At 39.9% G+C, this 72,089-nt stretch overlaps 1 protein-coding gene across 2 annotated transcripts; it reads left to right on the top strand.

The window, feature by feature from the left end:
* The first annotated feature begins 28,346 nt into the window (after positions 1 to 28,346).
* On the top strand, positions 28,347 to 49,240 carry LOC145099186 (disease resistance protein RUN1-like). Of its 2 annotated transcripts, XM_079036781.1 has the most exons (8): positions 28,347 to 29,847; positions 30,595 to 31,723; positions 31,820 to 32,140; positions 32,221 to 33,129; positions 33,211 to 33,832; positions 34,469 to 34,539; positions 34,739 to 34,834; positions 49,165 to 49,240. In XM_079036781.1, the coding sequence occupies exons 1-7, from the start codon at positions 29,249 to 29,251 to the stop codon at positions 34,784 to 34,786; spliced, it is 3,699 nt and encodes a 1,232-aa protein (XP_078892907.1). In that variant the 5' UTR covers positions 28,347 to 29,248; the 3' UTR covers positions 34,787 to 34,834; positions 49,165 to 49,240. The 2 variants fall into 2 exon arrangements, with proteins under 2 accessions (XP_078892907.1, XP_078892905.1); XM_079036779.1 differs by lacking the exon at positions 49,165 to 49,240 and having other exon boundaries at positions 30,589 to 31,723; positions 34,739 to 34,980.
* The last annotated feature ends 22,849 nt before the right edge of the window (positions 49,241 to 72,089 follow it).

Genomic DNA, 72,089 nt, shown 5'->3' on the forward strand with positions numbered 1-72,089 from the left:
TCATCCTTCAATCCATGAATTTTCTTATAAAATTGCTAGGATCTTCAAAGTGTTCATCATTTCATCAAGATTCTAGGTATTTCTCGACCACAAACGCTTGAATCATCATAAATTCATCAAGATCATAAAATCTTCTTTGGGTCGTGAACACCCTCTTCTGGCCGTAAACTTCAAACAGCCACTTGATTTTGTTTATAACACTTCTCTTGCATGTAAGTCTTACATCCTAGGTTGTTTCCTTAATACCTTAGAGGTTATATTCACTAATTTCATGCCAATATGTTGCATAAATTTCTATTTAGGACTTGGTTTTGTCCCGGGAGCTAACTAGTGGAAACAATCATCCTATATAGAACTATCAATCGAATCACTCACATAAGGTGAGTTCATACCCCTACAATTTACCTTTTAAATGGTTTTAAATGCTTTTAGGGGGGATACAAGTAGAACACATTTTAATGGTGTTAACATTTACTTGTGAAAACAATCAAACAAAAGGATTTCTTACAAGGTTGTCAAGATCGGGATCCTATGTTGGATCGTTTTTGGGTTTGCAAGATTGGGATCGTAAGATCGGGATCGGGATCCTAAGATCCAACAAAATAAAACATAATTTTAATTTATAATTTTTAAACATGAAAAATATTTCAAACATTTAATTTTTCGTTTAAAAGTTATAAAAACTTCAAAATATTAGTCATAAGTCATAACACAAAATGATGAATGGTAAATTAATAAAGAGTAAACGACATAAAGTGGTAATCTAATTTTCATTTGAAAAAAAAAAGAAAGAAAAGAAAAGGGAAGGTAGGATCGGATCGGATCTCGATCCTACGATCTTACCTGTGATCCTACCCCTAACACGATATGTTTACGATCCGGATCGTTTTTTATACATAGGATCGTAGGATCGTACGATCCTATGATCAGAATCGCAATTTTGACAACCATGATTTCTTATACTTAAATACCGTGTTATCAACAAACGGTTTCAAATTATTTTAATGACATCAAGTCATCAAGATTCTTTCAAAATGGTTAAACTCTTTAAATATTTTACAAACTCTTTTAAACTTGTATAGTATCAAAAATCATATATATATATATATATATATATATATATATATATATATATATATATATATTAAGATTTAAAGGGCTTAGGACTAATAACTCGCTGTATTTCCTTTTCCTTGTTTGGATGTGGACTTGGGGTATAGTTATTTGTCCGAATGTCGTTTAAATTTTAGTTATATATATTTATATATGTATATAAATATAAAAGTATTTCCAAACAGTTACAATACCTTTGCAACATGTTGAGCAAAGGTGTACATTCATGATCAGTTATTCAAATACAGAACGTACTAGTAAACTATAATAGGTATAGTTTAGAGGATCAATACATACTATTAATTCGCTAGAATAGAGGAACATACATAAATCAATACATACATACTATAACAAGAACAGGAAGGAGCATACATACTATAACAAGAACAAGAAGGAACTTACACACTAAAACAAGAACAAGATAACTAAAATGTGAGATAATATTTCATGGCATAAGAAATATACTGCTATGTCACGTTTTGTAACCAGAGTCTCCTGGAGAGAGAGCGTGAGTTTGTGTATAGATCTATACGGGATTGACCATCCCACACCTTGTTGCTAGCTACAGTGGGACATGCTGGTCTAAGGGTGACAAATGTCATATCTTTTCGACGCTTGAAGAACGTCGTGTTTTATACTAGTCAATCAAGCATGGTTATAACCTCAATCACATTTTAACCTTAATTAACCAGTTTGGTTTCAAGGTACTTAATGCATTAGTAGTGTATTTTATACAAAACTACTTTACATATTCATTTTCCATTACATTCATACATTGAGTTTCTCACATGAGAACTGCATACTATTTTTCTAGTAAAGAGAGTTTATAAATATGGAAACCATACATTTTATACTATTTCAAGAACAAACATACAATTTACATCACTTTCAAGAGAACAAAGCATACAATCAGGTCGGTCTTGGGTAGAAGCCTACTTTTCATTTAAAGGAGAAAATATAGGGTTTTCTGGGAAGTATACAAACAAATACAAACATTTTTACAAGACAATACAAACACTTTCAAGAAACAAATGCAAACACTTGACACTATATACTTATGAACTCACCAACATTAAATGTTGATACACTCTTTCAAAATAACTTGTATTCTCAGGAAACCAGTACACAGGTACACTGGACCAGGTTTTGGGAAGACGGAGCATGTTCAAACTCGTCTTTATTTTGATGTTACATTTTTTGGTGTCTTACAACTATTCAAATAACACACATGTATTAACTATTCTATTAATGCAATGGATGTTGTTGCTTGTTTTACTATTGTGCATTGTTATGATACTGTACATGACGTCCTCCGCCCCTGAACGTTTCCGCCGTTCCGGTTTGAGGGTGTGACAGTAGGGGGTGAAATAGTCCCCGTAACCGATTGAGATACACCGGAGGGTAGGTCGGTGTCACACCCGAAAACCTAGAACGGCGGAAATGTTCTGGGGCGGAGGACGTCATGTACAGTATCACAACACAGTAAATGTAAATAAGCAAACAACATCATCCATTGCATTAAATATATATTTTTAATACAAGCGTGTTCTGTACAGTTTTAGACACCAAAAATATAATGTAAATCAAAATAATATGATGAGTCTTGAATGCGCTCCATCTTCTCAAAAGCTGGCATCGGTACCTGTCTATTGATGACCTGAGAATACAAGTTATTTTGAAAGAGTTTATCAGCATTAAGCTGGTGAGTTCATAAGTATTTTAGTGTCGATGTTTGTTATCAAAACGTTTGAACATGTCTCAAGTATAAGTTTGTAAAATGTATGTAAGTGTTTGTAAAAGTTTGAATCTCTCAGAAAAACCTATATTTTCTATTAAAGTAGCCTTCTACCAAGGCTTAACTGTTTTGTATGCTCGTTTGTTGTAAAAGTGTGTAATTTCCCAAGTGTAACTATCATTTAACAAATATAGTTTGTACATTAATGTTTAAGTGAGGTATAATATGATAATTGCACCATACTATCGACTGGTAACAACGACATACGAATGGTCGTAATAACGGAATGACGTTTGGCACCCGCAGACCTGCAGGTCCGGCTGTAGCTAGCAGCAAGGTGTAGGATAGTCAATCCAGTATAGATCTATACGCAAACTCACGCTCTCCCTCCAAGAGAATTCTAGCTACAACTCGGGCCATGACATTTAAGGCATGATCCGATCCAGTGGATCACAATTGTTATCGTGTTCTGGTATATGTAATGTTTCTCGTTCTAGTATAGTTGTATATGTTCTCATTCTAGTATAGTTGTATATGTTCTCATAGTAATGTAATGTATAGACTCATGAATGAACTGACTCATTGATCTAGCAGTTGTGGTAGTATGATCCTGTGTTACCCCGATGGTAACTTACTAGTGATGTGTATAGTACGCATGAATATGGAAGTACTTTTATGTCTATATATGTATAATGGATATATAACTAATATTGAAACGACCTTCGGATGGTCACCCGAAATCCCACCAGACCACATCCAAAACGAGAAAAAGGAAATAGGGCGGATGGCCTTCCTAAGCCCTTTAAACATTGCTTATATATCTATACATATATGGGCATGCAATTTATAAGAAGTATAACAAAGTTTAAATAAAAGTATTTGGTAAGTAAAAGAGTTTGTAAAACATTTTGAAGTAAAGCAGTTTGATAAACAGTTTGAACAGTGATAAAATCATTGGTTTTCTAGTTATTAATCACATGTGATTAATGCAATCACATGTGATTGATTTCAATAACTATAAGCGTTGAACTTGTATCCCCCCATAAAGTATTTAAAACATTTAAAAGTATTTCAAAGGTTAATTAAAGGGGTATGAACTCACTTGTGGTGACTGGTTTGAATTGTAGTGTCGGATACCGTGCTAGGTGGCAAACGGAGACTTGTTCACACGCACGAGCCTAGTTATCATATAATAAGCATATATATAACTAATTAGCCAAATAATAACTTAATGAAATAATTTAGGACACTTAGGAACATGTAAACACTTTGTATAAGTGTTATAGGTCCTAATGGTTGCATCTAAGTTGCTACGGGACAAGGCTAAAGGGGTTTAATGTACCAAATGACCTTGTATATGAGTTTACCACCCAACAAACCCCACCCTTGGAGTTTACGGTCGTAAACCCTTGAGTTTACGGCCGTGAACTTTTGACTTGGTGGTTTTGGGTGTTTTAAAGTGTTAAATGAATTCTAGAATAAGCCTAGCATTGGTGGTTTAATCCTTTAGGTAGTTTAGGGCCTTAGAATGCTCCTTTGAGGAGTTTACGGCCTAAAGACCAAATCCCCTAGAGTTTACAGCCGTAAACTCCCATGGGGTGGGTGTTTTAATTCATTTAAGCCTCTTGCACACAAAGGATAAATTCTAGACTTTTGTTTAAGGCTAAAGGGGACTTTAGGCACACTTTGGTTCCTTTACTTGGAGTTTACGGCCCAAGAGCATTTCTTGGCCGTAAACTCCCTTTTAGGGATTATTTTGATGTGATTTACTCCCCATTCAAGCTATAAGTAATAGAGGGTTAAAGTCTAAAGCCTTAAGGGGTTGTTTAGGGCACTTTAAGCCCTTGAAAAAGGTGTTTACGGTCCAAGAAACTCTTGGGCCGTAAACTCCTAAAACTAGGTGTTCTTGGTTGTGTTCTAGCTTTAAAAGATCATACATAATGTCCTTAACTAGCTACCTAACAAGGAAATGGGACTAGATAGCTCTTAGGCTTCGTTTTGGAGTTTACTCCCCAAGAACGTTCTTGGGCGGTAAACTCTCGGATCTTACATATTTGACATGTAAACTATGTTATTAAGCATAAAACAAACATTATAACACAACTAGAGAAGTGTACTCACGATTTGGGATGAAAACCCGAAGATCCGTGAGAGAGAATATGGCTTTTCTCTAGTTGGAAATGTGAAGAATGAATAATTTAGTTCAGAAATCTATTTATAGTCCTGAAATATTTTGGCAGAAAATATTTTATTCTGGAATTGGACTCTAACATGATGAAGTGTTGAAATGCTCAAGTTTCACAAACCCATGAGTATCCACTCTCCTGATATCTACTTAAATGTAAACCCTAATGTACACAAACTTATTCGGAAAAGTCTGAAGTTCATTGAAACTGGACTAGCTTCTATTGAATAGTTAATGTTCGTACAAAATGGAAATTTCGGGTTGTCACATCATCCCCACGTTAGAAGGAATTTCGTCCCAAAATTAGAATTTAAGCAAACAAGAAGTTGCAAATAATTAAGCGAAAAGATGAGGGTACTTCAGTTTCATCTGATCCTCGCGTTCCCAAGTGAATTCCGGTCCTCGCTTGGCGTTCCAGCGAACCTTCACGATAGGGATATGGCTTTGCTTTGTCTGCTTGACCTCACGGTCCATGATCTCTACAGGTTCTTCCACAAAGTTGAGGCTCTCGTTGATCTCGATCTCGTCGAGTGGGATTACAAGAGTCTCGTCGGACTGACACTTTTTCAAGTTAGATACGTGGAATGTAGAATGTACATTATGAAGCGCGTCGGGTAGGTCGAGTTTGTAAGCTACGGGGCCGACTCTTGCAAGAATCTCTAAAGGCCCTATGTACCTCGGATTAAGCTTCCCACGCTTTCCGAAGCGTATCAAGCCCTTCCAGGGTGAGACTTTGAGAAGGACTCGGTCTCCCACCTGAAATTCCAAAGGTTTTCTTCGTTTATCAGCGTAGCTCTTCTGTCGGTCTCTAGAGGCTTTTAATCGTTCCCGAATCTGAATGATTTTCTCTGTCGTTTCCCGGATGATCTCCGGACCGGTGAGAGTACTGTCAGAAGCTTGCCCCTTGGCTAATTGGGTATCACCCACCTCAGCCCAGCACAGAGGAGATCTGCACTTTCGGCCGTAGAGAGCTTCAAATGGAGCAGCCTTGATGCTCGTGTGATAACTGTTATTATAGGAAAACTCGACAAGGGGTAAATGAGTATCCCATGCCTTCCCAAAGTCAATCACACAGGCTTGCAACATATCTTCCAGTGTTTGGATGGTCCTCTCACTCTGTCCGTCGGTCTATGGATGGTAGGCTGTGCTCATGTCTAGCCTTGTTCCTAAGGAATGTTGTAGCGATTTCCAGAACCCTGAGGTGAACCTACTATCTCTATCGGAGATAATGGACATAGGTACACCATGTAGCCGTACGATTTCCCTAATGTATGTTCTCGTAAGTTTCTCCATTTTGTCAGTTTCTTTGATAGGTAGGAAGTGTGCAGACTTGGTCAATCTATCGACGATGACCCATATGGTATCAAGTCCACCCGTTGTCTTGGGCAACTTGGTTATGAAATCCATAGTGATCCGCTCCCACTTCCATTCTGGAATCTCTGGTTGTTGCAATAAACCAAAGGGCTTCTGGTACTCGACCTTCACCTTTGCGCAAGTAAGGCATTTACTTACGAAGGTACCAATCTCTATTTTCATATTAGGCCACCAGTATAGCTTTTTAAGATCCAGATACATCTTATCTGAACATGGGTGGACGGAATACCGAGTGTTGTGCGCCTCTGTCATGACCAAGTCTCGGAAACCACCGTGTTTCGGTGTCCAGATCCGGTTCATGAAATATAAGGCTCCGTCACCCTTGGCTTCTAAATTCTTGTCCATTACTCTAAGGGATTCACTCGTCACATTTTCAGGTTTCATGGCTTCAAGTTGAGCCGCCTGAATTTGCTTAGACAAGTGTGAATGGATGGTTATTGATAATGACTTGACTTTGTGACCAAAGTATTCCTTCCGACTTAGGGCGTCTGCTACTACGTTGGCTTTACCCGGATGATAACGAATATCGCATTCGTAGTCACTGAGTAGCTCGACCCACCGTCGTTGTCTCATGTTGAGATCCTTCTGATCGAAAATGTGTTGTAAACTCTTGTGGTCGGTAAAGATAGTGCTTTTCGTTCCGTACAAGTAATGTCTCCAAATCTTCAGAGCAAACACCACTGCTCCTAGTTCAAGATCGTGGGTCGTGTAGTTAACCTCGTGTGTCTTCAACTGTCTCGAGGCGTAGGCGATGACCTTACCTCGCTGCATCAGAACACACCCGAGCCCTTGATTGGATGCATCGCAATAGACTACGAAGTCTTCTATCCCTTCAGGGAGGGATTGTATTGGCGCGGTGCACAAGGCTCATTTGAGCGTTTGGAATGCTCTCTCTTGTTTCTCTTCCCAGTCAAAGGCCACGCCTTTCTGGGTCAAGGTTGTAAGGGGTTTCGCTATTCGGGAGAAGTTCTAAATGAATCTGCGGTAGTAGCCAGCGAGACCTAGAAATTGACGAATTTCTGTAGGCGTCTTCGGTGCTGACCAGTTGTCAATGGCTTTAATTTTGGATGGGTCCACGGGGATTCCCTCTTCGCTTACCACGTGTCCTAAGAATTCGACTCTTCGGATCCAAAATTCACATTTCGAGAACTTCGCATAAAGTTTCTCCTTTCGTAATGTCCCTAGGACTTGTCGCAGGTGATCGCCATGCTCTTCCTTGCTTCGGGAGTAGATCAGGATGTCGTCAATGAAAACGATGACGAACTGATCCAAGTAAGGTCGGCATACTCTATTCATCAGATCCATGAAGACTACAGGCGCATTGGTCAATCCGAATGGCATCACCACGAACTCGTAATGTCCGTAACGAGTTCGGAAGGCTATCTTCGGCACATCCTCCTCTAGTACTCGTAATTGGTGATATCCGGACCTCAGATCAATTTTGGAAAAATAGTTCGCCCCTTGCAGTTGGTCAAATAGATTGTCTATGCGAGGCAGAGGGTAACGATTCTTGACCGTCAGTTTGTTGAGTTCTCTGTAGTCAATACTGAAACGACCCAAAAATATGACCCAAAAATTTTGTTTTTCAACATAACCAAAAACCGTAATCTGAGTATCGTATCATAAAACCATACATGATGTATCTCAAAATAATAATAAACACGGTGCGGAAAACTGTATCATATCCGTGTCACATAAAAATCAAGAACTAAGTCAACTCCCAGGATAAAGGTTGATGCTGTGGTGTGTGCGATGCCATCAACCCGAGCTCTTCCCTCTGCTAGCAGAAGTACCTGAAACCAAAACTTAAACTGTAAGCACGAAGCTTAGTGAGCTCCCCCAAACTACCACATACCAAACAATAAATATATCAAACACATACTGGGCCTTGCCCACTGCATCAGACCGAGGTCTGGAACTAGCTGCATCGGACCGAAGTCCGGAACTGACTGGGACTTTGTCCCCTGCATCGGATCAGAGTCCGGAACTAACTGCATGGGACCGAAATCCGGAACTGACTGCATCGGACCGAAGTCCGGAACTAGCTGCATCGGACCGAAGTCCGGAACTGACTGCATCGGACCGAAGTCCGGAACTGACTGATCATGGCATAGCATAAAACATAACATCTACTATAAATACATAAGCTGCATACTGCATCGGAACAGAATCCGGAACACATAACACAAACATGCTTGTGTCACAAAGACACCAAGCACTATAACTATTGATAATTAAACAGGCCGGCATTGAGGCCGTAAACCCGCTCCTACTGAAAGGAAACTCACCTTGTGAACTGGCTGTTGAGTGAATAGTTCTGAGGGCTAACTGCTGCTGCTCCGGTATCTCCCCGGCTACAAGTCCATAAACACACTCAATCAAATACTAAACACTACACTGGGTAAAATGACTCTTTTACCCTTGATCAAGGTCAACTCTTGGTCAAAGTCAACCCACAGTTGACCTGACTCGCCGAGTTGGGCTGCCAACTCGCCGAGTCCCTATTCTCACTCCTCGACCCTACTCGCTGTTACTCGTCGAGTATGGCATCGACTCGACGAGTACTCATTCGATCCAAGAACTCAAACAATCTTCATCCGACTCGCCGAGTCATATGAACAACTCGACGAGTTGTTCTTGAGCTTAAGAAGATTACCTTGGACTCGTCGAGTTGTATGAACAACTCGCCGAGTCCCTCCATTACTGAGTCTACCCTCAAACTCGTTGAGTCCACTCCACTACTCACTGGTCCCACTCGACACCGCGAAAAAAAGGAAGAAATCGGGGACTCGCGACTCGACTCGCCGAGTCGTTCTTCCGACTCGCCAACTCACCGCCATGCAACTATTCTACACTCGATTCTGCTCGAATCCAAAACATACAAAAGATAGATCTGAGTCCAATAAGCTGATTTACCACGTAAAGTTTCCAACTTTACGTGTACAAATACATGAACAAGGGAATAAGGCTAAAAGATGCTTAAAAGGGGTAGATCTAGGGTTAATATGCAATATAGCTCCATAAAGGCAATAGATCTAGGCTCTACAACTCCTAAATGAACAGATCTAAGGTTATCACGGCATAAGAGAGCTTCCATATCAACATAAGGCTATAAGAAAGGCATTAACAAGATCTAGAAAGGGTTTTAAGGCATAAAAGAGAAGGAAAACTGAAGAATACCTCAAAGAGCTCTTGCTTTCCCTTGAATCTCTGCTCTACAATCCTTCTCCTTGCTGCTTTCTTCTTCTCCTTCTTTAAGCCTTCACAATAACACACAAAAATCACTTAGAATCACTCAAGAACGAATTAGGGTTTTCTCACAGCTTTTGAGGGTAAAGGAGGCGAGATTGGGGGCTATAATGGGGCTTAAATAGGGGGCAACCCGGGGATTTAGGGTTTCTCCCAGACGGACAGACTCGCCGAGTCCAGAATATGGACTCGCCAAGTCGCCAACTAACACGTGCTTGAAATCCCGTCCCTACTCGGCGAGTCAGGCTATGAACTCGCCGAGTCCCTTTACAAAACTTCAAAATAAATACCAAGGAATCAACATACCGGGAACGGGTCGTTACAATTCTCCCCCACTTATCTCAGACTTCGTCCTCGAAGTCTGCTACGGCTGAATCTGCAAATATCTCTGGGTAGTGCTCCCTCATCTCCTCCTCAGCCTCCCACGTTCACTCAGACCCCTTCCGGTGCTGCCACTGCACCTTCACTAACTGAATTACCTTGTTCCTCAAGGTCTTGGTCTTCCGGTCCAGAATCGCGACCGGCCTCTCAATATAATTCAGGCTGCTATCAACCTGAATATTCTCTAGGGGAACGACTGCTGACTCATCCACCAAACACTTCCTCAACTGAGACACATGGAAGGTGTTGTGGATCTGACTAAGCTCCTCAGGAAGATCTAACCGATAAGCAACCCGACCCACCCGGGCCAAAACCCTGAAAGGACCAATAAATCTGGGGCCCGACTTGCCCCTCTTCCAGAACCTGATGACACCCTTCCAAGGTGAGACCTTCAGAAGGACCATATCTCCCACCTGGAACTCCAAGTCCGAACGCCTCCTGTCGGCGTAACTCTTCTGCCGACTCTGCGCAGTCTGCAGTCTACTACGGACCTGCTGGATCAACTTAGTCGTCTTGAGCACCACTTCTGTGCTCCCGATGACTCGCTGACCGACCTCGCCCCAACAAATCGGGGTCCTACACTTCCTCCCATACAGCATCTCAAAAGGAGGTCGATCAATGCTCGCATGATAACTGTTGTTATACGAAAATTCCGCCAACGGAAGATACGTATCCTAACTGCCACCGAAATCAAGAACACATGCCCTAAGCATGTCCTCGAGAGTCTGAATCGTCCTCTCGCTCTGCCCGTCCGTCTGAGGGTGGAAAGTCGTGCTGAAAAGGAGACGAGTACCCATCTCGTCGTGGAACCGCTTCCAGAATCTGGATGTGAAACGGACATCTCGGTCTGACACCACCGATACCGGCACTCCATGACGTGCCACAATCTCTCGCACATAGATATCGGCTAACTTTTCCGCCGATATACTCTCCTGGATCGGAATAAAATGAGCACTCTTCGTCAACCGATCCACTACTACCCATATCGAATCTACTCCTCGTGCGGTCCTGGGGAGCTTGGTGACAAAATCCATGGTGATGTCCTCCCATTTCCACACGGGAATGTCTAACGGCTGCAACCTACCGTGAGGTCTCTGGTGCTCCGCCTTGACCTTCCGGCAGGTCAGGCACCTCTCGACGTACCAGGCGACATCCCGCTTCATGCAGGGCCACCAATAATCAGGTCGAAGATCTCGATACATCTTCGTCGCCCCTGGGTGAATAGAAAACCGAGACTTATGAGCCTCATCCATCAACACTTGCCGTACTCCACCCCAGTACGGTACCCACACTCTCCCGTGAAGCGTCAGCAAACCACGACTATCATAATCAAACGAGGCTACTCGGCCCACGATCCTCTCACACTTCTGTCTCTCCTCCTTGAGGCCCTCCACCTGCGCCTCCTTGATCCGCTCCAACAACGGAGTGATCACTGTCATCCTCAAACACATATCTCTGATAGGGGCCGCCGACACTTTGCGGCTTAGGGCGTCGGCCACCACGTTGGCCTTCCTTGGGTGGTAAAGGATCTCACAATCATAATCCTTTAGCACGTCCAACCACCTCGTCTGCCTCATGTTCAGACTCTTGTGATCCGTGTAAATAGTACAACGGACCCCATAAAGGTAATGCCTCCAAATCTTGAGGGCAAACACAACCGCCCCCAACTCCAAATCATGGGTAGGATAATTAGCCTCGTGAGGCTTCAACTGTCTCGAGGCATAAGCTATCACATGGCCTCGCTGCATCAAAACTGCTCCCATACCTATGATCGAGGCATCACAATAGACTACAAAGTCCTCTACTCCCTCTGGCAAGGTAAGGATCGGAGCCTCACACAATCTCTATCTGAGGGTCTCGAACGCTGCCTGCTGCTCAGGCCCCCAACGAAATACCACCGACTTCTTGGTCAGTCGGGTGAGTAGCACTGCTATCTTGGAGAAGTCCTGAATAAATCTCCGATAATACCCTGCCAACCCTAGGAAGCTCCGAATCTCAGATGGAGACCTCGGAACCTCCCACTGCATCACGGCCTCTATCTTGGCCGGGTCTACCAAAATACCCTTCTGGTTGACGAGGTGACCCAGGAACTGCACCTCGCGCAACCAGAACTCACACTTGGAGAACTTTGCGAAAAGTCTCTCCCTCCTCAAAGCCTCCAGCACCTCCCGCAGGTGCTCCTCGTGTTGCTCCTGCGTCTTGGAATATACCAAGATATCATCTATGAATACTATCACTGACCGATCCAACATCGGCCTGCACACGCGGTTCATAAGATCCATGAACGCGGCTGGAGCATTGGTGAGCCCAAATGGCATCACCACAAACTCATAATGACCATACTTGGTCCTGAAAGCAGTCTTCTGAACATCCTCATCTCTAACCCGCATCTGATGATAACCGGAGCGTAGATTGATCTTGGAGAACCAAGACACTCCCTGAAGCTGATCAAACAAATCATCTATCCTCGGAAGTGGGTAACGGTTCTTCACCGTTACCTTATTCAACTCCCAATAATCAATACACATACGATGCGACCCATCCTTCTTCCTCACAAACAGGATCGGCGCTCCACAAGGCGAACTGCTCGGCCGAATGAAACCCTTGTCTAACAGCTCCTGCAGCTGCGTAGACAACTCCTGCATCTCAGGGGGAGCTAGTCGATACGGTGCTTTGGCTATCGGAGCCGCACCAGGAATGAGGTCGATCCTGAACTCAACCTGTCTCTCAGGAGGTATCCCCGGCAAATCCTCGGGAAACACACCCGGGTAGTCTCGAACAATAGGAACGTCATCAACTGTCGTCTTGCCCTTCTCTCGGGCATCCAAGACGTGAGCTACAAAACCGGCGCAACCCTGCTCAACATAGCGCCTCACTCTGGCGGTGGAACAAAAGGTCAGTCCGCGCTGTGGCCTCTCGCCCTGAATCACTAACTCTCCCCCACTGGGAGTGCAAACCCTCACTAACTGAAGCTCACAATCAATCACCGCCCCATTGGGGCTTAGCCAATCCATGCCCACAATAACCTTATTCCCTCGCAGGGGAATAGGTACCAGATCCACTAAAAACTGCTCATCAAATAACTGAAGAGAACACCCTCTATGCACTCTGCCGACCCTCACGGTCCTATCATCTGCTATCTCAACCTCTAATGGACAATCCAGCTCCTCATGAGCCCTACTAAATCTCTTGCTAAGCGCAAGCGATACGAATGATCGGGTAACCCCCGAATCGAATAATACCATAACAGAAATGCCGTTCACAGAGAACGACCCTGAATAAAACATACAATCATAAGCAATATTCAAACAATAATAATAAAGGGATAAAGGGAAGATACATACCCGCCACCACATCAGGAGTCGCTCGCGCCTCCTCTGCTGTCATCTGAAACGCCCTACTCTTCGCCACTGGCGCATCAGCTCGGCCCTGCCGGCCATCTGTAATCCTCAAGGTAGCAGGGGCAGGTGCAGCCACCTTCCCTGCTGCAGCTAAACCCGGACACTGGGACTTTTTATGTCCCCTCTGATTGCACTGAAAGCAAATCAGATCTGATGCTGCAACGGCAGTAGCAGGGGCCGTACAATCCCTACTCAAATGTCCAATCCGACCGCACTTGTAGCAGCCGGAACTCCTTGCCTTGCACGCTCCCTCGTGCAACCTCCCACACTTGCCACATCGACCGTGGCTCTGCTGACTCCTAGATCTGTGATCTGAAACCTTGGGCTTTTTGCCCGGACCGCCTGAACCCGAAACCGCCTCCGGTTTCCTCTTCTTCTCCATCTCGAGATCAATCTCCCTCTCCCGAGCCCTAGCAATCATATCTTCCAGCGTTTTACAGCTGGACCGGCTCACAAACTGGCGAATATCGCTCCGCAACATCTCATGATATCGGGCCTTCTTCATTTCCTCATCAGCTACGTACTGAGGAACGAGAAGAGCCCTCTCCCTGAACTTGGCGGTGATCTCCGCCACTGTCTCCGTAGTCTGAGTGAGGTCCTGAAACTCCCTAGCTAGCTGTTGCACCTCAATGACCGGTGCAAACTCCGCCCTGAACCTGGTAGAGAAATCAGCCCAGGTCATGGCGTCCAATGTTGCATCATCCCCAATGGCATGTCCGACCTCCTCCCACCAATCCCGTGCCCTGTCCTTCAGAAGACAGGACGCCAACCTGACCTTGTCTCCCTCGGGACACCTGCTAGTGCGGAAAGCATTGGCCACATCCGCCAACCATCTAGTACTCGCTATGGGGTCCCGCGCCCCATGATAGTCCGAAGCTCCACATGCCCTGAACTCCCTGAAAGTAAGGGTGCGCGACCCCATCATGGCCGCCACCTCGGCACGGAAGGTGCCCAATCTCTCATCCATCAGCTCTAGAATCCCCTCCTTGATCGAACCGAAGATCACAGGAGTCTGCTCTATAATGATGCGCGTAATCTCCGAAGAAAGAAACTCTCGGGTCTGCTCATCCATGCGCTCATCCCCCGAACCTGAACCTGATCCCTCCCCGGCACCCCCGCTGCCAACTGCTGGTCTCGAACGCAAAACCACCATTCTGAAACACATCACAACTATATCAGAAAACGGAAATATCTCAAGGGATCATTGATACTACAACTAGCTTCCTGGTCTTGTCTCAGCCTTTCTTGATTCGAGTACGGATCCTCTGCTTTCAGTAGTACGGGCCCATACTACCTTCCACATCTATCCGTACTTTCCTCAAGAACTGCCTTGACTCCACCAAGTCACTTCTACTACTACTGATCTCTGCTACTCTCATCCTAGGCTTACCCTAGGGAAACCTCAGACTCAACTCAACTAGTCCTCAACTGTTGAAGGTCTCCTTATAATGCTAATTAGCCACCACCTGAACACCATCACATGTGACGTAGATCAGATAATCCTTCAAGTAAAAGACCCGTCCCTATAACAGTTGGACTCAAACAAGAGCTGCGCAATAGGGCCAGTTCCAGCACTCTGGGATTATTCAACCCTGATCACATGTGGTGTGACGTGTTCACCTAATGGCTAACTTCCATCATTCAGAACTCCCACAAAGCACGAAGCAAGCAGCATTTGGATAAAGGAAACATACTCAGGCAAAACTATTCTCAAAACGATTAACTGTACTAGCATACAATGCTAAGCTCACACTATCAGGCATAACCTAAACAGGCTATCCTACTGCTGTCTACTCAATACTAGCATGCAATACTCATAAAGCTATAACACATAAAACAGGTACATAAGGCATCCTCCTAGATCCTTAGTCCTATACTAGCATGCTATTCTACTGAAATTGAAACTGAACAATTAACTTGTATAGGTAATTTGGGAGTACTTACTTGAGCTCGGCTGATCGCATGCACCACACCTTTTAAAGAAATTTCATTCCTTCTAAGTGCTTTCAAAACTCTTTTAGAAAACATTCCTTCTAAGTGCTTTCAAAACTCTTTCAGATACACCCGGAAGTGCACCCGAATCCCTCAAACCAGGGCTCTGATACCAACTTGAAACGACCCAAAAATATGACCCAAAAATTTCGTTTTTCAACATAACCAAAAACCGTAATCTGAGTATCGTATCATAAAACCATACATGATGTATCTCAAAATAATAATAAACACGGTGCGGAAAACTGTATCATATCCATGTCACATAAAAATCAAGAACTAAGTCAACTCCCAGGATAAAGGCTGACGCTGTGGTGTGTGCGATGCCATCAACCCGAGCTCTTCCCTCTGCTAGCAGAAGTACCTGAAACCAAAACTGAAACTGTAAGCACGAAGCTTAGTGAGCTCCCCCAAACTACCACATACCAAACAATACATATATGAAACACATACTGGGCCTTGCCCACTGCATCAGACCGAGGTCTGGAACTAGCTGCATCGGACCGAAGTCCGGAACTGACTGGGACTTTGTCCCCTGCATCGGATCAGAGTCCGAACTAACTGCATCGGACCGAAATCCGGAACTGACTGCATCGGACCGAAGTCCGGAACTAGCTGCATCGGACCGAAGTCCGGAACTGACTGCATCAGACCGAAGTCCGAAACTGACTGATCATGGCATAGCATAAAACATAACATCTACTATAAATACATAAGCTGCATACTGCATCGGAACAGAATCCGGAACACATAACACAAACATGCTTGTGTCACAAAGACACCAAGCACTATAACTATTGATAATTACACGGGCCGGCATTGAGGCCATAGACCCGCTCCTACTGAAAGGAAACTCACCTCGTGAACTGGCTGTTGAGTGAATAGTTCTGAGGGCTAACTGCTGCTGCTCCGGTATCTCCCCGGCTACAAGTCCATAAACACACTCAATCAAATACTAAACACTGCACTGGGTAAAATGACTCTTTTACCCTTGATCAAGGTCAACTCTCGGTCAAAGTCAACCCACAGTTGACCTGACTCGCCGAGTTGGGCCGCCAACTCGCCGAGTCCCTATTCTCACTCCTCGACCCTACTCGCTGCTACTCGTCGAGTATGGCATCGACTCGACGAGTACTCATTCGATCCAAGAACTCAGACAATCTTCATCCGACTCGCCGAGTCATCTGAACAACTCGACGAGTTGTTCTTGAGCTTAAGAAGATTGCCTTGGACTCGTCAAGTTGTATGAACAACTCGCCGAGTCCCTCCATTACTGAGTCTACCCTCAAACTCGCTGAGTCCACTCCACTACTCACTGGTCCCACTCGACACCGCGAAAAAAAGGAAGAAATCGGGGACTCGCGACTCGACTCGCCGAGTCGTTCTTCCGACTCGCCGAGTCACCGCCATGCAACTATTCTACACTCGATTCTGCTCGAATCCAAAACATACAAAAGATAGATATGAGTCCAATAAGCTGATTTACCACGTAAAGTTTCCAACTTTACGTGTACAAATACATGAACAAGGGAATAAAGCTAAAAGATGCTTAAAAGGGGTAGATCTAGGGTTAATATGCAAAATAGCTCCATAAAGGCAATAGATCTAGGCTCTACAACTCCTAAATGAACAGATCTAAGGTTATCACGGCATAAGAGAGCTTCCATATCAACATAAGGCTATAAGAAAGGCATTAACAAGATCTAGAAAGGGTTTTAAGCCATAAAAGAGAAGGAAAACTGAAGAATACCTCAAAGAGCTCTTGCTTTCCCTTTAATCTCTGCTCTACAATCCTTCTCCTTGCTCCTTTCTTCTTCTCCTTCTTCAAGCCTTCACAATAACACACAAAAATCACTTAGAATCACTCAAGAACGAATTAGGGTTTTCTCACAGCTTTTGAGGGTGAAGGAGGCGAGATTGGGGGCTATAATGGGGCTTAAATAGTGGGCAACCCGGGGATTTAGGGTTTCTCCCAGACGGACAGACTCGCCGAGTCCAGAATATGGACTCGCCGAGTCGCCAACTAACACATGCTCGAAATCCCGTCCCTACTCGGCGAGTCAGGCTATGAACTCGCCGAGTCCCTTTACAAAACTTCAAAATAAATACCAAGGAATCAACATACCGGGAACGGGTCGTTACAAATACACATACGGAATGATCCCTCTTTCTTCTTAACGAACTAAACTGGTGCTCCCCAAGGTGAGAAGCTCGGCCTTATAAAGCCCTTGCTGAGCAGTTCGTTAAGTTGACCAGAGAGTTCCTGCATCTGAGCTGGTGCTAAGTGGTAGGGCGACTTGGCTACTGGGGTAGCTCCTAGGACTAAGTCGATTCTGAACTCGACCTGCCATTGCGTAGGTAATCCAGGTAGCTCTTCTGGGAAAATGTCGGGGAAGTCGCTCACTACCGGGATGTTCTTTAGTTCTTTCGTGTCGAGGCTCGTGTCGACGACGTGAGCAAGGAATGCATGGTATTCTTTACGTAGATACTTCTGTGCTTGAATACTTGATATAATACGAAGACTTGCACCAAGTTTGTCGCCGTAGACTATAAGAGTTTCGTTAGATGGGAGGTTTAGATAGACTACTTTCTCGAAGCACATGATGTCGGCGCGATGAAGACTTAACCATTCCATGCCGATGATAACGTCGAAGCTTTTAATTGAGACCGACATGAGGTCGATGGGTAATGAATGGTTATCTAGAGTTAGGGTACAACCTAAGTATATGCTATTCGTACTTTCAATTTTTCCATTAGCCATTTCTACTGTGAATAGTTCTTTGAGTGCATGTGGTGGTTGTTTAAGCATGCGAGAAAATTTATGGTTTACGAAGCTTCGCTCCGCTCCACTATCGAACAGAATGCATGCATAGGAGTTATCGAGGAGGAACGTACCAGTCACCACTGTCGGGTCAGCAACTGCTTCCCCGTGGCCTATAGCTAGTACCCTCCCTGCTCCACCAGCATTCTTTGCTTTGGGGCAGTCCCTCTTATAGTGGCCTGCTTCGCCATATCCATAGCAGGTCGGGCTCGCGCCAGAGCCAGGGACCTGGGTGATCGGTTGTGCCGGGAACTTACAGAAACAGACTGTGTGTCCTTTCCTGTTGCAGTTAGAGCACTGCATCTCACGACAGGGGCCGTTGTGGTGGTAGTTGCATTTGTTGCACTTGGGCAAACTTCCAGCATACTGACCCACCGGAGCAGTAGTAGCAGCAGCAGCAGCAGGGGTTATTGCGGCATGCATTGCCACAATTTGCTGCTTTTTTGGCAGCCCGTTGCTTCTTTTCATCCTAGAATTTCCGCTTAGTGTCAGCGGGTTTGGAGGGTTCCGGGATGGCTAGGGTGGTTGTGATTACAGGGGTTTTGACTCCATGGTCAATGAGTCGCTGTGCCAGTCGCTTGGCACTATCGAAGGTAGCGGGGTTTGATGCTAGAACATTCCCCTGATACGGAGGCACTAGCCCCCATATGTACCTTTTGATCTTTTTGCCTTCAGTGGGAACCATATTGGGGCAGAGGGCCACCAGCTCGCTGAATCGGGCAGTATAAGCGACCACGTTGGTGCCCTTCATAGTCAGGTTCCAAAGTTCCTGTTCCAATTTCTGGACTTTGCCCCTCGGGCAGTATTCCTCAATCATGAGGTCTTTCATTGTTTCCCAGCCTATGTCGTTGGCTACGACGAGGGTTAGAGCTTTAACGTGGCCGTTCCACCACGTCAGGGCCTTTCCCTCAAAGGTGCATGCGGCATATTTGACTTTGCTCGCAGCAGGGCATGAACAGATTTCAAAGACTGATTCAGTCTTCTCGAACCATTGCGAGAGGGCAATGACTCCGCTGGTGCCATAGAAAGGCTTCGGCTTGCAATTGGTGAAATCCTTGTAGGAGCACTCTCTCGAGCGCACAGGGGTTTGAACCGGAATTGATTCCACAGGGGTTCCACCTCTGCTGGCATCAGTTGAGTGATACTGAGCCATGGCAGTTGCCACTGCTACAACTACGACAACATTCAGGGCTGCAGTATCGATGACCGGAGGCAGAGGAGGTGGTGCAGGTGCAGGGTTATTCCTGGGAGATTTGCGAGGAGGCATCTTTCAGCTATAAGTTTATAAAGATAAGAAAAATGGTAAGAATCAATTTGTAAGCAACGTGAGAGTGACACATGGACTAATTAACCATAGCCCAACAGTTGAATGAGTGTTTGGAATCACAACAAGGAATATTAGTAGGAAAACACAAGTGTACAGATTTTTCCCACATATTAGATAGATTTCAATAATACTGGTATTACTGATGTAATAAGTTCAAGGAAAATCGACCTAACAGTAGGTCTTACATCATATCATACAGATAAGTTTGACAGTTCTTAGATTCCTAATTAGGGTACTGAAAGTTAGGAATATTTTACAGACAAGTGCTACTTAGAGCACAGATGTTAAAGGCTATCCCTTAACCAAAAGACAGAGATGTACTAGACATCATCTACCGGCGATGGGAATTCCTCGGCTGAGCCCTGAGGTCAGACACTTGACGAAACACCTCTTGAAGGTGTCGCTCCTAAGCCCTCTGACGGGCTCGAAGTTCCAAGACTTCTGCTCGTGAGGCAGCCAGCTGTTGCTGCAGGGTTTCATTGGTTCTCCGGGTCTGTTCCATGTCTTCTTCAAGACGGCGGATGCGGACTGTGTTGACACCAGAGTTGGCATCAATCTCCATGACCCGGTCGATGGCTGCTCGACCTTGCTCAACATTATGAGCTATTCTGCGGATAATGACGGGCAGAGCTCGGTCATCAGAACCACCTTCACTGACTTTGTAAAAGCTTCGGTCCCCAAAGTATGGTAAGGGTTGACCCTGTTCATCACTCCAGCGATTCAAGTTGGTTGCCCACAAGGGAGTAGGACCTGGAAAAGCTGGTCGGGGGTTGTTGTTCGGGGCTTGACCTACTAGCGGTAGGTTGTTGACTTCAGGCTCGGAGTCGGATCCATCAGAAAAGCCTTCTGTGAGGTGATCATCCAAAGGGATTGGATGCTCATCTTCGGGCTCTTCTTCGATCCACCCGGCATTGCCTTCATTTGGAAAGTACGGGTCGCCGTGATGGAATCCATCCATTTAAATCTACGCGAGAAGAGAGGTATAAGAATATAGTATACATGTAACTAGTAGTACAAAATACACCTATAGTATTTTAAGTTTAAGTTCTACTGATCTTCTTGTGGTATTGTTGGTAAGTTTTTAGACTTGTTAGCACATCACAACCATTCTAGGGCATATGCTAATCACTCCTCGGACCAGCATAGTTGATCAGGCTATGCCATTCGCAGGACTAACCATACATCCCCGAGCTCACTTGTGATATTTAACAATCGTAATACTTTTGTTCTCGTCATTGTGACACTGATTTTAGTATGAATGCAGACTAGTATACTTAATTAAATATTTAAATATTTAAATTATAGACCCTGGGTCAGAGTGCTTTAATCCCTAATGGGTTTATAGTTTAGTATATCTTTTATGGGTTGATATACTTGATTCACTATAAACAATGCTTTGATACCAATCTGTCACACCCCAAAACAAAGAATGGCGGAAACGTTCTGGGGCGGAGGACGTCATGTACAGTATCACAACACAGTAAATGTAAATAAGCAAACAACATCATCCATTGCATTAAATATATAATTTTAATACAAGCGTGTTCTGTACAGTTTTAGACACCAAAAATATAATGTAAATCAAAATAATATGATGAGTCTTGAATGCGCTCCATCTTCTCAAAAGCTGGCATCGGTAACGATCAACTGATGACTTGAGAATACAAGTTATTTTGAAAGAGTTTATCAGCATTAAGCTGGTGAGTTCATAAGTATTTTAGTGTCGATGTTTGTTATCAAAACGTTTGAACATGTCTCAAGTATAAGTTTGTAAAATGTATGTAAGTGTTTGTAAAAGTTTGAATCTCTCAGAAAAACCTATATTTTCTATTAAAGTAGCCTTCTACCAAGGCTTAACTGTTTTGTATGCTCGTTTGTTGGAAAAGTGTGTAATTTCCCAAGTGTAACTATCATTTACAAAATATAGTTTGTACATTAATGTTTAAGTGAGGTTATCACTAAAAATATGTAATGGGTAAATCATTGTAGTACTGTAGTTTTGTATTATAGGAACTACTGTTGTACTAACTACCTTAAACCGGATTTATTTTAAGGTATAATGTGATAATTGCACCATACTATCGACTGGTAACAACGACATACGAATGGTCGTAATAACGAAATGCCGTTTGGCACCTGCAGACCTGCAGGTCCGGCTGTAGCTAGCAGCAAGGTGTAGGATAGTCAATCCAGTATAGATCTATACGCAAACTCATGCTCTCCCTCCAAGAGAATTTTGGCTACAACTCGGGCCATGACAGTTAAGGCATGCTCCGATCCAGTGGATCACAATTGTTATCGTGTTCTGGTATATGTAATGTTTCTCGTTCTAGTATAGTTGTATATGTTCTCTTTCTAGTATAGTTGTATATGTTCTCATAGTAATGTAATGTATAGACTCATGAATGAACTGACTCATTGATCTAGCAGTTGTGGTAGTATGATCCTGTGTTACCCCGATGGTAACTTACTAGTGATGTGTATAGTACGCATGAATATGGAAGTACTTTTATGTCTATATATGTATAATTGATATATAACTAATATTGAAACGACCTTAGGATGGTCACCCGAAATCCCACCAGACCACATCCAAATCGAGAAAAAGGAAATAGGGCGGATGGCCTTCCTAAGCCTTTTAAACATTGCTTATATATCTATACATATATGGGCATGCAATTTATAAGAAGTATAACAAAGTTTAAATAAAAGTATTTGGTAAGTAAAAGAGTTGGTAAAACATTTTGAAGTAAAGCAGTTTGATAAACATTTTGAACAGTGATAAAATCATTGGTTTTCTAGTTATTAATCACATGTGATTAATGCAATCACATGTGATTGATTTCAATAACTATAAGCGTTGAACTTGTATCCCCCCATAAAGTATTTAAAACATTTAAAAGTATTTCAAAGGTTAATTAAAGGGGTATGAACTCACTTGTGGTGACTGGTTTGAATTGTAGTGTCGGATACCGTGCTAGGTGGCAAACGGAGACTTGTTCACACGCACGAGCCTAGTTATCATATAATAAGCATATATATAACTAATTAGCCAAATAATAACTTAATGAAATAATTTAGGACACTTAGGAACATGTAAACACTTTGTATAAGTGTTATAGGTCCTAATGGTTGCATCTAAGTTGCTACGGGACAAGGCTAAAGGGGTTTAATGTACCAAATGACCTTGTATATGAGTTTACCACCCAACAAACCCCACCCTTGGAGTTTACGGTCGTAAACCCTTGAGTTTACGGCCGTGAACTCTTGACTTGGTGGTTTTGGGTGTTTTAAAGTGTTAAATGAATTCTAGAATAAGCCTAGCATTGGTGGTTTAATCCTTTAGGTAGTTTAGGGCCTTAGAATGCTCCTTTGAGGAGTTTAAGGCCTAAATACCAAATCCCCTAGAGTTTACGGCCGTAAACTCCCATGGGGTGGGTGTTTTAATTCATTTAAGCCTCTTGCACACAAAGGATAAATTCTAGACTTTTGTTTAAGGCTAAAGGGGACTTTAGTCACACTTTGGTGCCTTTACTTGGAGTTTACGGCCCAAGAGCATTTCTTGGCCGTAAACTCCCTTTTAGGGATGATTTTGATGTGATTTACTTCCCATTCAAGCTATAAGTAACAGAGGGTTAAAGTCTAAAGCCTTAATGGGTTGTTTAGGGCACTTTAAGCCCTTGAAAAAGGTGTTTACTGTCCAAGAAACTCTTGGGCCGTAAACTCCTAAAACTAGGTGTTCTTGGTTGTGTTCTAGCTTTAAAAGATCATACATAATGTCCTTAACTAGCTACCTAACAAGGAAATGGGACTACATAGCTCTTAGGCTTCGTTTTGGAGTTCACTCCCCAAGAACGTTCTTGGGCGTTAAACTCCCGGATCTTACATATTTGACATGTAAACTATGTTATTAAGCATAAAACAAACATTATAACACAACTAGATAAGTGTACTCACGATTTGGGATGAAAACCCGAAGATCCGTGAGAGAGAATATGACTTTTCTCTAGTTGGAAATGTGAATAATGAACAATTTAGTTCAAAAATCTATTTATACTCCTGAAATATTTTGGCAGAAAATATTTTATTCTGGAATTGGACTCTAACATGATGAAGTGTTGAAATGCTCAAGTTTCACAAACCCATGAGCATCCACTCTCCTGATATCTCCTTAAATGTAAACCCTAATGTACACAAACTTATTCGGAAAAGTCTGAAGTTCATTGAAACTGGACTAGCTTCTATTGAATAGTTAATGTTCGTAGAAAATGGAAATTTCTGGTTGTCACAGTCGGGCACCCATATATGCCTGACATGGGGTAGGTTAGGAACCCCGGTATGCCAAGCAGGGGTAGGTTGAGCACCCTGGTATGCTCAGCAGGGTAGGTCGGGCACCCAGATATGCTTGAAAGTATGCTTATAGTATGGTATGTGGTATGATGAGGGAACTTACTAAGCTTTTTGCTTACGGTTTACAGTTTTGGTTTCAGATACCTCTTCTTCGAAGGGGAAGGAGCGACATGACTACAACGCATCACACCCATGATTTTCCGCACTTGAGATTTTTGGGATTTGTACTCTGACATTGTTACTATTTGATGATATGGTTTTGAGATACTTGACCTATGGTTTTATGAAATAAATTACTTGATGATGTTTTCTTATAAATTGTTTTATGAATCGCTATATTAAAAACAAAATTTTTGATCATGAATTTTGGGATGTTACAAGCATTAAAAAAAATTTTCATTGAGTAATAGACATCAAAGAACATCTACACCCCTCTTTTCTGTTATTATAAACATACGAAAACAAGGTCTTAGATTGGTGTTTTAACATCTAATTAGCTATGTAGATATGGGCTACAAAGATTTGCTATTAGTTAATGATTTTGTCTAACATACCAATCCCAACCACGTTCGTTTTGATGACTTCCAAAACCACAACCCTTGAAGATGGATCTAAGAAAAATTATAGCCATGGATGTACGTTCTAAAATATGGATTTGGATTTTTTGCAAGTATGGGTTGTGGGGTTTAACTTCGATTTCATATTTGTTTTTTTCCTGAACTTCTTATGAGATTTAATGAACCAAAATGAATATGAAGATGATTTTCATACCTTATGGGTTTTAATTTTCTTTTGAGTTTTCATATATGTTATGATTTAGTAAATGTTGAATGGACATTAAAAACGAGCTTATGTTTTCAAAATTTACATCTAGTTTCGATTTTGTGATTTTGCATAAGTGAAAAAGATCGTTTTGGATCATCGTTTTGTATTTCTAACAACATTATTCTCTAAAAAATGGAAAAATATAAAGGAGTGTGGTAGTGGGTGCCGGTGGCGGTAGTAGGCCGAGGCGGACCCAAAACGTTTTAATAGGTTAGCACCAAAAAAATTCCTAATAAAATATAATATGATATTTAGATAAAAAAAAACATTGAAAATATGATTTCATTAGATATAAGAAACTTGTGTGTGTGCATATATATATATATATATATATATATATATATATATATATATATATATATATATATATATATATATATATATATATATATAGAGGAAAAGTGAATATGTGGTTGTTTGGTATGTAATCTTAGATGTAGAACCACATGAAACCACCTAATTTTAATTAAAAAACTATGATTTTGAACTTGTTATATGTTGCTTTCTTAATGAATTACATAAACTAAATCCAAATGTACATTAAAATACAAATCGAATTTTGTTTTGTAGAAAATAAAAACGGCCCTACAAAGTTTTTAAGATAAGTTAAATCTCATATTTTTTTTTTCTTGAAAAATGTCATAACTTGAATTGAATTCAAAAATAATGAAGCTACAAAACCATTTTATTATATTATTGGTGGAACAAAGCATTATTATTGGTGGAACAATATTATTGGTGGAACAAAGCATCAGGTACAACATGAATTATTATTATTATTTTTTTACTTCAATTCAATCAGCCTTACATACTAAAAACAATAGCCAGCAAGTTTTTATAATTATTTTTGTTATATTTTATCTTGGCGTTCACATATTTTTATTTTTTCACAACTTAAGGATGAAGATTAACAAACTTGTGACGATAGATTATGTTTTTAAAGCTTAAAACTATATAATTGTAAGAGTTCTATACCTACGCTTAGGTACATGACAGCCACGTATTCCCTATCCCCTATATATATATATATATATATATATATATATATATATATATATATATATATATATATATAGGAATGAGTTCTATGGAAAACAAATAACTAGAGCAACATCTACCGGAACCAATAATCAAATGACACGTGTCAATTTCTTTCTTCACAAGTAATGTATTGTAGAAGTTATTGTGGAAGTAATGTGTTGTCATGTTTTTATTGGTTCAAATATGTGTTGCCATAATCATTCATTTTCCATATAACTCTTCCCTACATTTATATATATATATATATATATATATATATATATATATATATATAGGTTCAGGTTCATTTGAGACTATTCTAATTTTGTGAGACCGTGAGACCAAATCTAAAAATAATTTTAAAATACAAAATAAATGGAAAAATCCAAAAATTCTTTTTTTAAATATTATTTTTGGAACTTGAATTAACTAAAAAAATAAAAAATAAATAAAAAAAAAATAAAAAAAATTTCCGTTTTTTTTTGAAAAATACGTGAAATATTCTAAATAGAATATTACACTGACATATTCTAAAAAATAATTTTAAAATGCAAAATAAATGGAAAAATCTAAAAATTATTTTTTTAAATATTATTTTCGGAACTTGAATTAACTAAAAAAAAAATAAAAAATCCTATTTTTTCTGAAAAATACGTGAAATATTCTAAATAGAATATTACACTATACATATTCTAAAAATAATTTTAAAATGCAAAACAAATGGAAAAAATCAAAAAAAAAAATTAAATATTATTTTCGGAACTTGAATTAACTAAAAAAATAAAAAAAATAAAAAAATGCATCTCACGGTCTCACAAAATTAGGCCGTCTCACATGAACGTAACCCTATATATATATATATATATATATATATATATATATATATATATATATATATATATATATATATATATATATATATATATATATATATCATTTTAAAGTTAACCTCTTTATTTAATTATTTTTTAAAACAATTCATCATTTTTCAATCTTAACAAACATAAGCGCCGTTCATTAAAGCATTGCCCACTTTCATCACTACTACCAAGTAGACCTGACAATCGTGTCGTGTTCGAGTTGGCGTGTCATGGGTTGGCGGGTAAAAATATGCCAACTCAAACACGACCCATTTAAATATACAGGTCACGGGTTGGCGGGTTTGGAACAGAAACTCATATATGACCCGTCAACCCATTTATTTATATGTGTTCACAGGTTGGCAGGTTCGTGGGTTAGATTTGGATTCGTGAGTCCGAATTTTAGACATTTAAGTCTGAAACATCCAAATGAAAATTAAAAACATTCATAGAAACATGTTACAGACTTAGCCTTATAGGTTACGACTTACGACCTTAGACCATCCACCACGAGTCAAAATGTCAAAACAGTCAAATGGTCTATGAATCAATGGTATATATTATATAATACTTATTAAATATTAATACTTGATACATAAATACATTTAAAAATAAAATAAATTTTTTTATTAAGAATATAAACTGGTTGGCGGGTCAACCCGTTTATTTTTTGAGAAACTCATATATGACCCGTTTAATAAACGGGTTGGCCGGTTGAAAAACTCAACCCAAACCCATTTATTTCGTGTCGTGTCGCGGGTCGTGTCGCAGGTCGTGTCGCGTGTTGTGTCGAGAATTGTCAGCCCTGCTACCAAGAACCAACATCCATATTTCTTATAAAAGAATTTCCAAAAAAAAAACCCTACTAAAACAGTTAAAGATTTAAAATCCACAATTGAATATTTAAACCTAATTTCACTAATAACATAAATAAATAACAAATGCAGAATTAATTGATTAATTTTAGGGTTTCAGTTTGAACAAGTAAATTAAACTAAAGTATTAAAGATAAAGGTAGTACTTTATTTTGCTAGTGGGAAAAAGCCTAGCTTTGGAAAGGAGTAAGCAAGTAGGAGAAGATGCCAATCTTTTGGTATTTATGGTCTCGACTTGTAGTGAAGCAGGGGCAGGAAAACCCTTTTTTCCCTTTTGCTATTGAAGTATGTCACATGCCTTTTTAGTAAGCGATTCACATAATGTCCTAATTGGCTAATTGATTCACATAATGGGTTATTTATTTGGATTTTTTATTTAGCCAATAGTGAGATGTTTAGATGGATTTGTATTAGGTACACATTAGATCAAAGATATAAAATCATTTTTTTTATAACTTTTGGGGAGATATTGAGGGGTAGCACATGTTATCCCTACACTGGTAGGATGTGGTGGTGGATGGTAGGTGGGATGGGGTTGTGGGTTTACATAATCACATATGATAGAGGGAAAAAAATGAGATATGACAAAATGACAACCTATGAAAGAAAATGAGACCATAAGGATGGATAGGTGTGTGTCGTTTTTTATATTTGTCCTCAAAGTGAAAATTTCAGTAAACGTCAATGGCCATATTTGTAATTTAGTCTTCCGTTCCAGACAAGAATAAAAAAAGAAATTCAAAAGAAGCAAAACCGTGTTTCTTTTTTTTTGGAAAAAACCATGAAAGCCTCCAATAAATCCCCAACATTTTCGTTGTTTGTGTATATATACTCTCTCGCGGTCTCCCTTCGTTCATCGTCGACTCACCCTTTCCCAGGTTGACTTACTGCTCATCTTTCATGGCCTTCGTCTCTGTTCATTTTTCCTCTGTTATCGCCGCTTCAGGTTTATGTAATCTACTTACAAAGCTACTTTTGCTTGTCTAAGAATTTCAGTTATCAATCACAGATCACATGATAATCATTTCAATTTTCATAAACACGTGATTAAAAATTTGTTTATTTCAGATACTTTTGTTTAGTTTACATATCAGTTACAGTCCAGCTAGCACGTTCTTGCTTGAAGTCCAGAATGATGAACAAAACTTTGCGCACGCAGACTGGGAAATTCTCGGATTCTCGAAAATTGCTTCCTCAATCACTTTATATTTTGAACTCATAAACACCATTTTTACATTTGATTCTTTTTTGAATGATGGTATCTGTTCCTTAATTGTAAGCTAAACACTCAAAATCAAGAAGCTTACATATTTGATTGTCATAATTCTTAGACAATCAAATGAAAACCTTATAGTTGATGCCAAACTTCACTGGAAAAGAAACATTACGAGGGAATTTTCACACTAACACGAGTATCTCCATTGTCAAAGGAGTCTTTGTTTGCCACCTGGTTCTATCATGTCCTGTCTTGCATAACAAGCGGGGCCTTAAAGCATTAGTAGACAAAAAGATTCAAAGCACTAGAATCCCCATTCAATAGTTTTGTTAGGGAGTTCGTAATCTTTCTTTAAAGTTACTTTCTAGTAACTCACATGGCAATATAATTTTATTTTACATCAATACTTTGGTATTAACAGATGAGATTTAAGTTGCATATTGTAATCAATAATTTGCTATTATGCACAGGCATTTTGTACGGGTGCTGACATTAAAGAACAAGTTGTCAACTCATAATTTATTATGGTGGTTCTATCTGAACTCCTCTCAAAAGGATCTTCATCTTCTTCATCAACTCATGGTCTTAGTTCATCTGCTCGTGTTCCTACTTCATCAACTCATGATCATAATTCATCAACTCATAATCATAGATATGATGTATTTTTAAGTTTTAGAGGTGTTGATACTCGTCATAGTTTCACTGATCACCTTCATAAGGCCCTCATTGATGCCAATATCAATACCTTCTTGGATGATGAAGAGATTGAAACTGGGGAAGATCTGAAACCAGAACTGGAGAGTGCAATTAAGGCATCCCAGGCTTCTATTATAGTGTTGTCTAAAAATTATGCTTTTTCAACATGGTGCCTCGATGAATTGGTGTTGATCCTGGACCAGCGTATGACATCCAACCATATTGTTATCCCAATATTTTATCATGTGGAGCCCACACATGTCAGGAAGCAACAAAGTAGCTTTGGAGATGCAATGGCTAAGCATAAACAGACAATGGAGGCAGAGAAAAATGCAAATAAAAGAAGTCAATGGGCTCAAAAGATGGACCGATGGAATAAAGCACTTTTAGAAGTAGCGAATTTAAAAGGAAAGGACGTAAATGGAAGGTAACCACTTTCTTACCAATATTCATCTCCCTATGTTTTTCAATAAGTTTTTCTAAATCATCAAATAGACATATATTTGATGTACTAGGATATATAGAAGATGCACGTAACTGAAAACAAGTTTTCAAATATGTGATCTCATAAACTAGTTCATATAGATCGATTAGCCATTCTGATAATTTTTACATGTTATGCATTTTGTATTTTATCATAAGTTAGTACATTTAGATAAACCATGTCCACGATTTTACATGCTTTTTAATTTAAAAACCAAAGTTTGATGGGTTTGCTATGCGTCTACTATCGATTATACCATACTATCTTCAAATCATAGCGCCTTTTATGATAAATAAATGCTTTAAGTTGTATGTAGTAATAGATAACCTATAATTGTTTCATGGCATTTTGTTCAAATCCATGCAAAACCACATTGATGGTTAAGTTTGATCGTCTTGTAGAAACATAGTGAAGCTAGTTGGCTTATTAGTGAAATCTTGTATTTCGTTGGTTGCTTTGGTCTTATCATAAACAAATATGTATGACCTTATCTATTAGCGAAAATCGTGTATTTCATGGCATTTTGTTCAAATTGATGCAAACCACGATATGGTTTTGATTTGAGAACTCAATTAATAATAACCACTACGATATAATCTTAGTTTGGATCTTTGAATAATTTAAATCTTCCAATTTGGTTCATAAGTTTTGCCGATTGTGTTTTGACATTATTATATAATCAAGTTTCAGGTTAGAGACGGAGTTTATCGAAGAAATTGTGAAGGGCATCCACCGTAGATTAAATGTACACTTAAGGAGCATTCGACCGCAACTTATTGGGATGAAGTATCATATTAACTTTGTAACTTCATGGTTGAAAGATGGATCCTCACATACGGCAGACATACTTACTATTTATGGTATAGGTGGGATCGGGAAGACATCATTAGCCAAACATGTCTATGGGCTATATTCCCGTGAATTCCACACAGGCAGCTATATTGAAGATATCACAAGGAAATGTAATGGAAAGTTTAATGGGTTGCTTGATTTACAAGAACAACTCTGCAATGACATTTCAAAAACAAGTTCAATTAAAGTGCATGATGTTTCAGCATATACCTCAAAGATAGAGAATGCACTAGCCCGTAAAAGGGTGTTTCTAGTTCTTGATGATATCAGTACTCTTGTTCAGTTGGATGCATTACTTGGAAGCAAAGGCTTTCATCCCGGAAGCAAAATTATAATTACAACAAAAGACAGTTGGTTGACGGAGAGTTGTGCTTCATTCAAAACAAACATGAAACCCAAGCATGAAAAGCATTTGCTTCAAGGCTTAGATGATTTTGCATCACAAAAACTTTTTTGTTCCCATGCATTCATGTGCAATGAACCCAAGGCAGGATATGAAGAGGTGTCCGCTAAGCTTGTCAAATATTGTGAAGGACATCCATTCGCTCTTGAAGTTTTGGGAAAGTCTCTACATAATCGAGATGTAGCTTATTGGGAAGGGTACATTGAAGGGCTAAGGAAAGAAATTAGTTCCCCAATAAATAATGTCTTGAAAATGAGCTTTGACTCCTTGCCATCAAAAAACGATAAGGAGTTGTTTAAGCATATTGCTTGTTTTTTTGTTGGAATGGATAGAGATGTTACTGAAACAATATTAAAGGCATGTGGTATAAACACTAGATCTGGAATCACAAATCTCACTGACAGGTGCCTCCTTAGTATAGGATGGAATAATGAATTGAAGATGCATCAGTTGGTTCGAGAAATGGGAAGATTCGAAGTACGTCAAGAATCACTTGACAAGCCATGGAAGCAAAGTCGATTATGGTGTCATAAGGAGTCATTTAGAGTATTGAAACAAAAAAAGGTAAAGTGGCCATGTATGCTATCAGTAATGAGTATACCCAAAATATATTTTGTTGCCTAATTTATTTATATGCATTCTGTTTGTATTACTTCTTAGGGCAAGGGAAATCTCTTAGGCATTGCCCTTGACATGCGCATGCTTGAGGAAGAGAAGTTGGGTGAATCATATGAGCTAAAAACGGACGCATTAAGTAACATGGATGGCCTGATGCTACTACAACTCAATTATGTGCACATGCATGGGTCTTATGAGAACTTCCCACGAGAAATAAAAGCTTTGTGTATGCATGGGTTTTGTTTAAAGTCTATACCTACCGACTTTTGTATGGAGAATCTTGTTGCTCTTGACATGTCATATAGCAATATTGAATCATTTGTTGGTTGTATTAATTCACAACGAGTTGAGAAGAGGCAAAAGGTAGCTTATCTTCATATATTATTCATCAATGTTGAGTTCATGAAATTCGATACTATCATAACGTTTTTTGACTTCTGCAGTTGGATGGATCATGCTTAAAAGAGAAAAAGTTGCTTGGATCATTGAAGATTCTTAATTTAAGTTACTGTAAACAACTCCGTAGTCTTGGTGACTTTGTCCAACTCCCTGTACTTGAAAGGTTAATAGTTAGAAATTGTATTGGTTTGCTTGAGGTTTGTGAATCAATTAAGCAATGTGTTGAACTTGTGTTCATCGATCTAAGCTATTGCAAGAAGCTTGAAAAAATTCCAAGAAACATAGGCATGTTGAAGAATGTTAAAACAATGTTGGTAGATGGTTGTAGTCTTGGTGAATCTCGAATCCAGATTAGGGATATGGATTCACTAGAACTGTGCAAGGCTAACAACATTCACATAAATACAAGAACCTCTTCAGCCGCCTATGTGGGTGCTATACGAAGGGATTTGAAGTTTTTAGCAGTTTCTTTACCAAGGTCTTTGGTAAGGTTGTCACTTGCAAATAACAATTTGTCCACTGAATCCTTTCCCATGGACTTGAGTTGCCTATCCATTTTAAAGGAATTATATTTAGATGACAATCCTATAGACTCCATGCCCAGTTGTGTGAGAACCCTTCCTAGGCTTGACATACTTAGTATGAGGTACTGTGAAAAATTGAAGACAGTTGAGCATCCTCCATGTACACTAAGCAGGTTGTTGCTGAATTCTCATTATCATGGGTGTTTTGTTGAGAAACTTGTATTTGATCCGAAAATGTCCCCATTAGAGATATCATCAAACTGCTGGATAGATTACATATATTTGTCATATGAAATTGAAGGTATGATAAAAATTCAACCAATGGTATGTGTTGCGGAAAAGGTATTACAGAGCTTGGGATGGAGTAATTTAGACTTCCTTAATGGCAAGTGTATGGGAACTAATTCTTCATCAGAATCCGGAATCCAGGTTCTGTTCAGTTACTGTTTGTGAATATGTATAATATAATTATTATGCATGGTGATTAATTAAGGTGGTTGTGTTTGGCAGACGATGTATTATGAATTTGGAATATTCAGCACAATGTATGAAGCGGGGGAGATACCGAGTTGGTTTAGGCATAGAAGTGAGGGGCCATCAATATCATTTACCATCCCATCATCATCATCATCCCCAAACAGCCTCCTTACAGGAATCAACTTCTCAACTTCATGCTCTATAAAAATAGACAATTCAATTCAGTTTCTATGTGAACAGTTGATTTATTTCCCTAATTGGCCAATGATGACAATTAGTAATATGACAAAGAAGCGCACCTGGATATACGAACGTCACAGGGACAGAGTTTCTGAGGGTCAATGGGTGTTGTTAAGTCATTGGATGTTTGGGAGGAATGAGATGGAGGCTGGTGACCTCATTACTATTACAGTTACAGAGAGGCTTTATGAATCTATAAAGGAGTGTGGGGTAAGTCTTGTGTATGAGGATGATGGAGAAGAAGAAGATGTGTTGGGTTATTACAAGTCATGGAATCATATAATTGGTGGAGATCTCTCTCCTTTTCAAACTACAACAGGACAATACATCTTAGAACACCAGCGATTCTTTTCAGACGGGATTCTCTTGACTTTATATCACCGTAAATTTGTTGCAGACGGCGCCAGATATCAAGGTATTGGTGTGATTTTTGTTAAATATTTTATGAACAGTTTAAATAGACGGATATTGTCCCATTTATTTTAATAAATCGATCATAACTTAAAATCTTTTAAACATATGGAACACACATATGACTCAAATCCACCCACGTATTATTTGTTTTATTGATAACCTATAATAAGATAAGATTTAGTTTTTATATAATATAAAAAAATAAAATTTGTACTTTTTATTTTTAAATGTATGGAACAAAGTAATGACACGTTTAAATCGGTAGATTTGTTATGTCAATGATAAGCCCCTACCCTGATGAGTAGTACTTGAACTTTTCACTTTCTAGAAGATTGTTATATAACAAAATTGTAGTAACAAAAGCTATTGCAGAGTCCCTTCCTCTTGAAAGAATGGGAAAACCCTAATATATCATTCATTATCAGTACTACTCATCAGGGTAGAAGATTGTTACGTGTTTTTGGTTGCGAATGTTTCTGCTTATTCTCTTTACTCTGTGTGGGAGCTTATCAGTACAATTGGTTAAGTCTTTTGATATGTTGGATCACATAATTATATCTATACCAATACGACTACTTTGTCCAAGTGGGTTGTTTGTGAACAATGATTAACATATCACTTTTTTATCTGTTTTCAGCACAAAAGGAAAAGTGTTGGTTCAGAGCTTTATCACCAAGGAATCCTGGCATAATTGGTCGTGCAAATGAGGTATACCCTTTGACACCCAAACCTTTCTCTCTTCAAGTGAACAAAGGGCTTACACAACCAAATATTACGAATCAATGTTCTCGATTGAAAACAATATATATACTTCTGAGTAACTATCCGTTTTCATTGCATTTTGTATTATATATCTCTATGTACTTGTGTAGCATTTAAGGTTTCTTACATTCCATTTTATTCATAGGGAAAGGGGGAATCTTCAAGGTCTTATCCTTCAGAGGAAAAGTATTGACAAAGAGCAACATGGCATCAGTAGAAAGTAGATGCATTCCTACCATTAGTAAGATTTGATTGTTCAAGTTTAAATGAATTTCATTAAATATCCAAGTTTAGTTATAGCATTAGTTTAAAATATATCTATCAATTTACTAGGAGATAGCGATTTTATACATAATTAAATAATATTTTATTTTATTTTTTTGATCATTGGAGGCAAGAAATCAATATGAAAAAAATATAGCGAATTAAAAAAAAAAATTAAATCGAATCAAAATTATTTTCATTATGGCTTTTCAATTGAACCGGAACAAGTTAGGTTTTTGGCTCGGCCACGACATAGAATAACCGGAACGATGAATGAAAAAACATGGGAGTCATGTTTGAAGCTTGAGGCAATTACAAATTTAGTCGGTTTCCCTAACTACTTTTCATTTAACAGCCCAAAAAATCAACTTTGTTTTTTATAATAAACATAGAAACCGCAGATGAGGCTACCTCATGCGGTTTTGTCACCTCCTCTTCGGTTTCGTCATAGGTGGCAAAACACGTCTTTGGTTTTGTCTTCTCATATGCGGTTTCTTCATCTCATCTTCGGTTTTATTTTCCACTATAAAAAACATTCTTTGAGTTGAAATCGTAGATGAGGCTACCTCATCAACAACTTCCTCTTTACCCGTCTTTAGTTGTGTTCATGTTTTGTCGTTCATGGTTTCATGTTTTGTTGTTCATGGTTTCTGGGTTTCGACGACTAAATCACAAATTGGTATATGCCTCATATTCGGTTTCATAGACTCGTCTTCGGTTTCGCTCATCTTATTGATTTTTTTAAAGACAAATTAAAATTATATTTACTTATATACCAGTTTTTTCTCTGAACAGTGAGATCGGCGCCGTCAGCCAACTCAAACACCACAATTTCGTACAACCTTATAAATAGATGGACCTCTATATAAAAAAAATATTAAGTCATTCATCGAATATACCATTTTATTTTATTTTATTTTACAATATATAATAAATTTAGTTAATATCCTTATCTACTATATAAAAAAAATAAAGATCAATATTGTCATATGTCAATTTCTCATGAGTTTAAAACTTGTCATTTCGTGGTATTTTGAAATAAATAATATCCGCATGTAAATTTTTGATTTTTTCAATTTTAAAATTAAAAAGTCACATAATACTTATACTTATATAGATATGTAAAGTTTTAGATGTAATAAATGTGACAGTAAATTGAAATGGATATGTATTTCCCTCATTGTTTCAAAATTTTACTTTAAAAAATAATTAAGGTTTGCACTTTGATATTTAATCTTTTTTTAAATCAACCGATGTAATATATGAGTCCCAGACTTGGTTTAGTAATATATTTTTGAGTAAATTACACGAATCGTCCCTCGGTTAGGTATCAAAAAGCACGTTTAGTCCCTATTTTTAAAAATTACTCGAACCGTTCCTATGTTTTCATTTCCTTTCACAGTTAGTCCCTATCATCATTAGTCGTTAATGGGTTCTATCTAAGTTCCCCAAAAGCAAGTTTAGTCCCTCGTTCTTTTAAATTTATCATTTTAGTCCCTCATTTATTTTTAAAAGACTACATTGCCATTTTTTTTCATTTATTTATAATTTATCAATTAATTAGATTAATTATAAATTTTAGAAGGTTATATCATTTTCATCTCTCTCTCTCTCTCTCTCTCTCTCTCTCTCTCTCTCATTTCCTCTCTATTCCATGTCCTCTTTCTCAATTCGATCAAGTATCTCATATCATCACCAGCAACCATCTTCGTTCACCGTCGACACCTTCACTAACCACCACCCGTCACCACCAAATTTGATACTATAACCAAAATCTAAAGCTCAAACCCAAATCTAATACTAGAACCAGAATCTGGAACTTATAATCAACACCAAATCCTAATCTAAAATTTGTAATCAACACTGATTTTCGAGATGAAGTCCCCAATCTGAAAATCAGTCATGAAATTCGTACATCAATGTAAAATACAGAGGGACTAAGATGTAGAATCGACACCCTAGATTTGTGTCCTATCTTCTTTCTCAACTCTTGTAATCACCACTTATAACCATCGGAGAAGACAGGAGAGTTTTCGAAATATAGATATGCGAATGGAGTATAGATTTGAAATCTAGATGTAAAAGGGTTGTTGATGGCATGCCCTAATACAATTGTCGAGGACAATCTAAGGTTTACCAAAGATTGGTTGCTCAAGGACAGTTGGAAGTATAGTGATAATTCTGAAAGGACCATATTGACATAATCTGTAAGGAGGCAACTCTTGTTCATAAGTGATAGTCAAAAATGGAATCTGGAAATGTTTCAAAGTTAGAATTTTCAATCTGTGTAAGATTAAGGAAACTTAATGCAAGAAGGATGATTCCAAGGAGCTGATCTCCTTTGGAATACTCTGTAATGATTGTTGTCAAGTCTTTCTGACTTTGTGCATAATCATTACAAGAGGATCAATGCATATAAGTTTAGAATCTAACAGATTTCAGTAAATGACATGAATTTGGAATTCTTGTACTTGCAGTAAGGATTTGGGAGTGTGAAAAGAGAATCATTGAAGTTATGTTCAATGGATCTAGTTCACAAAGTAAAGATCATAGACAAACATAGTATGCATACTTGGTGTATGACATGACTAGTGTTTAGAAAACATAGTGTACATGCTTGGAGCACAGGACAACTATTGTTTTAAATTCAAGAATAAAGTTGATAGCTGAAACAGTATACAATGAATAATGTGTAATCATATGGTGATAAATAAAAGGTGTTTTTATTTATGTTCATAGGTTTTGATACCATATTGGATTCAATTATTATTGTGTTTCATTTTGCATGTTTTCACTTCCAGAATAAACTAGGTTATTCTTCCGGAATGACTAAGTTATTTAAACCATCCACAGTCGGTCATATGTTGGAAGTAGATATGAATCAAGACTATCATGGGTTGGCTTGTAGAGGTGAAAGATATTGGACAAAGGGCTACAACACACATGAGTGCTCATAAGTTCTAAGTATTGGATTCAACCCGCGCTCATTGGAATCACTTCATGGATTTTATCACGAGTGATCATGAGACGATAATATTTTATATTCTTCAAACCTAGAGATATGAGTTGTTACCATGATTTGGTTGTACATTGATTGCACGAAAACGCATTCGGTAACTCGGTGTTATAAAACGTGCCTTTGTGTATGATTCAACAAGTAGTAGAACAAGCCATATGAGTCGAATTTTATCCATTCCTTTTACCTTCGGGATAAAAGCGATATCTGTGGGCCCCTCGATGATTTAATGATGACAAATGGAAGTGCTCGGCCGGGCCAGGACTGATTTGATTTGTTCAATTAGTCAGTCATCATAAATCGGAAATCAGGAAACAACAAATGGACAGAGAGAATGATTATAATCCATGTCTCAGTTCATATGATATCTAGAATGGAAGAATATATGATCCCTTATCTAATGGAGAAATCATTGACAAAGGTCAGAGTTCGACAGAAGCTTTTGAGAGCTATGATTTCCAGTTGGTTCCTGAAGTCATACACAGTAATAGCTTTAGACTTATCCAAGTGGGAGACTGTTGGATTAATGTCTAAGTCCATAACTATAATTGGTAAGACTTGACCCGACCCGGCATGGTCCATTTGGGTTGCATGGCATCATGCATTTGGATAGACTATAATGAGAGAAATAAGACACTTATGGTTATTAATATATTATAAGTTCTAGTATATTAATAATAAGAATAATAAGATTATTTAATTAGTATTGATCAAGAATTAATCTAGGATTAATTAAGTGATCAAAAGAAGACTAATTAAATATATGGATTGATTGTGTAAATCATCCATACTTATATAGTGGGCTAATGCTCCATGGATTATCTAGTTGGGCTAAAACCCATATGATGCTCCATGGATGCTCCATGGTGTATTTGTACCCATGGATCATGGAAATGAAAGGCCATGTCAATTAGGGCTTACATGGTGTAACCCTAACTATATATGCATCTTATTCTTGATCAAAATCGGCCACTAGAGTGTGTAAAAATAAGGGCTAGCCGATTTCATGAGTTGTGGATTTCTCTCAAGTTATTCCAAGTGTATTTGGTGTTGTGTGAACCATTTGAGGTGTCACACTTGGGGCACTAGGCACTCAAGCTTCATGAAGACATTCTACATCAATGAGGTATGTATTCTATCTTGTTATATTGATAGTTTTGTATGCTAGATTAGGATAATACCTTGGATGTTCATATTTGCATGTATAATAGAGAAAACATAGATCCAAGGTATTTAGGGTTGCATGTACACTTAGGAGTGTTAGAATGCTCAAAACCCAAAAAATGTGTACCGTCAAGATAGCTAACCAGTGAGATAGAGAACGCTAACTTCGTACCTATAGATTGTATCCTCAGTCCGGACGATTATTCTATTTCATTCGATTTGATGGCAAACTTTTCATGAAATGCTTTGATGCTAGGTTTGACATGTAATGACCGAGTCTCATTAATGTTGTTATTATTGACTTCAAAAGGGTCGCCCGTCTAAATCTTTCCCCCGACCCAACTCTCGTGATCTACGGCATCAAACCTAAACCCAACCTTCGCATCATTTCGTGCATCGAAGCTTAAAAAGTTTTCCCAATAGGAGTGCCATGCATTCTTTGTCTGTGTAATCATCGGAAAACGAGAAGTCTGCATCTCTTTCCCTAATGTCTTTCCCGATGGATTCCCGAGAATTCCTTCCGAATGTCTAGTCTAGTCTCGCACCGGCCTAATCCCTGGAACTACATCGTAACCAAACCTCAGTAAGAATGACGTGTCCAAGATGATGACCAAGGATTAATATGATCACTACGAGTTAGTAGTGGTGCCCTTTGGTCAAATCATTTTCCCTTGATCATGTAGCTAAGCAAAGGAGTCATACCCGTGAACCTTTCCAAAAACTAAGGCGATAGGGAATTAGTCGGCACCAGAAATACCCATAGAAACCTATCGATTCTTGGGTCCCATCGACTATTATCGCAGACCTACCCATAAAATTCTTCTAGAGCCATCAGAACCTTAGCTACTCTGCTCTATGAAGATGTACCTTCCTATTGGAGTGTGTGTCCTGTTGAAGGCTTTGTCCCAGAAAAGCATGACATGCTTTGAGAAGTACGAAATACTTCCCTCTTGATACATTAGACCCTTCGCGATCCTCGTAGGATCGATTCTGTAACCTTCAAACTTTGGATGCCCTCAGAACTTAGTAACATTCATCTGGTACTTCACGTCTCGGTCCTTAAGAAGTATCTACCCAACGAAACCCTAGTAATTCCATTGATGAGATCGAAGTCAACGAAAGTTTGAGCCTCCACGGGAGAACCAATTGAGATCATGGATGGAAAGATCAAATGTACGAAACGAAGACACGTCCCGATAGTGAGGGTTCGCTGGAACGTTTGTAACAACCCGAAATTCATATCCCTAAATGTAACCCTTCTCGCAACTCGTTCCGATCATCCAATCGCCGTTTCCGATTTCGTTTCCGTTTCCGAACTTTTATTAAGTCGTTAATGTGGATTTTTATTTTATGACTTAATAAGTGTCTTAATAACCTTAGAACTCATTCTAACGTCTCATAATAATGATCGGAACATTTCTAGAATCAACCATATCGGGTTACGGCAAATTGGTCGGGTGCGACCAAAAGCCCCGTCTAACGCCGGTATCGGGTAGAATTCTAACGTGTCCCGAACTTGGACACTATTTAAAGTGATCCAAGTCTCCATTTTGAAGCTTTTGCTGCATTTTACAACTTTCACTCCAACCTCTCTCCTCAAACTAGATTTAAGGATAAAAATCTCAAGTTTAAGGCTTCAAATCATCAAGGTACCTTCCCTAATTTGTTTTGCAACCTATCTAGCCTTCAAATTCGAGTTTAAACCATGGATTAGGGCCATTACCATGAGTTTACGGCCCTAGAACTATCCTAGTCCGTAAACTCATATAAATGGGGTTTTTGGAGCAATAAAACCCTTCCAAACTACAAATGGACCTTAGTTATGGCTAGATGACTTTATGGAATGAGCTTAGAATGCCTTGGACCATAATTTAAAGCCTTGTATATGAGTTTACGGCCCTGGAAGGTGCCTAGGCCGTAAACACATATTTAAAGGGGTTTTAAGCCATTTAACCCTTCCAAGACACAAACAAGACTTAGATATGATTTTTAGAATATTGGATATGGACCTAGAACATCTTAAACATAAATTTTGATGGGTTTGTGTGAGCTTACGGCTAAGGCTTGTGCTTGGGCCGTAAACTCCTTAAACTTGGGTGTAAACACATTTTCAAGGTGTTAGAAAGCCATCCAACACCACGAAAAAGCCTTGGAATAAATCATAGGACCAACCAAAAATAATTTAAGGGCTTTAAACATAACAAAACCTCACATATGAGAGTTTATGGCCATAGAACATGCTCCATTGCCGTAAACTCCTAAAAGGATGTCAAATGGTGCCCAAAATTTATTTCTAGGCTTGTAGGAATTTTTAGAATCACATGTGATTAATTTTGAGACCTTAAAAACACTTATTCATGGGGATATGAGAGTTTACAGCCATAGACCCCATGCCAAGGCCGTAAACTCCCTTAAGTGTTGTATTTGGTGATTTTAATCCATTCCAAGCCTTAGATAAAATTATTCCAAGCATTTCCAAGTGTTAATATCCATTTGTGACCCCTTAAACACCATAAACCACCCCACCATGAGTTTACGGCCGTAAACTCATGGGGAATCGGTGTTTAGGCCGTAAACTTCATTAGGGAGTTTACTCTTGGGGAGTAAACGCAAATTCCAAGCCCCTCGCTTCAATTCCCATCCGTAGATGTCACCTCGGTCGCTCCAAACGCTCGTTTTGAGGTGTTTAACCTCGTTCGAGTATAATGTTTCATATAATTAGTGATTGTAAATCTAATTAGATATATATGGACATTATTTCATTTTACATAGGGACATCGCGAGTAATCAGGCCCCAAAATGACGTTTAGTTTCCGAAATCGTCGCATTTCCGAGTCCGGTGAGTTCATACCCCTACTCTTTTTCTGTGTTTTCAATGTTTTCAGGGGGGAATACAAGCAAAAGTACAAGTGTATTTTGTATTTAAACTGATTTTCAACTCAATGGTTTGACTTACTAAATGTTTTAATTTCCAAAGATTTGTGATAACTGACGTTTCGAATTGCAGGTTAAACATAGATTTCTTTTAAGAGTTTTATAACTACATTCTTTTTGAATAAGAAATCATACTAATCATATTTAAGATCAACGAATATGAATACGAATACGAATACGAATACGAATACGAATACGAATACGAATACGAATATGAATACGAATACGAATACGAATACGAATACGAATACGAATACGAATACGAATACGAATACGAATACGAATATGAATACGAGTACGAATACGAATACGACTACGAATATGACTACGAATGTGATTACGACTACGAATGCGATTACGACTACGAATGCGAAATGACGCCTTTGGTTGACACTAAGACTTCGAATATACAATTAGTGTACTCCTTGAGTGTCACCAGAGTTTCGAATCTAATATGAAAATACGCGTCTGGACCTCTACTGAGTTTCAAATATATCTGCCTCAGAATGTCGACAGAGCTTCGAATACACAACTAATATACTCTTTTGGAACTCTGCAGAACTTCGAAAATACTGTAATGTACGCTTCTGTGTGATTTCAAAACTTCAAAAATACAACTAAGTTAGTAGATTATAGTCATCCGAATGTAGAATAACTAAGGGTTTAGAACACATAAATAATACTACTCACATGGTAATTACTAGTACTTCGAAATCAGACTTAAGAACCAACCACAACACATAGGAAAATATGGGATTTTCCTGGGATAACATAACAACCAGTAACGAACCAAGATACAAATAGACAACTCAACACATAGGAAAATATGGGATTTTCCTAGGTAGTACAACAACACATAAACAGATAAAGTAACCAATGAATAACTAAAACTATAAGGAAAATATGGGATTTTCCAGGAATGACATAACCAACCGTTTTCGAAATTGTAACAAAGGATTACCAAACCGTTTTCATAAGAAAATATGGGATTTTCTTGATCAACAACTTTTCCAGAAAGTAAAAGAAAATCGTTCTTTTCAAAACTAAACCGCTTATGAACTCACCAGCTTTATGCTAATTTTCAAATCGCTTGTATTCTCAGGTTAGCGTTAGACAGGTACACCGCAACCATCTGGAGAAGACGGAGTGTCCCGAAGACTCGTCTTTACTTTTGTTTATATTACATATGTAAAACACTTGTATAACTTTTCCTTCAAACAGATGTAAACAATATTATGTAATGTAATGTTTTGTGTTTACTGTTTTACTATGTGCATTGGATTTGATACTCAACATGGATTCAACCCCGGAAATGTTTCCGCCTTCGGTTTTCGGGGTGTGACAGATTGGTATCAGAGCCCTTGTTTATAGTGAACTGGTATACCAAAGCTTACATGGTTTAAGACTATAAACATTAAAGGGCCTAAGTGCTCTGAACTAAAAGTATACTCTACGAATATAAGTATTTTCTAAAAGTATACAAGTATACTGACCGTCGAGATTCGTAACTACAAGTAGAACAAAACATAAGTAAATGGGTGTTGTATGCTGCAGTTAAACCTGGGCAGTTATGTAGTCGTGTCTAGGATCAATATAGCCTGGCCAACTATATTCATTCGAGACACGGCCAACATGTGTTTGGGATTGACTGTGGTATGCGGCATGCCTAAAACTTACCCTAATACCACAAACATCGAACCAGCATCGTATCGAACCATGAAATACTATGGGAGTATTTCTCGAGCCGATCCTTTGTAGAAATCCTCGTATACGCGTTGTTCCTTGATCATTCCCTTAGCGATAAATCATTTGCCTTGATAACTCTTTCCTGCTTTATCACTTAATATAATGTTATATCTGTCTTGATGAGATATCCCTTGATCCATATCTCTTGATTCAATTCAGAGGACTTATGATCCTCTCTTTCCTGATCTTCTTAGATCAAGATGCCTCCGATGAAAAGACCCAGCTCAAAGAACACCAACAACCCTCCGCCGCCACCACCTCCTCTTCAAATCGATCTAGAAACACTTCAGGCAACCATTTCTGCCACCATATCAGCTCTTCTACCTCAACTAAACCACAATGGTTAAGGAGGTGGTTCCCAAAACCAAAACCAAGAAGGTAATCAAGGACACCGGAAGGAGTGTTCCTATAAAGACTTTATGAATGCAAAACCCACATTCTTCGATGGCGCAGGGGTGTCATTGCTTTAAATCGGTGGTTACAGAAAATCGAATCTATCTTTGAGATTTGCGCCTGTTCGGAATCTGATAAGGTGAAATTTTCCGCCTGTACGCTCACCGATAAGGCTTTGACTTGGTGGAACGCCCGAGTCAAATCCCTGACTCTACCTGTAGCTAATGCTATGGGATGGGAAGTTATGAAGGAACTACTATGTGCGGAGTATTGCCCTCGGGGTGAAATCCAGAAGCTGGAAAATGAGCTATGGAACCTAAAGATGAAAGGTTCTGATATCGCCGCTTACACTTTAAGATTTGATGACTTGGCACTTCTTTGTCCGGGTATGGTTACCCCGGAAAGCAAAAAGGTAGAAAGGCTCATCTGGGGATTAACTCAGCCGACCAAAGGGAACGTTATAGCAGCAAAGCCGGATACCTATGACAGCGCCAAGTGTTTGGCACAAACCTTGATCGATCACAATGATGATCAAGAGGAAGCAGGCACCACTCCCGAGCCAACAGAAAAGAGTGGCGAGAAAAGAAAGTTTTGGAGAAAGAAGAAGAAGAAGAGTCAGTCTTCCCCAGAACCCTCAAAGAAACAACAAATAGTGGCAGTCCATGCTGCCACTACCCCTGCTGTTGTTTATGTTGTCAATTCCACATCTCAAGTACCTGTTACCGGATATGTCGGTACCCTCCCATGGTGTGATCGATGTAACTATCACCATCGCATCCCTGGCCCTTGTCGTGCAAAGTTCTGTAGAAGCTGTGGCCAGGAAGGTCACCTCACACGAACCTGCAAAACCCCAACCCCGTCAAGTAGTCAAGCTTCCGGAGCAGGTATCGGTCAAACCTGCTACAACTGTGGAGAGGTCGGGCACTATAAGCGAAACTGTCCAAAGACAGTAACGTCTGGCAACACCGGGAGAGTCCTAACTATGGGGCAAGAAAGGACAGCCGCCGATCCCACCGTTGCCACAGGTATATTTTCCCTTGTTAAATTTATATGCCTGTGATTCTTTTTGATTCTAGCACTGAAAGAAATTCATTAACCATCCATTTGAACATCTTCTAACCCCGTCGTTTGCGAGTAACCGAATATGTATATCTTCGAGATGGTTATCACGTGAGAGCGAGAATGCTTGTGTCGTATCCGTAGATTGTATTCTCAATCCGAGCGATATTCTTTTCCCATTCGACCTAGTGGCAAACTTTTTATGAGATGCTTTGATGTCACCTTTAGCATGTAATGACTGAGTCTCATTCATGCTGTCTTTCCTAGTTTCGATAAATCCATTTGTTCCAACCTTCCTCCGACTCGACTTTCATGATCTTCGTACATCAAAGCTTAAAAAGTCTTTCCATGTATTTCTCGTCCGAGTGATCATCGAGAAACGAGAAGTCTACGATTCTTTCCTCGATACTGTTTCCAAAGAATTCTTGAGAATTCTTTCCGAACGCGTAGTTCAGTCTCGCATCGACCTAATCCCAGGAAATTTCCTCGTAGCCAAATCTCAGTGAGCGATGTGTGCAAGTCAGCAATCAGGGCTTGATACGATCACTACAAGGTAATAGTGGCGCCCTTCGGTCGAACCATTTCCTTGGTCATGTAGATAAGCAAAGCAGTCATATTCGTAAACCCTTCCAAAGGCAAAGGCAATAAAGAATTAGTCGACACCGGGAACACCCATGGAAACCTGTCGGTTCTTGGGTTCCGTCGACTATAATCGTAGACTCACGTAGAAGTTTCCATTAGAACCATCAGAACCTTAGCTACTCTGCAATGTGAAAGCATACCCACTTGTTGGAGGTTCTACCCTGGAAAGACATAGTACGCCTTGGGAAGTACAGAAAACTTAACCTGTGGAACCTTAGACCCTTTGAGATCTTCGTGAGGAATCAATTCCATAGCCCTCTCCGAGCTATCTTCAGGACTCAGTAGCAACCATCTGGTGTTCCGCACCTTTATTCGTAAGGCTTGCCGACCTGACGAAACCCTAGTAAATTCCTTTGAGGAGATGAAAACCAATGAAAATCCGAACCTTCGTGTCTGAATCAATTGAGATTGTGGATTGAGAGGTTAACCATGCATAACAAAGCCACAACCTGACAGTGAGGATTCGCTAGAATGTTAAGCGGAGACCAGAAGCAGTAAATTCATCCTTATATCTCTTTTCACTTCGTGATCTGTATGCAAATCTTTGAATTTCGGGACGAAATTCCCTCTAACGGTGGGATAATGTAACAACCCGAAATTCATATTCGTAAATGTAACCCTTCTCGCAACTCGTTCCGATCATCCAATCGCCGTTTCCGATTTCGTTTCCGTTTCCGGCCTTTTATTAAGTCGTTAATGAGGATTTTTATTTTATGACTTAATAAGTGTCTTAATAACCTTAGAACTCATTCTAACGTCTCATATTAATGATCGGAACATTTGTAGAATCAACCATATCGGGTTACGGCAAATTGGCCGAGTGCGACCAAAAGCCCCGTCTAACGCCGGTATCGGGTAGAATTATAACGTGTCCCGAACTTGGACACTATTTAAAGTGATCCAAGCCTCCATTTTGAAGCTTTTGCTCCATTTTACAACTTTCACTCCAACCTCTCTCCTCAAACTAGATTTAAGGATAAAAATCTCAAGTTTAAGGCTTCAAATCATCAACGTACCTTCCCTAATTTGTTTTGCAACCTCTCTAGCCTTCAAATTCAAGTTTAAACCATGGATTAGGGCCATTACCATGAGTTTATGTCCCTAGAACTATCCTAGGCCGTAAACTCATATAAGTGGGGTTTTTGGAGCAATAAAACCCTTCCAAACTACAAATGGACCTTAGTTATGGCTAGATGACTTTATGGAATGAGCTTAGAATGCCTTGGACCATAATTTAAAGCCTTGTATATGATTTTACGGCCCTGGAAGGTTCCTAGGCCGTAAACACATATTTAAAGGGGGTTTTAAGCCATTTAACCCTACCAAGACACAAACAAGACTTAGATATGATTTTTAGAATATTGGATATGGACCTAGAACATCTTAAACATAAATTTTGATGGGTTTGTGTGAGTTTACGGCCAAGGCTTGTGCTTGAGCCGTAAACTCCTTAAACTTGGGTGTAAACACATTTTCAAGGTGTTAGAAGCCATCCAACACCACGAAAAAGCCTTGGAATAAATCATAGGACCAACCAGAAATAATTTAAGGGCTTTAAACATAAAAAAAAAACCTCACATATGAGAGTTTATGGCCATAGAACATGCTCCATTGCCGTAAACTCCTAAAAGGATGTCAAATGGTGCCCAAAATTTATTTCTAGGCTTGTAGGAATTTTTAGAATCACATGTGATTAATTTTGAGACCTTAAAAACACTTATTCATGGGGATATGAGAGTTTACGGCCATAGACCCCATGCCAAGGCCGTAAACTCCCTTAAGTGTTGTATTTGGTGATTTTAATCCATTCCAAGCCTTAGATAAAATTATTCCAAGCATTTCCAAGTGTTAATATCCATTTGTGACCCCTTAAACACCATAAACCACCCCACCATGAGTTTACGGCCGTAAACTCATGGAGAATGGGTGTTTAGGCCGTAAACTTCATTAGGGAGTTTACTCTTGGGGAGTAAACTCAAATTCCAAGCCCCTCGCTTCAATTCCCATCCGTAGATGTCACCCGGGTCACTCCAAACGCTCGTTTTGAGGTGTTTAACCTCGTTGGAGTATAATGTTTCATATAATTAGTGATTGTAAATCTAATTAGATATATATGGACATTATTTCATTTTACATAGGGACATCGCGAGTAATCAGGCCCCGAACCGACGTTTAGTGTCCGAAATCGTCGCATTTCCGAGTCCGGTGAGTTCATACCCCTACTCTTTTTCTGTGTTTTCAATGTTTTCAGGGGGGAATACAAGCCAAAGTACAAGTGTATTTTGTATTTAAACTGATTTTCAACTCAATGGTTTTACTTACTAAATGTTTTGATTTCCAAAGATTTGTGATAACTGACGTTTCGAATTGCAGGTTAAACATAGATTTCTTTTAAGAGTGTTATAACTACATTCTTTTTGAATAAGAAATCATACTAATCATATTTAAGATCAACGAATACGAATACAAATACGAATACGAATACGAATACGAATACGAATACAAATACGAATACGAATACGAATACGAATACGAATATGAATACGAGTACGAATACAAATACGACTACGAATATAACTACGAATGTGATTACGACTACGAATGCGATTACGACTACGAATGTGAAATGACGGCTTTGGTTGACACTAAGACTTCGAATATACAATTAGTGTACTCCTTGAGTGTCACCAGAGTTTCGAATCTAATATGAAAATACGCTTTTGACCTCTACTGAGTTTCAAATATATCCGCCTCAGAATGTCGACAGAGCTTCGAATACACAACTAATATACTCTTTTGGAACTCAGCAGAACTTCGAAAATACTGTAATGTATGCTTCTGTGTGATTTCAAAACTTCGAAAATACAGCTAAGTTAGTAGATTATAGTCATCCGAATGTAGAATAACTAAGGGTTTAGAACACATAACTAATACTACTCACATGGTAATTACTAGTACTTCGAAATCAGACTTAAGAACCAACCTCAACACATAGGAAAATATGGGAGTTTCCTGGGATAACATAACAACCAGTAACGAACCAAGATACAAATAGACAACTCAACACATAGGAAAATATGGGATTTTCCTAGGTAGTACAACAACACATAAACAGATAAAGTAACAAACGAATAACTAAAACTATAAGGAAAATATGGGATTTTCCAGGAATGACATAACCAACCGTTTTCGAAATTGTAACAAAGGATTACCAAACCGTTTTTATAAGAAAATATGGGATTTTCTTGATCAACAACTTTTCCAGAAAGTAAAAGAAAATCGTTCTTTTCAAAACTAAACCGCTTATGAACTCACCAGCTTTATGCTGATTTTCAAATCGCTTGTATTCTCAGGTTAGCATTAGACTGGTACACCGCAACCATCTGGAGAAGACGGAGCGTCCCAAAGACTCGTCTTTACTTTTGTTTATATTACATATGTAAAACACTTGTATAACTTTTCTTTCAAATAGATGTAAACAATATTATGTAATGTAATGTTTTGTGTTTACTGTTTTACTATGTGCGTTGGATTTGATACTCAACATGGAGTCAACCCCGGAAATGTTTTCGGCTTCGGTTTTCGGGGTGTGACAACGTCAAGCGGAGACCCGATTAAACTTGGGAGCGTGAAGATCCGAAGTAGCAAATCCATCCGTATCTCATTCCAATTCATGATCTGTATCTTAATCCTTGAATTTCGGGACGAAATTCCCTCTAACGGGGGGATAATGTAACAACCCGAAGTTGTCCATCGTCGAAAACCCGTTCTACCCGTAAAAATCCGCCATTATCAATTCATTCCGATTTCGTTTTTGGGCTAAATTATTTAAAGTTATATGTTTATTGTAATCTCATGAGTGTCCAAACCCCTTAGGAACTCATGAAATTAGCCCAAAATGTTTAATTGAGAAATTTTAGAAACATCCTCGTCGGGTTACGATGACTTAATCGGGTGTGACCCAAAGCCCCGTGTAATTTCGGTATTAGGTAGAATTCCACCGTGTCCAAATCATAGAACCTATATAAAGGGATTTCAGCTTCCATTTGAATCTTTTGCTCCCTCTCTCTACTCTCTCTCTCTCTCTCTAACCTCTCTCCTCAAATCATGTTTAAGGGTCCAAAATCATCAATTTAAGGCTTCTAATCACCAAGGTATCTTCCCTAACTCCTAGTACATCAACTTTGGCTTTCAAATTCGAGATTGAATCATGATTTAGGGCCTTATTCATGTGTTTACGGCCCTGGAGCATGCTTGGGCCGTAAACACATATTAAAGGGGGTTTTAAGCCCTTAAACCCTTCCAAAACACCATTGAGGCTTAGATATGACTTGTAGAATATTGGAATTGGCCTTGGAACACCTTGAACATTAATTTAGAGGAGTAAACATGAGTTTACTGCCCAAGAACATGCTTGGGCCGTAAACTCATTTACTTGGGGAGTAAACTCCTTCTAATGTGTTAAGATGCCACTTAAACACACCATAAGCCTTGGGATAAATTCTAGAAGCAACCACAAACAATTTTGAAGCCTAAAACATAAAGAAATCAACTCCCTAAGGAGTTCACGACCATGAGGGGAGTCATGGACCGTAAACTCCTAAAACCATGTCCAAAGACACCCTAAATTCCATACAAGGCTTGGAAAAATCAATTGGAATCACATGTGATTGATTAAGGACCCAAAACATCAAGGATTTTGTGTGAGGGGGAGTTTATGGCCGTAAACTCCATGTTTACTGCCGTAAACTCTAATAAATGGTCCTTAAGTGAGTCTAAATTCATCCCAATGCCCTAGATGTAATCCTAGCTAAATTATCCTTATGTTATGAAGCCATTTAGCATCCAAAAGCATCATCCATGAGTTCACGGCCGTGAACTCATGTGGATGAGGTGATAAGGGCCGAAAGCTCTAGTATGAGTTTACTCTTGAAGAGTAAACTCAATATCCAAGCCTTATGTGTCCTCAAATGCCACCCGGGTCCTTCCAAACACTTGTAAGGGAGTGTTTCCGCAACTAGAAGTGTTTGTCCCTAATAAATAAATAATTCAAGTCCTAATTAGATACAAATATGTATCTTTTCATAATTCATAGGAACCTCGTGCATTTGCAAACCCAGAACTGACGTTTAGGATCCAAGCAGACACATTCCTCGTCCGGTAAGTTCATACCCCTACCCTTTTTCAATGGTTTTTCAATGTTTTCAGGGGGGAATACAAGCAAACTACAAATGTTTTCAAAACATAACATTGATGTATTTCAATAAATATTTGGCAAACTTATAAATATCTTTACCCCTTATGTATTATGCTGAGCATAAGGGATGATTTATCAACTACAACTATATGAAATTCAATAAAGGAAATAATCAATCTAATCAAATTATTATGGGAATAATCTGGGGACCTTTAGTTCTTGTTTAACGAATATTGATATATATAAAGTTATTAGATAAACTATGTCTGATTCAGTTTATCTCTGTTTCATTTAGACTGTATTGCCAAATAATTTCATTATATATAATTGTATTCACTGTATTATGTTTCATAATGTTTAATATGTTTGATATCGTATGAGAACTCCATGAATAATGTAGTACTAGCTTGTGAGTTTCGTCATTACCCTTTGGGTTCTCAGTAATCCTCCCCGGAAGTGTAACCAGAGTCTCCTGGAGGGAGAGCGTGGAATTTGTGAATAGATCTATTCAGGACTGACAATCCCACACTTTAACTGCTAGCTACAGTTAGGCGGGCACGCCTGGGGTGACAAATTCTGGATATCGTCCGACGTCTGACGAACGTCAAGGAGGTCTCGTTGTCATATCAGCATGGTTACTCGACTCACAATACGTATTAATATAAGTTTATTCACGGTTTGGGTTTGGTTTTGTATTTGATTCGATTTCATATCTACTTACTATCTATAGTTTCTATATCCAGTACGGGATGATAGTCCCATGGTTTTTAGTCTATTGATTTTGTATCTAGTGCGGGATGTTATTCCTATGGTTTTCAGTATATATATATATATATATATATATATATATATATATATATATATATATATATATATCTTATATCTAGTACGGGATGATTGTCCCATGATTTCAATATATATCTTGTACGGGATGGTAATGCAATGGTTTTCAACTTATATCTAGTACGGGATGATAGTCCCATGATTTCAATCTATATCTTGTATGGGATGGTAATCCCATGGTTTTGAAACTATATCTAGTACGGGATGATAATCCCATGGTTTTGAATCTATATCTAGTACGGGATGATAGTCCCATGGTTTTCAATATATATCTAGTTCGGGATGGTAGTCCCATGGTTTACAATCTATATTTATCTATATTTTCGTGTATATCAAACTATCTTGTATCTAGTACGGGATGGTAGTCCCATGGTTTTCAAACTATTCCTATCTATAGATTCGTGTATATCAAACTATTTTATATCTAGTTCGGGTTAGTAATCCCATGATTTTTAGTATATAGTTTTATGTATTAAACTATACTCTGTGATATTCAACCAAACTTGCATTTAGGAAAATATGGGATTTTCCTGGGGTAAAATACAATACATAATCGAATTGGTAACAAGTGATAACTAAACTGTCTTACATAAGAAAATATGGGATTTTCTTGGGTAACAAACCTTTTTCAGAAAACTAAAGGAAACTGGTACATTTTTCAGAAAATAAACATCTTATGAACTCACCAGCTTTATGCTGATTTTCAAACTGCTTGGATTCTCAGGTCTGCATTAGACAGGTACCCGGTGATCTCTTTTGGAAGACGGAGTGCGTAGAAGACACGTGTTTCTTTTGTTCATATATATACTATGTATCACACTTGTACAATTTACTTTTGAAACAAATGTAAACTTTCATATATATGTAATGTAATGGTTGTTTACTTTGCTTACTATGTGCATTAGATTTGATACTCAACGTGGAGTCAACCCCAGAAATGTTTCCGCCTTGATTTTTGGGGTGTGATAGTTAATCAAATCGAAATCAAGGGTTAAAACACACATTACGTACTATATAGCTCCAAAATCAACTTGAAACATGAAGTTTGGGAATAAAAAGTGGGATATTTTTTTGTGAAACAAACTAAAAGACGCGTAAGGAAACCGACATATAATATTGTGAATTATATCTCGATTAGTTGCAAATAATAGATCCAATTATTATTAATATATTTACCAAGTTTCGTCCAGAAACCAGATCTATCCTTCTCGATTAGATCTGATTACAAGAAAGGTAGAAGAAGATTGTCCTGTTATTGGACGAATTAAACACAAGACAGAAAAATAAAACCGACCTGTTGATTGCTGATCTTGATCTTGAAGCAAGTGCACGGATCAGACTCCTGTCCTTAAAGGTTTTTACTTCGCTTATATTGGTTGTATGCAACAGAGTAAAACCCCAGGATTTAATGCAGCTTGATCGATATTCCAACGGCACTGCAAATCGACAAACACAAAGCGACTACTTGGAAACCAGAAGAAAAAACGCAGAGAGAGAGAGAGAGAGCTTTCAGATTTCGTGAGGTGTTAATGCGGCTCCTAGAGAGCTGTATTTATAGGTATTGTAACCCTAGAAGGTATCAAACGGGCCCCCATAGGCCGGCCCCAGAAACCCTAGGCTAGGCTAGGCGCGCGCGTGGGCTTCGCCCATTCCTTTGATCCACTAAAGCCTTTGAAGGCTTACCAAGGGAATAGGCTTATAAACCCACAAAAGTTTCTTCCCCCCACTAATGTGGGATACAAAGGAAATTGCCAACTTGCAATTCCTTTATAAATAAAGTTCCAACAATCCCCCACCAAGTTGGTAAGTTTCCTTTCACTCAGACAGATGATGTCACTCCGATATCACGAAGATTAAACCCTAGTTTAATGAGAACAAACAAGAAGAGACCAATTCAATGGTATCCTTATAGGTTTAAACCATGAACTTAAATGACCTCCCCGGTTTACCCCCACACACCACAAGTCATAATTGTGTTCTCCCTGAGCGCTATTATGGCCATGCGCTATAAATCCTTTTAATGACTCTTTAGAAGATAAACCACTAATCTTCACTTGAGGCGGCACCACCTCTAGATCATATAGGAAAAGTTTCACAACATCTTCATTGTTTAGATGTCTCCAAAACTATGTTAAGAGGCGTAACTCAACCTCATTCTCGGCAACGACGTACTATCCTACCTCACATGGATCTATCATGAATGATAATACCTTCTATCGTTAGTGATTTCGTTGTTACCCTTTAAACTTGAAAATTAGGAGCACTAATGTCAAGTTGGGTTTTCATCACTAAAAGATTCTATTGTGGTTTTATACCCATGACTCTCATGGTAGATGTAACCAAATCTCTCGTCAGAGGTTTGGTAAACGGATCTACCAAGTTCCTACTTGTCTTGACATAGACAACCTTGATGGTACCACTTTCAATTAGTTGTCTCACAAAATTGTGTCGCAGACCTACATGTCTTGACTTCCCATTATATACCGCATTATATACTTTAGACTGTAACAGCCCGAAATTTCAGGTATTGTTAAATTTATGATTTTGGGTGTTTTAAGAGGGGACTCGGCGAGTTGGAGCCTAGACTCGCCGAGTAGGATCGCGGATCTGGTCGCGGGTTTGCGACTAGACTCGACGAGTCCGGATATAGACTCGACGAGTCTGCGCTGTTTAGCGAAAACCCTAACCGTTCAGGTTTGGAACGTATATGAGGGACCTTATGGCCGTCATTGTTTACCCTAGTCCTCTGAGAGAAACCCTAATTCGATTGTGAGCATCTGGAGCAAGGTAGAAGACCATTGTTGATTTTGGAAGTATTATCTAGCAAGGAAGAGGAGGCTTGGTTAAGGGAACAACAAGAGAAGCCACGTTCTGAGGATTGGGGACACAGAGAGCACGTTATTCAGGTAATATTTCGAGTTGCATTCTTCTATGTTGATGTGTATATGGATTTAGGGTTTATTGAACCCTTTTGTGGCTAGATTGAATGTTACCTTAGTCCCCCAAACGATTGGAACCCTGTATTGGGATCTTTGGAAGTCCAGAATGTTCCATGCCTGAGCATTTCGGGAATCAATGGAGGTTTTGGATTGGAATCCTTATGCCTTAGGTCAAAATGTAAATTATGAGTCATGGGGTGTATTATGAGCACCGAAATGAGGACCTTACGTGATGAATCAGTCTAGGAAGGCCAGACCTATGAATGGTTGGAGCAGTTCTGACCTTAGAAAGCAGTTTGAGCGGTTGCATGGCATGGACTCGCCGAGTCCGATGAACAGACTCAGCGAGTAGCTTGAAGATTAACTGGGACTCGTCGAGTTGTTCTTCAGACTCGGCGAGTTGAGTCGGGGTGGCCCCGCGATTCTTCCAGGAGAAACTCGTCGAGTCAAGGAGGATACTCGACGAGTAGAAAGGGAATCTTAGAGAATTGGTGAGGACGTCTAGACTCGCCGAGTCAGGTCAAGTTGACCGTTGACCGTTGACCGTTGACCAGAGTTGACCTATGTTTGATCTCTTAGGGATAGCCAAACTTAGAAGATAAAAGTGTTAATAAGAGATGTATGATGTTATAGGGAGATTGTAGCTCGGCGGATCGGGTACGAGTGACTTTGGGATTCGCTAGCTTTCGACATTCACGAGGTGAGTCTTCTCACTATACTGTACCCGGAAGGGTTTGACTGTGTGACCGGAAGGTCGGATATGATATGAGATATATGTGCTATATGTGATAAGTTAATTGTTATACGTGCTATGTATGTTATGTGGGCCGGAAGGCATTATGTTATGGCATTATGTTATGGGCCGGAAGGCGAATTTGTTATGGGCCGGAAGGCGTTGTGTTGAGGACCGTAAGGTTGGCGTGGGTAGGACCGGAAGGTTTACCCAGCAGGGACGGAAGTCCCCTGAGACACATGGACCGGAAGGTCAGGGCCTGGAAAGGCGTATGTGCGTAAGTTGTATTTTGGGGAACTCAGTAAGCATTTATGCTTACAGTTGTTATGTATGCGTTTCAGGTACTAGCGAGGACCGTGGGAAGGCGCCGGCGTGATCTGTACACACTAAAAGATGTTTTGTGATCTTGGGATTTAGATGATTTGTATTTTGACATGACACTTGAAATGTTTATGCCTTGTTTTGAATGAAAATACTATATTTTGAATTGAAAATTTTGTTTGAAAATTTACGGTGTTACAAATTGGTATCAGAGCCTTGGTTTGAGGGATTCGGGTGCACCTTCGGGCGTAACTGAACTCAAACCGAGGATGTGAGGAAAACTTTTAAAAATAAAGGCATAAACTTTTATAAATGATTTTGTGGTAAACAAGAAAGAAGCAGTGTGTACGATCAGTCAGCGCCCGAACGGTAAAGATCCCCAAAATACCTTACAATGTTATGTTATGAGATAAGTTATGATATGAATTGTTATGCATGCTAGAAGCCTAGGTATTCATGATAGGACTAGAGTGGCCTGATTTGTGATGCCTTAGTCTAGGGAGGTTTGCCGATATGAGATGCTTTGATAGCGTGCAGATAGATAGTGCATATCAGAGGTAGAGTACTCACTATCCGGGGTTTGGGGAGGAAGACTTGGGATGAATGCTGATGCGGTGTGGTCGGTAGTATTGGGTCCGTACTACCGAAGACACCGGGTCAGTGGGAGACCCAAGTGAGAATCCCTGGATATCGGAGACTGAGTAGGGTTGCGTTATCGAGTGCAATTATACTCGATGGAGTCTCTGATAGTTTTATGTTGTATTTCAGAGACAGCATGGTTAGACCACACCACGGAGCGAGTACGAGCGGTGTGAGTGACGAGGAGATTTGTCAGATGATTCACGAGGAGGTGGCTACAGCGATCCGGACTGAGATTCCGGAGATGTTTGGGTCTATTAAGACCACCTTGATGGAGACTTTTGAGGAGCGGTACGCCGCATTGGCTGAGGCTGCAGCCGCTGCCAGGCCACAAGGGGGTGAGTCGTTGCTGTTTCGGGAGTTCAGCAACATGAAGCCACCTGAGTTTGATGGGACGCAAGATCCGATTGCTGCGATGAGGTGGATCGCTGATACACTTGTTCATGTCCGGAGCATCTGAGGGTACGGTTCGCTTTGAACTAGCTCTGTCTGGGAGCGAAGGATTGGTGGAAGTTCGTGACGGCGAACTTCACTTTGGCAGAGATTTCTGCAGTGACATGGGAGGGGTTTACCTCTATGTTCAGAGATGAGTACGTTCCCCCGGTGGAGAGGGAACGATTGGTTCAGGAGTTCTTGACCCTCAAGCAGGGTACTGATTCGGTTGCGGTGATCACGCGGAAGTTTCATGAGAGGGCGATGTTCTGCCCTGAGCTGGTGTCCACAGAGCAGGCTCGGATGAGCCGGTACTTGGGTGTTTTGAGGAGGGATATCTGGGAGTTTGTGTCAAACTCCACCTATCATACCTTTGCTGAGCTTCAGGCAAATGCCAGGAAGCGCGAGATTGAGTTGGAGACCCAGGCCAGGGAGGAGGCCGAGTCTCAGCGGGTGGACCGGCGGCCGGCTCAGTCTCAGCCGGCAGCCAAGCGGACTAAGTCCGCCGATTCGAAGACGGGAGGTCCGAAGGGCCGCACTTGCGAAAAGTGCGGCAAGGGTCATGATGGGGCATGTCGATCTGGTGCTTGCTACAAGTGTGGCAAGGAGGGGCACATTGCTAGGGAGTGCCCCAAGGGGTTTACGGTTTGCTTTCATTGCAACCAGACAGGCCATCGGAAGGCCGAGTGCCCTCAGCTTCTTCAGGGATCTGCACCTACTGCCAGAGCTACTGCGACTCGACTGGTGAAGGCCGAGGCCCCGAGGGCTCGTGGGAGAGCCTTTCAGCTGACTGCGGAGGAGGTCCGCGCTGCGCCCGATGTTGTGGCAGGTATGCTGTATTTCATGTATTTATTTTGATGTCGAGATGTTATGCTTATGTTATGATATGCGTAGGTACTTTCCTTGTGAACTCTGTGCCTGCTTTAGTGTTATTTGACTCGGGTGCGAGTAGGTCCTTTGTATCCTTAGCTTTTAGTCAGCATATCAGTGTTAATCGTGAGTCGTTGAGTCGGCCTCTGAGAGTTTCTATAGCTGACGAGAGAGTGATTTGTGCCACGAAGGTTCTCCGGGGATGTGTGTTAGAGATTTTCGGGGTTGAGTTTCCGATTGACCTGATTCCTATTGCGATGGGTGATGTCTGTGTCATTGTGGGCATGGACTGGTTGAGCCGATTCGGCGCTGTCATCGACTGTGAGCGTCAGCTGGTGACTATACGAGACCCTAGTGGGGGAGTTCTTTCGGTGTACGGCGAGGGTACCCGTTCAGGATCAGCTTTTTGTTCGGCCGCTAGGGCGAGGCAGTGTCTACAGCAGGGCTGTAAGGGTTTTGTGGCGTATGTGATGGATACGCGGGAGGTTTCCGAGAGATCGAGATCAGTTGAGGAGGTCCCAGTGGTGCATGAGTTTCCAGATGTGTTCCCCGAGGAGCTGCCGGGAGTACCTCCTGTGAGGCAAGTAGAGTTTGGTATCGATCTGGTTCCGGGGGCCGCGCCTATCGCTAAGGTGCCTTATCGTCTTGCACCTCCATAGATGCAAGAGTTGTCCTCGCAGCTTCAGGAGTTGCTGGGGAAGGGATTCATCCGGCCGAGCAGCTCACCGTGGGGAGCACCTATTCTGTTCGTCAAGAAGAAGGATGGTTCACACCGGATGTGCATTGATTACCGGGAGTTGAACAAGTTGATGGTCAAGAACTGTTACCCATTACCGAGGATCGATGATTTATTCGATCAGTTGCAGGGAGCATCTTGGTTTTCCAAGATCGATCTGAGGTCGGGGTACCATCAGGTGAGAGTGTAGGATGAGGATGTCCAGAAGACAGCGTTTAGGACGCGATATGGGCATTATGAGTTTGTGGTGATGCCTTTCGGGCTCACCAATGCCCCGGCTGTGTTCATGGATCTCATGAACAGGGTATGCAGGCCGATGTTGGATCGGTCAGTGATTGTATTTATCGACGATATTCTAGTGTATTCGAGATCTAGAGAGCAGCATGAAGAACATTTGAGGGAGGTCCTTGGGGTTTTGAGATCGGAGAAGCTTTATGCAAAGTTTTCCATGTGTGACTTCTGGTTGCGGGAGGTCCAATTCCTAGGACATGTTGTTAATCAGGAAGGGATATTGGTCGATCCGGCCAAGGTTGAGGCGGTGATGAGTTGGGAGGTGCTGAAGTCACCTTCTGAGATCAGGAGTTTCCTTGGATTGGCAGGGTATTATCGGAGATTCATTAAGGACTTCTCCAAAGTTGCAGTGCCACTCGCTAGATTGACCCGAAAGGGGGTTGCATTCTCATGGGGACCCGAGCAGCAGACCTCCTTTGAGACACTTCGCCAAAGGTTGTGCGAAGCTCCGGTATTAGCTCTCCCGGAAGGGATGGAGGATTTTGTAGTATATTGCGATGCATCGATTTCGGGGCTGGGTGCAGTGTTGATGCAGAGGGGTCATGTGATAGCTTATGCGTCGAGGCAGCTGAAGCCTCATGAGGTGAGATATCCCACGCATGATTTAGAGTTGGGGGCAGTAGTGTTCGCTCTCAAGATCTGGCGTCACTACTTGTATGGGGTTCGATGTACGATATACACGGACCATAAGAGCTTGAAGTATTTGATGGATCAACCCAACCTAAATATGCGTCAGAGGAGGTGGTTGGATGTGGTCAAGGATTATGATTGTGAGATCCTGTACCACCCAGGCAAGGCTAATGTGGTAGCCGATGCATTGAGCCGCAGGGCGGAGAGCACTCCACTGCGAGATGTATGTTTGAGATTGACTGTAATAGCTCCAGTATTGGATGCTATTCGTGGGGCACAGGTCGAGGCTGTGCGACCAGAGATGCAGAAGAGAGAGCGGGTTGTCGGTTTGGTTTCAGAGTTCGTTACGGATGGACGAGGGCTTATGACGTTTCAGGGTCGGATTTGGGTACCGTTCGTGGGTGGTACGCATATTACTTTGATGAAAGAGGCTCATCGATCGAAATTCTCGATCCATCCCGGGGCTACGAAGATGTATTTGGATTTGAGGAAAGAGTATTGGTGGCCCTGTATGAAGAGGGATGTCGCATGGTTCGTGGAGAGGTGCTTGACCTGTCGTAGGGTTAAGGCCGAGCACCAGAGACTGCATGGCAAGTTGCGGCCATTGGAGGTTCCCGAGTGGAAGTGGGAACAGATCACCATGGATTTCATCACCAAATTGCCGAGGGCTGTCAGAGGAGTCGATGCAATTTGGGTGATTGTGGATAGGTTGACGAAGAGCGCTCACTTCCTTGCCATCAGTGAGAGTTCTTCAGCGGAGAAGTTGGCGGAGATATATGTGAGAGAAGTGGTATCTCGACATGGGGTGCCGATCTCGATTGTTTCAGACCGTGATGTGCGCTTCACTTCCGGATTCTGGAAGAAATTCCATGAGGAGCTGGGTACTAAATTGCATTTTAGTACCACATACCATCCCCAGACAGACGGTCAGAGCGAGCAAACGATTCAGACGCTGGAGGACATGCTTCGAGCGTGTGTGTTAGATTTCGGGGGTAGCTGGGATGCGTATTTACCCTTGGCAGAGTTTTCCTACAACAACAGCTATCATTCGAGCATTGGTATGCCACCCTTAGAGCTATTATATGGTAGGAGGTGTCGGACTCCCATTTGCTGGGGAGAGGTGGGGCAGAGAGTGATGGGCAGTACAGAGATCGTGCTTCAGACGACAGAGCAGATTCAGCAGGTTAGACAGAGGTTATTGACCGCCCAGAGCCGACAGAAGAGTTATGCAGTCAGACGCCGATCCGAGCTTGAGTTTCAAGTCGGCGACTTCGTTCTCCTGAAGGTCTCTCCTTGGAAAGGAGTGATTCGATTCAGGAAGAGGGGCAAGTTGGGACCCCGGTATATTGGGCCATTTCGTGTGATTGCAAGGATAGGCCGGGTAGCCTATCGTTTGGAGTTGCCAGCAGAGTTGGGGCAGATCCACGACACTTTTCATGTGTCGCAAATTGTGGAGGTGTATAGCCGACGAGTCGGTAGTGGTTCCATTAGAGGATATTCAGGTGGATGCGAGCCTGAATTATGCCGAGAGACCAGTGGCCATCAGGTATCGGAAGATCAAGGTTCTGAGGAACAAGGAGGTACCTCTGGTGTTGGTTCAGTGGCAACACCGGAAGGGATCGGAAATGACTTGGGAGTCGGAGCGTGAGATGCGGGAGCAGCATCCGGAGCTATTTTCAGAGTGAGACTTCGAGGGCGAAGTCTAGTCCTAGTGGGGGAGAGTTGTAACAGCCCGGAATTTCATGTATTGTTATATTTATGATTTTGGGTGTTTTAAGAGGGGACTCGGCGAGTTGGAGCCTAGACTCGCCGAGTAGGATCGCGGATCTGGTCGCGGGTTCGCGACTGGACTTGACGAGTCCGGATATGGACTCGGCGAGTCTGCGCTGTTTAGCGAAAACCCTAACCGTTCAGGTTTGGGACGTATATGAGGGACCTTATGGCCGTCATTGTTTACCCTAGTCCTCTGAGAGAAACCCTAATTCGATTGTGAGCATCTGGAGCAAGGTAGAAGACCATTTTTGATTTTGGAAGTATTGTCTAGCAAGGAAGAGGAGGCTTGGTTAAGGGAACAACAAGAGAAGCCACGTTCTGAGGATTGGGGACATAGAGAGCACGTTATTCAGGTAATATTTCGAGTTGCATTCTTCTATGTTGATGTGTATATGGATTTAGGGTTTATTGAACCCTTTTGTGGCTAGATTGAATGTTACCTTAGTCCCCCAAACGATTGGAACCCTGTATTGGGATCTTTGGAAGTCCAGAATGTTCCATGCCTGAGCATTTCGGGAATCAATGGAGGTTTTGGATTGGAATCCTTATGCCTTAGGTCAAAATGTAAATTATGAGTCATGGGGTGTATTATGAGCACCGAAATGAGGACCTTACGTGATGAATCAGTCTAGGAAGGCCAGACCTATGAATGGTCGGAGCAGTTCTGACCTTAGAAAGCAGTTTGAGCGGTTGCATGGCATGGACTCGCCGAGTCCGATGAACAGACTCGGCGAGTAGCTTGAAGATTAACTGGGACTCGTCGAGTTGTTCTTCAGACTCGGCGAGTTGAGTCGGGGTGGCCCCGCGATTCTTCTAGGAGAAACTCGTCGAGTCAAGGAGGATACTCGACGAGTAGAAAGGGAATCTTAGAGAATTGGTGAGGACGTCTAGACTCGCCGAGTCGCCCTAGCACTCGCCGAGTCAGGTCAAGTTGACCGTTGACCGTTGACCATTGACCAGAGTTGACCTATGTTTGATCTCTTAGGGATAGCCAAACTTAGAAGATAAAAGTGTTAATAAGAGATGTATGATGTTATAGGGAGATTGTAGCTCGGCGGATCGGGTACGAGTGACTTCGGGATTCGCTAGCTTTCGACATTCACGAGGTGAGTCTTCTCACTATACTGTACCCGGAAGGGTTTGACTGTGTGACCGGAAGGTCGGATATGATATGAGATATATGTACTATATGTGATAAGTTAATTGTTATACGTGCTATGTATGTTATGTGGGCCGGAAGGCATTATGTTATGGGCCGGAAGGCGAATTTGTTATGGGCCGGAAGGCGTTGTGTTAAGGACCGTAAGGTTGGCATGGGTAGGACCGGAAGGTTTACCCAGCAGGGACGGAAGTCCCCTGAGACACATGGACCGGAAGGTCAGGGCCTGGAAAGGCGTATGTGCGTAAGTTGTATTTTGGGGAACTCACTAAGCATTTATGCTTACAGTTGTTATGTATGCGTTTCAGGTACTAGGGAGGACCGTGGGAAGGCGCCGACGTGATCTGTACACACTAAAAGATGTTTTGTGATCTTGGGATTTAGATGATTTGTATTTTGACATGACACTTGAAATGTTTATGCCTTGTTTTGAATGAAAATACTATATTTTGAATTGAAAATTTTGTTTGAAAATTTACGGTGTTACATAGACAGTGTGGCCTCACTGTCACAGTACATGGGTATTGAAGGCATTGGAATATCCTACAAACGGATATCCATAAGTAGATCTCGAATCCACTCTGACTCTTTGCCTGTTGTTGCTAAGTCAATTAGCTCTACTTCCATCGTTGAATGAGCTATACATGTCTGTTTCTTGCTCGCCCAAGAAATAGCACCACCACCTAAAGTATAAATTCAACCACTTGTTGATTTTGAATCACTTGTGTGATCAATCCAGCTGGCATCATAATAACCTTCAAGTATTCCATTCGATGACGAATATGTCAACTCAAAAGTACTTGTCCTTTTCAGGTATCCTAGTACTCTACCTACTGCCTTCTAGTGCTACGTCCCTGGATTAACAGTGTACTGACTCAATTTGCTTACAACAAATGCGATGTCAGGTCGCGTGCAGTGAGTAGCATACATCGTACTTCCTACTGCACTAGCATATTCTAGTTGAGCCACTGCTCGACCAGAATTCACCTTCAGTTTTACACTTGAATCAAAAGGAGTATTGAATTCCTTAATTTTTGAATGTTGGCACTACTAGAAAAACAGCCTTTTACGACGCTCATTGCGCGTCGTAAAAGGCTCAGACGACATGCAAATGCGCGTCAAGGAAGGCCCTGTCATAAAGAGAGACGACGCGCATTTACGACGCTCATTTACGATGCGCAATTACAACGCGCGTTTACGACACGCTATGCGTATCAAAGAAGGTCGTGTCATAAAGGAAGACGACACGCATCCGCGTGTCGTAACCTTACGACGTACGTGTTAATGACACGCAATGCGTATTAAGAAAGCCCCTCTCAAGAAAGGCCATGTCATAAATGAAGACGACACATATTTTTGCGTATCGTAATTTTAAATTTTTAAAAAAAAAATTATTTATAGATTTTCTTATTTTCAAATTAAATTTGCATTTCATGTCTCATAATACAAAAAATACAATACATTGCACAAAAGTTAATGTCATACAAATAATCATTCCAATAGTAGACAAATGTAATACATCAAATAATCATTCCAATAGTAGACAAATGTAACATTTCAGCATTTTTTATATAATTAACTAAATTATTAGCCAAATTTCTTAAAATACCAACATACTTTTCTATGAAGAGCCTTAACACTATTCTTTTCCATCAAAAACTTCAAAACCTGCATAATTAAATTAATGTTTAATCAGCTACAGGTCAATAAGGTAGGTTTAAGCAAAAAAAATTCATAATAGTAAGATTTTACTTACCACTGTTATTAATGACATTGAAAGAAGCAGCCCAACAAGCACCCCCTCAAAAGGATTACTACCACATAACTGTTGATATTTGATACTTTATTACTAAATGAAACCAAAAACAAAGTTAAAAAGTAAACAAAATCAGAAGGTTTTAGTCAAACTTATAGAGGCTGTAATTCCAAATATTACTAAATGACATTGATTGAACCACCTGCAGATTTACCATTTTGTCCCTATGAGATTCACTACTGAACACATTCTATAGTTTGTAAACTATAATATATATATATATATATATATATATATATATATATATATATATATATAATCATTGTGAAAAGCAAGAAGTTAGAAGTGGAATGTGATTGCATACCATCAAAACCAACATTTTTACATGCCCATTTTTCCCAGCTTCTATTCACGAAACCCGAATCCACGATTGCTTGTTGGTTACATGTACAAAAGCCAACAAGTAGTAAGGCGGGCCTGCAACCAACCCATCCACATTTTTTTCACATAAAATAGCTACCTCATTCCATAATTACTAAAAAATATATATATACTTCAATGTTTTATGTCAAGTGATAAAAAATAAGATATGTCAAAAACTTCAAAACCTGCATAATTAAATTAATGTTTAATCAGCTACAGGTCAATAAGGTAGGTTTAAGCAAAAGATTTTCATAATAGTAAGATTTTACTTACCACTGTTGTTAATGACATTGAAAGAAGCAGCCCAATAAGCACCCCCTCAAAAGGATTACTACCACATAATTGTTGATATTTGATACTTTATTACTAAATGAAACCAAAAACAAAGTTAAAAAGTAAACAAAATCAAAAGGTTTTAGTCAAACTTATAGAGGCTGTAATTCCAAATATTACTAAATGACATTGATTGAACCACCTGCAGATTTACCATTTTATCCCTATGAGATTCACTACTGAACACATTCTATAGTTTGTAAGCTATAATATATATATATATATATATATATATATATAATCATTGTGAAAAGCAAGAAATTAGAAGTGGAATGTGATTGCATACCATCAAAACCAACATTTTTACATGCCCATTTTTCCCAGCTTCTATTCACGAAACCCGAATCCACGATTGCTTGTTGGTTACATGTACAAAAGCCAACAAGTAGTAAGGCAGGCCTGCAACCAACCCATCCACATTTTTTTCACATAAAATAGCTACCTCATTCTATAATTACTAAAAAATATATATACTTCAATGTTTTATGTCAAGTGATAAAAAATAAGATATGTTAAAAACGAAGTGCAATGCGCACTTACTGTTATGGACTCGAGCATATAATAGTCTTTCTCCTTTCCAATATTCCAAAGGCCTCCTTTTAATTCTACTGCTTCGTCTCACTCCAGATGTCCAAGAAGACCCCGCTCCTATCATAATCATCCCCATTATATCATAAATAAATAAACCATAAGAAGACCATCTATAACAGGTAACAATTTTTTTCCAATCCATCACAACAGGGGGAAGAGAAGCATCAGGAAACAATTCCTAACTAAATAGATAATAATAATTATCTAATAACTCTACAGTAAATTTAGAATTTTAACTTACATGAACTGATTGCATCTGTAGTAAATCCGCAAGTGCTTTTTGCCTCAACTGTTATTGTGAAGAAAAAAGAAACAAAGTATTATTATATATCAAACACATAAATTTACAAAATATAGAAGATTACAATTATGCCCTTATATACTGATTGGTTAGTAGCCCAACTTTCATAATAGTACATAAAATATGGTTAGTTTCATTATTATAACAAAAAAACCCAACATTATATTATTATTTCACTTGCAAGGCATGGGTCAAGTCCATTAAACAATAATACATCATCAACTGTTAAAGACTTCCTAAACCTTGTTTAAATAAACTAATGATCAAACCAAACCACTTGTACATGTTACTTGAAGTTCAGCTTTAGCACCACCTTCCTCCACCAGACCATTCCAGGTGATTTCTAGAGGTGTGTGTAATTGCATTGACCTAGTTTGACCAGGAATCCTAAGATGATTATTCGGCTTCACAGGAAGTGGGGCCCAATATTCAACCTCAGATGGCTCGTGTTTGAAAACAGACCCAAATTCAGGCAATGTGTCGCTTGGCCTTGGGATCTTCAGTTTACAGTCAGAATTAGCAAGAATGTTTTTGGGTTTTAAATCTCAATGAAACACATTTGTTGCACACATGACAAACAATCAAACACAAAAGTATGCATATCTGATACATATATGTGCACATTCATACGAGTATTTGTAGGTATCAATCACAATACCACAAGAACATATATCTTGTCAAGATAAAAAGAATTAACCTGCATGAATATATCTTGATTGCAACCTTTTCTTTTGTGTGAGTATCAACAGCGGACCCCACAACACCATAACTTCCTTTCCCAATAACTTCTTGAACTTGGTACCTACTTGCCTCTCCATACTCTGCGAAAGAACTCTGCTTCAATCTGGCTCAAACAATAACAAACACACCTTTAATCAACAAATGACAAAAAAAAAAAAAAAAAAAAAAAAAAAAAAAAAAAAAGACTAGAGATGCATCCTGTTAATGTAGCCAAAAGGGAAAAACTTTGTATTCATTTGAAAGCCTGTTTTTATGCAACATTAACATCGTCTACAATGGGGTTGGTTGGACAAATCAAATCAACTATATCAAATCAAATCAACTATCTTGTCAACGATCATGGCCAGTTTGTCACTTGGCCCTATGTGGTTTGGGAATCAGTTATCAATTAAAAGGTTTCAAAAAACTACCTATATTGAATAAAAAACAGTTAAACCAAACGAAGAAGATAAAGAATGATAAAAGAGACCTGAATACATTGAACCAGTCTTTGTAGATCTTCTGGTGTTATGCAGAGCACCGACTAATCGATGCTGAATCAATCACCATTTTAATCAGAAGTTATGAATACACAAATTATAGATTCTCTAATAGACTCCAGGTCAGGGTTCTTAAATACAGCACTTGAGAATCTATCAAAATCCCCAAATTTCCAGATCTCGCCAACGTTGCTAAGTTGAAAACTGCAGTCAAGATTTTTTTTGCCCATTTTCCCCTTGCTTGTCGTGCGAGGCGCCAAACCTTTGAGTGATCTTGAATTTACAGATTTTTTTATTATTATTTAAAATATATAAATATAAAACTGTATCATAAATAAATAAATAAATTAACTTTATTTAAAAATTGTTCAACTCACATTTAAGGCCATTCCGGACCAAACTAATAATTAAACCAAGACATATGACCTGAAAAATTCTCCCAACACTATCAACACCATTCCATACAGATGGAAGTGTCCATTTTGAAACCCTAATTATAGGTTATGTGTTCGAATCTAGTGGAAAATGGCAACTGTTTGATTGGTTGTCTCCTTTTCATATCCAGACCTTCAATAATTCAACTTTGATTGATGTCTTCCATTTGAAAAGATTTGGAGTATCGGTAGGATGAAGCCAAGTAAGTGACTGAGTACCAAATTGTTGCAGACATAAGCTTAATCCATCCCTGTTATAAAACACGGTGTGTGGATGATAATGGACAACCTGTATTAAGTAATTTAAATCGTAAAGTCAAATATAGATCTAAAGTCTAAACTGTAATTTTAAAATGAGAATCCATAAATGGTGTAACGTGTAAGTAAATGTATTTACTTTTGTCCTATCGGATGTCGTGTGAAGTAGAATCGAAAGTCTGTAGTAAGATCAATCTGTATTAAAAGCTTTAACACCCACTCTTTGCTGAGAGGAAAAAGAAGAGACATTACCATTAGCTAAATAGATTTTTGAGTGAGAAGGTGACAAAATTATTTAAAGAATAAAAAATGTGACTCACCTTCTTTTCGAGCTCATGAAGTGATAGTCCAGCACTAAAAACACAACTGGGCCAATGTTGGTTTTGGTTTCAATAAACATAACACAGGAAGTGGGAAGAATCGATGGATCTTAAGGATGAGACCCCCTTTTCTCATCATCACTTGCCTGTGCCATTGACACCGTAGCATTATAACAGTCCCATCCATGATCTCCCATATATATATATATATATATATATATATATATATATATATATATATATATATATATATATATATATATATATATATATATATATATATATATATACATTTTACACAAAGATAATAAACATTTATTTTTGGTTCTTAATCCCGTTCAAATCACACCAGAACTTGTCATGTGGTGTGTTTTCAACACAACACAACACAACTGAACAAATGGAAATGAACTTGTCTAACCAACCAAACAAAATGAAATGTGTGTATTTAGGGGGCTTGCTAGCTACTTACTACTAAATACTAATAGTCAAGTCAGTCATATATAATCATACTGTACAAGCCTGGAGGGAGAGAGGAAGGTAGGGAGGTTTCACAACTTATGATGAGGAAGAGGAATTAATGTTGCGGTGCTAACTTGGCTAGAATGACCATATCTAATATTTTAACATCAAGAGTGTCATCCACTTTAACGATTCCATCTATGCCATCCACACCAATGAGCTTCCCTGTAGCCCCATGTTGGGGTCCACCCATTATCTTTATTTTGTCTGACTTCCTTGGCACTACCACCTCCATCTCGTTCAGGCTGGCAGTGATCACATCCCCACCAACAACTACTCGACATGCCCCATCCTGAAACATACCCCAACACTATTAATCATATTCATAAAATTAAAAAACATATTTATTCACAACACACAATACCAACCAGAAGCACTTCTCGGATAACACCAACAACAACATCAGCACCTGATCGGCGTACATTCACCAATATGTCTGGAAGGAACCATGGTCCATCGTTATCCCCACCTGCACAAACACATATGCTAATATATTAATATTAATTATTAGGAATCCATTGGTATACAATTACAATTTACAACACACACTAACCTACTACAGGTGACATCATATCCAAGCCACCAACACCAAGAGTCATTGGTTGGCCGCCTGGTGTACCAAGTAAATATGTTGAGCTTGGTGTCATGGGCGGCTGTCCACCAGGTGTTGATGGCAAGTAAGGCCTTGGAGCATTACCTGCAATTACACGCCACATGATATATCCTATCCATAACTTAACTCACAATTAACATAATGAGAGAGAAAAAAAGTTTTAGCATACCATAGGAGGCAGGGGTAGTATCCATATCCCTATTATCCCTTGGTGTGCCAGCTTCACTGTAACTTCCACCAGAAGGACTATTGGCCCATCTTGAACCAGGAGTTGGTGCTTCATATGCTCTTGAACGAGCGCTTGTCGGCTGCAATTCATATATTTATTATAAACATTACTCTTTTATTAATTAATGAAAGGGAGGGAGGGACAAGAGTGACACTAGTGCTCACTTGATACCGAGGACTGCTTCCCCAAGAACCAGGGTTTCCATCTTCCCAAGATTCCCTAAACAAAATAATCCATGTCAAAATTCTCTTGTTTTTTGGTTTAAACAATCATGATATCATGTCTTATGAAAAAGAAAAGACAGGTAGCAAGCTATAAATCTGGCAGGACTCATGGTTACGTATGGATTCCATGCTCTGTCACACATAGGTATCCTTATTCCATCCTGAATAGGTGTTGCTGACCAAAGATTCAAATTCATTGAACATGAAACATGAAAAACAATTACTTACTATGCATGAAAAAACCAACCAACCAACCTGCAGAATCCCTCATAGGCGTCATATATGGATGGAGTGGGGTTCGTGAAGGATGCATAGGTGTCTCACTTCCAGACCCATACCTATGTGTCTCACTGATATAAATATCATAAGCAAAAAACATTTAAGAAGGTATCTATCTAATCTTCTAATTCTAAGAAAAAATATATGTATACCGATATGGGGTCGTCTTGTTCGTATTATCAGAGACGTGAGTCCGATCAACTGCAAAAAGTAAATAGGAGTCATTAACAGCAAATGGGCTAAATAATTATACTTTTTTCTCATATTTTAAATGAGAGGAAAAGACGAGTAGTCTTGTGGGGAAAACATGCTGGGAGTAGGGGTAGTGTCGTCAATTGCTTCTAGAACTTGGATTTTTCCTCCTTGAGCCAGTTGATTTTGGATTTGAGAGACTAAAAGTACCCCTAAAGCTAAATTTTCCAGATCTGGTAGGTTTTGTAATTGTTAAGGTATCTGCATGAACCATAGTCGCCATGACTGCAAAAATTGCAGCAATAATCACTCTTAAGCAAAAGAAACAACATGAAACATATGTGAGTCTGATTATCATAAGCAAGATACAGTGAGAATACATGGTTCTTGATTCCCAGGGTTATAAGAACCCATAGAACCAAAAAACCTATTTCCCCAAATTTATATAATTATAAACCATGTGATGGATGCAGGTACACAGCCTTGCTTGTGGTTTCACTTTTCTGTTATGTAGCAATATTCTCCTTCTCTGGTTGATAAGAAGATTGAGGATGCGATTGATGAGGCGATTATGTGGTTAGATACGAACCAGTTGGCTGAGGGGGGTGAGTTTAAGGATAAGATGAAGGAGCTTTTTCCCATTTTGAAACTTTTAGGTTAGAGAGAGAGAGAGAGGATTGAATGAAGAAATGTTAGAGGCGCAGGAGGTGGGTGAAGGTGGAGGCCCTAAGGCTTCTTGTTGCTAATTCAAAGATCAACATCGATGGCAGAAGGTGGAGGCATCAGTAGAGGGAACAAGGTACAAAGAGAGGAGATCGAACCATTTAGTGTGAGGATCGATTTGGAAGAAATCTCAAACCCTTAACCTTAAACATGATGTGAAGCGATTGATCCATAATCTTCTTCGTCTCCATCAATTCCTTGGGCTCACATAATCGGACGATGGTGGTAAATAAATCATTCTTCGAGAAGGAAGGTGCATCGCAGCAGTTTGATGCTAGAAGTGGGAACGAGGATTGGAGGCAGTGGATGTGGGTGATGGGTGAGGGTGAAGAAGGTGGGGGTTTAAAAAATTAGGGATTTCATTTTCCCTCGGAGACGCACGTTTCTTAAAAAAAAATATAAAACGACATTCACAGAGGACGCACAAGTGCCCTCCGGGTTTTTAATTTTTTTACATGAGACGCTAATTTAAGGGCACGCAATAATGCGTGATATAAATCCTTAAAATTTTTGAACAAATGACACTTTTTTAATGTCACTCTCTATTGTGTAACATAAATCAATGAGTGTCGTGGATTGCACGTCGTAAAAGGGTCTTTTTCTTGTAGTGTGAAACTTTGTCAGAATTTTCTCTATGTAATGAGATTGACTCAGAGAAATCTGACCACCTGTCCTCTTCACCTTGATACCAAGAATAGTATCTACTTCTCCAAGATCTTTCATCTTAAAGGTCGAGGATAGGTATTTCTTCGTCTCAAGAATACCCTCTAGGTGAGTGCCATTGATCAACATATCATCAACATAAAGACATATAACTACTATATAATCATATGTATATTTGGAATAAATACACCTGTCAACACTATTTTGCTGAAAACCAAATGCAGTCACAGTGGTGTGAAATCTCTCATGCCACTGTTTGGGAGCTTGCTTCAACCCATACAAAGATTTAACAAGTCTACATAGTTTGTTTTCTTGTCCAGGAATTACGAAACCTTCGGGTTGCTCTAGGTAAATCTCCTCCTTCAGATAACCATTCAGAAAGGCTGTCTTCACATCCATTTGATGAATGTACAATCCTTTCAAAGTTGATATTTCTATGAGAGTTCTAATTGAACTAATTCTAGCAACTGGGGCATAGGTATCAAAGTAATCAATCCCTTCTCGCTGCCTATAGCCCTTTGCAACCAATCTTGCTTTATAGGTAGATATGGATCCATCAGGATGATATTTCTTCTTGAATATCCATTTGGATCCTATGGGTCTTCTCCCCTTGGGTAGATCAGCTAACTCCCAA

This window comes from Lactuca serriola, chromosome 1 (genome assembly GCF_051521515.1).
Source record: "Lactuca serriola cultivar US96UC23 chromosome 1, Lser_US96UC23_V15, whole genome shotgun sequence".
In the NCBI taxonomy this organism is placed as follows: Eukaryota; Viridiplantae; Streptophyta; class Magnoliopsida; order Asterales; family Asteraceae; genus Lactuca; species Lactuca serriola.

Bases quoted from the DNA above. Each gene is read 5' to 3' on its own strand.
- LOC145099186 (XM_079036779.1), top strand. From the start codon at position 29,249: ATGGTGGTTCTATCTGAACTCCTCTCAAAAGGATCTTCATCTTCTTCA. The intron at 33,130-33,210 runs GTTCTGTTCAGT...TGTGTTTGGCAG, and splicing joins CATCAGAATCCGGAATCCAG to ACGATGTATTATGAATTTGG. The intron at 33,833-34,468 runs GTATTGGTGTGA...ATCTGTTTTCAG, and splicing joins AGACGGCGCCAGATATCAAG to CACAAAAGGAAAAGTGTTGG.